The 72,089-nt window shown below is 39.6% G+C and overlaps 4 protein-coding genes and 2 pseudogenes across 4 annotated transcripts; 4 read left to right on the top strand and 2 right to left on the bottom strand.

Moving 5' to 3' along the window:
• Positions 1-9,137: 9,137 nt before the first annotated feature.
• On the bottom strand, positions 9,138-10,100 carry LOC129522176 (olfactory receptor 7C1-like). The gene has a single exon (XM_055344318.1). It carries the CDS (start codon positions 10,098-10,100, stop codon positions 9,138-9,140), a length of 963 nt encoding a protein of 320 aa, XP_055200293.1.
• Positions 10,101-35,698: 25,598 nt separating this feature from the next.
• LOC129522175 (olfactory receptor-like protein OLF4) lies at positions 35,699-36,545 on the top strand (annotated as a pseudogene).
• Positions 36,546-44,021: 7,476 nt separating this feature from the next.
• LOC129522174 (olfactory receptor-like protein OLF4) lies at positions 44,022-44,990 on the top strand. The gene has a single exon (XM_055344317.1). The coding sequence runs from the start codon at positions 44,022-44,024 to the stop codon at positions 44,988-44,990; it is 969 nt and encodes a 322-aa protein (XP_055200292.1).
• Positions 44,991-53,450: 8,460 nt separating this feature from the next.
• Positions 53,451-55,081, top strand: LOC129521316 (olfactory receptor-like protein OLF4). The gene is made up of 2 exons (XM_055342637.1): positions 53,451-54,358; positions 55,048-55,081. Exons 1-2 carry the CDS (start codon positions 53,451-53,453, stop codon positions 55,079-55,081), a joined length of 942 nt encoding a protein of 313 aa, XP_055198612.1.
• Positions 55,082-55,906: 825 nt separating this feature from the next.
• LOC129522173 (RWD domain-containing protein 4-like) lies at positions 55,907-56,783 on the top strand (annotated as a pseudogene).
• Positions 56,784-63,093: 6,310 nt separating this feature from the next.
• Positions 63,094-67,249, bottom strand: LOC129522172 (olfactory receptor-like protein OLF4). Its single transcript, XM_055344316.1, has 2 exons — positions 66,353-67,249; positions 63,094-63,126 (listed from the first exon to the last, which is right to left on the bottom strand). Exons 1-2 carry the CDS (start codon positions 67,247-67,249, stop codon positions 63,094-63,096), a joined length of 930 nt encoding a protein of 309 aa, XP_055200291.1.
• Positions 67,250-72,089: the final 4,840 nt, after the last annotated feature.

Genomic DNA, 72,089 nt, shown 5'->3' with positions numbered 1-72,089 from the left:
ATATTTTTCTTTTTTCATTAAAAAAATATGTTTTCCTTGACTGACAGATTTCATTTCACATATATTTGGGCATATTTCTGTCTCATGGTATGTTAGGGAGAATAATAGCCTTCCAAAAATGCCTGCATCCCAATCCTCAGAACCTGTGAAAATGTTAGATTAAAAGAGAAACGGAATTATTGAAGGAATTAGGTTTCATAATCATCCAACCATAAAACAGAGGTTATCTGGGGTTATCTCAAGGAAGCTAGAATTACAAGGGTCTGTGAATGGAAAAGGGGGGCAGAAATAAGAGTCCAAGAGATGAGACATGAGGAAAAACTCAGCCAGCCATGGCAGGCATTGAAGATGGAGGGCAGGACCATGGGACAAGGGATGGAGGTGATCTCTAGATCCTGGAAAATGCAAGAAAATGGATTATTCCTTAGAGTTTCCAGAAATACAGCCATGCAGACAATTTGATTTTTATTACGGGGAGATCCATTTTGGACTTCTGATCTCCAGAACCATAAGGTAATATCTTTGTGATCTTTGAAGTCACTAAGTCTGTGGTTACTAGTTACCACAGCAACAGTAAACTAAGGCACATTATCACCCCTATATGGATATTTTAATCTGAGTATATTGAGACCCCTATTAAATCAGTTGTCCTGCTGCTAAGAAAAGCAGAGAATCAATATTGGAAAACCAATCTAGGCTCTGTCCAAGATTAAAAAGTCTGATAAAGTTCTATTTTTAAAAACATTTGTTTCTTTGGTCCTATTTTGATTTTTGGAGTTTATATGTTTCTATGAATGGATCCATTTCTTCAAGGTTGCTAAAATGTTCCATATAATCACTAATAATATTTTCTTATACTTGTTTGTATTTCATCAGTGTGGGTTGTGATGTCTCCTCTTACATTCATGATTTTATTTCTTTGGGTCTTTTCTCTTTTTGATAAGTCTGGCTAGTGGTTTAATGATCTTACTAATTCTTTCAAAGAACCAGCTTCTAGTTTTGTTGATCTGAACAGACCCATAACTAACAAAAAAATTAAAGCAGTAATCAAAACTTCTCCCAAGAAACAAGAGTCAAGGGCCAGATGGCCACCCAGCAGAATTCTCCTGAACATTTAAAGAAGCATTAATACCTTGTGTTTGAATCTGCTTTAAAAAAATAGGATGAGGGGAGGGGCAAGATGGCGGAAGAGCAGGGTCCCCAAATCACCTGTCCCCACCAAATTACCTAGATAACCTTCAAACCATCCTGAAAATCTACGAATTCGGCCTGAGATGTGAAGAGAGACCAGCTGGAATGCTACAGTGAGAAGAGTCCGCGCTTCTATCAAGGTAGGAAGACGGGGAAAAAGAAATAAAGGAACAAAAGGCCTCCGAGGGGGAGGGGCCCCGCGAGGAGCCGGGCTGAGGCCGGGGCGAGTGTCCCCAGGACAGGAGAGCCCCGTCCCGGAGGAGCAGGAGCTGCACCAACCTTCCCGGGCGGGCGGAAAGGGGCTCGCAGGGAGTTGGAGCAGGACCCAGGAGAGCGGGGATGCCCTCGGGCTCCCGGGGACACTAACAGACACCTGCGAGCGCAGGAGAGTGCTCCGAGCTCCCTAAGGGCTGCAGCACGCACCGGAGCAGTTCGGAGGGGCTCAGGAGCGGCTCCAGGGAGGGAGCTGCGGGGCGGGAGCGCAAATCCAACAACACAGGCCCCGGAGCACAGGGCGCCGGGACACAGCCCAGGATCCGGCCTCCCCCCGGGACAGGCAGAGGCCGGGAGGGCCCAGGACAGCGAGGACGCTCCTGCCCCGAGCTGAGCAGATCAGCGGCCCCGCCCCGGAGCCTCCAGGCCCTGCGGACAGAGAGCCGAGAGCCCCCGAGCCCCGTAGTTCCTGCGGAGGCTGAATCCAGGCTTCCAGAGTTGCCATAGCAACTGCAACTGTTCCTCCTGAGACCTCACGGGGTAAACAACCCCCGCTGAGCCCTGCAGCAGGCAGGGGCAGAGCAGCTCCCCCAAGTGCTAACACCTGAGAATCAGCGCAACAGGCCCCTCCCCCAGAAGACCAGCTAGAGGGACCAGTGATACTCCCCCGTGTTCCAATACAACTTGTTTTTGGCCACTCTGCACTGAGCAAAATGACTAGAAGGAAAACCTCACTTCAAAAGAAAGAATCAGAAACAGCCCTCTCTCCCACAGAGTTACAAAATCTGGATTACACTTCAATGTCAGAAAGCCAATTCAGAAGCACTATTCTACAGCTACTGGTGGCTCTAGAAAAAAGCATTAAGGCCTCACGAGACTTCATGACTGCAGAATTTAGATCCAATCAGGCAGAAATTAAAAATCAATTGAATGAGATGCAATCCAAACTAGAAGTCCTAACGACGAGGGTTAACGAGGTGGAAGAACGAGTGAGTGACATAGAAGACAAGTTAATGGCAAAGAGGGAAACTGAGGAAAAAAGAGATAAACAATTAAAGAACCATGAAGACAGATTAAGGCAAATAAATGACACTCTAAGGAGGAAAAACCTACGTTTAATTGGGGTTCCCGAGGGCGCCGAAAGGGACAGAGGGCCAGAATATGTATTTGAACAAATCCTAGCTGAAAACTTTCCCAATCTGGGAAGGGAAACAGGCATTCAGATCCAGGAAATAGAGAGATCCCCCCCTAAAATCAATAAAAACCGTTCAACACCTCGACATCTAATAGTGAAGCTTGCAAATTCCAAAGATAAAGAGAAGATCCTTAAAGCAGCAAGAGACAAGAAGTCCCTGACTTTCATGGGGAGGAATATTAGGGTAACAGCAGACCTCTCCAGAGAGACCTGGCAGGCCAGAAAGGGCTGGCAGGATATATTCAGGGTCCTAAATGAGAAGAACATGCAACCAAGAATACTTTATCCAGCAAGGCTCTCATTCAAAATGGAAGGAGAGATAAAGAGCTTCCAAGACAGGCAGGAACTGAAAGAATATGTGACCTCCAAACCAGCTCTGCAAGAAATTTTAAGGGGGACTCTTAAAACTCCCCTTTAAGAAGAAGTTCAAGTAACTCTGAACATGAATGGGCTTAATGACCCCATCAAAAGGCGCAGAGTTTCAGACTGGATAAAAAAACAGGACCCATCTATTTGCTGTCTACAAGAGACTCATTTTAGACAGAAGGACACCTACAACCTGAAAATAAAAGGTTGGAGAACCATTTACCATTCAAATGGTTCTCAAAATATACCCTAAAAACTACAGAACACTTCTGAAAGAAATTGAGGAAGACACAAAGAGTTGGAAAAATATTCCATGCTCATGGATTGGCAGAATTAATATTGTGAAAATGTCAATGTTACCCAGGGCAATTTACACGTATAATGCAATCCCTATCAAAATACCATGGACTTTCTTCAGAGACTTAGAACAAATTATTTTAAGATTTGTGTGGAATCAGAAAAGACCCCAAACAGCCAGGGGAATTTTAAAAAAAGAAAACCATATCTGGGGGCATCACAATGCCAGATTTCAGGTTGTACTACAAAGCTGTGTTCATTAAGACAGTGTGGTACTGGCACAAAAACAGACATATAGATCAATGGAACAGAACAGAGAACCCAGAAGTGGACCCTGAACTTTATGCTCAACTAATATACGATAAAGGAGGAAAGACGATCCACTAGAAGAAAGACAGTCTCTTCAATAAATGGTGCTGGGAAAATTGGACATCCACATGCAGAAGAATGAAACTGGACCACTCTCTTGCACCATACACAAAGATAAACTCAAAATAGATGAAAGATCTAAATGTGAGACAAGATTCCATCAAAATCCCAGAGAAGAACTCAGGCAACACCCTTTTTTAACTTGGCCACAGTAACCGGAGAAGGACAAACAGTGTATGTTCTCATTCATTTGGGGAATATGAATAATAGCGAAAGGGAATATAAGGGAAGGGAGAAGAAATGTGTGAGAAATATCAGAAAGGGAGACAGAACATAGAGACTCCTAACTCTGGGAAATGAACTGGGGGTGGTGGAGGGGGAGGAGGGTGGGGGGTGGGGGTGAATGGGTGACGGGCACTGAGGGGTACACTTGACGGGATGAGCACTGGGTGTTATTCTGTATGTTGGTAAATTGAACACCAATAAAAATTAATTTATAAAAAAAAAATAGGATGAAATCTGGCATTGTGATGCCCCCAGCTATGGTTTTCTTTTTTAAAATTCCCCTGGCTATTCGGGGTCTTTTCTGATTCCACACAAATCTTAAAATAATTTGTTCTAACTCTCTGAAGAAAGTCCATGGTATTTTGATAGGGATTGCATTATACGTGTAAATTGCCCTGGGTAACATTGACATTTTCACAATATTAATTCTGCCAATCCATGAGCATGGAATATTTTTCCATCTCTTTGTGTCTTCCTCAATTTCTTTCAGAAGCATTCCATAGTTTTTAGGGTATAGATCCTTTACCTCCTTGGTTAGGTTTATTCCTAGGTATCTTATGCTTTTGGGTGCAATTGTAAATGGGATTGACTCCTTAATTTCGCTTTCTTCAGTCTCATTGTTAGTGCATAGAAATGCCACTGACTTCTGGGCATTCATGTTGTACTACAAAGCTGTGGTCATCAAGACAGTGTGGTACTTACACAAAAACAGACACATAGATCAATGGAACAGAATAGAGAACCCAGAAGTGGACCCTCAACTTTATGGTCAACTAATATTCGACAAAGCAGGAAAGACTATCCACTGGAAGAAAGACAGTCTCTTCAATAAATGGTGCTGGGAAATTGGACAGCCACGTACAGAAGAATGAAAGTAGACCACTCTCTTGCACCATACACAAAGATAAACTCAAAATGGATGAAAGATCTAAGAGTGAGACAAGATTCCATCAAAATCCTAGAGGAGAACACAGGCAACACCCGTTTTGAACTCGGCCACAGTAACTTCTTGGAAGATACATCCACGATAGCAAAAGAAACAAAAGCAAAAATGAACTATTGGGACTTCATCAAGATAAGAAGCTTTTGCACAGCAAAGAATACAGTCAACAAAACTAAAAGACAACCTACAGAATGGGAGAAGATATTTGCAAATGACGTATCAGATAAAGGGCTAGTTTCCAAGATCTATAAAGAACTTATTAAACTCAACAGCAAAGAAACAAACAATCCAATCATGAAATGGGCAAAAGACATGAACAGAAATCTCACAGAGGAAGACATAGACATGGCCAACAAGCACATGAGAAAATGCTCTGCATCACTTGCCATCAGGGAAATACAAATCAAAACCACAATGAGATACCACCTCACACCAGTGAGAATGGGGAACATTAACAAGGCAGGAAACCACAAATGTTGGAGAGGATGCGGAGAAAGGGGAACCCTCTTGCACTGTTGGTGGGAATGTGAACGGGTGCAGCCACTCTGGAAAATTGTGTGGAGGTTCCTCAAAGAATTAAAAATAGACCTGCCCTACGACCCAGCAATTGCACTGCTGGGGATTTACCCCAAAGATACAGATGCAATGAAATGCTGGCACACCTGCACCCCGATGTTTATAGCAGCAATGTCCACAATAGCCAAACTGTGGAAGGAGCCTCGGTGTCCATCGAAAGTTGAATGGATAAAGAAGATGTGGTTTATGTATCCAATGGAATATTACTCAGCCATTGGAAATGACAAATACCCACCATTTGCTTCAGCGTGGATGGAACTGGAGGGTATTATGCTGAGTGAAATGAGTCAATCGGAGAAGGACAAACATTATATGGTCTCATTCATTTGGGGATTATAAATAATAGTGAAAGGGAATAGAGGGGAAGGTAGAAGAAATGGGTAGGAAATATCAGAAAGGGAGACAGAACATGGAAGACTCCTAACTCTGGGAAACGAACTAGGGGTGGTGGAAAGGGAAGAGGGCGGGGGGTGGGGGTGACTGGGTGGCAGGCACTGAGGGGGGCACTTGACGGGATGAGCACTGGGTGTTATTCTGTATGTTGGCAAATTGAACACCAATAAAAAATAAATTTATTATTTAAAAAAATAGGATGAGGGCACCCCCGGTGGCACAGCAATTTAGCGCCACCTGCAGCCCGGGGTCTGATCCTGGAGACTCAGGATTGAGTCCTGCATCAGGCTCCCTGCATGGAGCCCGCTTCTCCCTCTGCCTGTGTCTCTGCCTCTCAGTCTCTCTCTCTCTCTCTCTCTCTCTCTCTCTGAATAAATATATAAAAAAATACTTATTTAAAAAATAGGATGAAAAAATTTCTAAACTCATTCTATGAGGCTAGTATTACTTTGATCCCAAAACCAAAGACTCCACCAAAATGGAGAATTACAGACCAATTTCCCTTATGAACATGGATGCAAAAATTATCACCAAGTTACTAGCTAATAGGATCCAATAGTACACGAAAAGAATATTCACAATGACCAAGTAGGTTTTGACCAAGTGGGTTTTATTTCTGGCATGCAAGGATGGTTCAACACTGGCCAATCAATCACTGTGATGCACTACATTAATAAAAGAAGGACAAGAGCAATATGACCCTCTCAATTGATACAGAAAAAAAATTAGAAAAAATACAGCATCCTTTCTTTTTTTATAATAAATTTATTTTTTATTGGTGTTCAATTTGCCAACTTACAGAATAACAACTAGTGCTCATCCGGTCAAGTGCCCTACAGCATCCTTTCTTGATAAAAGCTCTCTGCAGTGTATGGATAGAAGGAACATACCTGAATATCATAAAAGCCATATGGAAAACTCACAGCAAACATCATCCTCAAGAGGAGGAAAAACTGAGAGCTTTGCCTCTAAGATCAGGAACATGACAGCAACGTTCACTCTCACCACTATTGTTCAACATAGTACTAGAAGTCTTAGCCTCAGTAGTCAGAAAACAAAAAGAAATAAAGGTATTCAAATTGGCAAAGAAGTCAAACTCTCATTCTTTATGAATGACATGAATGTCTATGCAGAAAGCCCAAAAGACTACACTACACTATATTGCTTAGCCATCCGAAAAGGTGAATACCTACCATTTACAATGATGTGGATGGAACTGGAAGGTATAATGTTAAGTGAAATAAGTCAATCAAAAAAAAGACAATTATATGGCTTCACTCATATGTGAAATATAAGAAATAGTGCAAGGGACCATAAGGGAAGGAGAGGAAACTGAGGAAAAATCAGGGAGGAAGACAAACCATTAGAGACTCTTACCTCTGGAAAACAAACTGAGGATTGCTGAAGGGGAGGTGGGTGGGGGATGGGGTTACTGAGTGACTGGCTTTAAGGAGGGCACATGATGTGATAGGCACTGGGTGTTATATGTTAGCAAAATGAAATTAAATTTTAAAAATTAAATTAAAAAATTAAAACAAGATTTGATATAAATAGTGCTTGGGTAATTACTATTAGAAGAAATGTAACATTAAATTTCTACTGTAACACCAACCATCTGTTGGTATAAAGTGAGTGAACTTATAGGAAAATAAAATGACTAAAATAACTTATAGGAAAAAAATATAAAATAGCAACTGACTTCCAGAAGACAGATTAGATTAATCCTCTGGACATAAACCAGGTGAAAGTAAAGGAACTGAGAATATAATTGATGGATTCCAGTATGTGAAAACTTATAGGTCAATGATAAAGAAAATTTTAAAACAAGTGTTAAATTAAAAAAAACAAGTGTAAAATTAGTGAAAATTTTTAGAACACATTGTCTATTAGAATGCATAAAGTGTAGACACTTAAAAAGTTGTTTTTAAACATTTTAGAATAAAAATACCTAAGATGAGAGATGATCTAAGGATGCAGACCAAAAAAAATGTAGAAAGAATACATGTGAGTAAATCCATAAACATAAAAATGTGCTAAACATTGTTAACAGTCAAATGAAGTGAAATTATAAAATGGAGGAAAGCTTAATAAATCTCAGAGTAGGGTGTGATTTATTTCTAAGGCTGCAGCCCCCAGAAACTAGACATTTCTTACCTGGGGTGCTGATTTCTAGAAGTACACATTTATGTGCTAGAGGCTGAACAGTTATTATAATAAGACTTGGCTGGAGGCAACAAAACATGATACCTGAGAGGGCATCTGAATCAGGGAGGCCTCCACAGACCTCAGAAGGTTTGAGTCTTTTCACCACAGCCTGACCTTGAGTGAGTCAGCTAGATACCATAAGCTCTTCCTCCTCTGTAATAATCTCTCTAGGGAATAATACTAATCACATAAGTATTATTGGAAAACATAAGTGAGATCGTGTGTATAAACACTTAAGTAGTGCTGGCAAAGTACTATTATTATTTTTTGTTATCAAGATCCATCAATAACCAAATTTCTTGAGGTTCCTGGGTGGCTAAGTCTGTTAAGCAGCCAACTCTTGATCTCAGCTCAGGTGTTGATCTCTAGGTGCTGAGTTTAAGCCCAGTGTTGGGCTCCATGCTGGGCATGGAGCCTACAAAAATCAAACAAGCAAACAAACAACAACAACAAAATTTCTTTTCCACCTCAAAAGCTTTCATTAAAACAACAGATTTTTATTTTATGGTTCTGACTGTATTTTACTATCTGCTCATCTATTTTTCACTCAAAACAAAAATTCACTGAGCATTAACTCCATCCTGAGAACCGTACTAGGTACTTCAGTCTCAAAGTTAGTTAAGAGTTCTGAAATTCAAGGAATCTATATCGTGGACAAGCAGAGAAATTTAGTAAAGTTGATGTGACTGGAAGGAAAGTGAATCAGATCAAGAAAAATTGGGGAGGGCAAATCTTTGGGTTGATGTTATTCAAGTGACCAAAGAAAATCATCTCTGTAAATGAGTTTTCAGGACATTTCCAAAATAGGCACACATCCCATCACTTTGAGGATAGATATTAACTACATGAAGTCTCACTTACTTTTTTAAGAAATCCAAACCATCATTGAATATTACTGAGAAAATACAGGTTGTATTCACACCAAGTGAAAATGACTGTTTATAAAATGAAAAGGGGAACCCAAGATATAACCTGAAGGAAAATAGAGAAGACAAGGAAGACCCAAGGAGAGAACTGCTTTAATTTGTGTACACCTGGGAAAAAATATCAATAGTGGATGAAAGATGTCAGGGTTTCTGGGCCTCCATGTTGTGTGCCAGCTACTCAGGAGAATCCTATAATGGTCCCAATGCTGACAGGTACCACCCTGCCCAGGACACTTCTCAGAGCCCCCTTCATGTCCCTGTTCTTCAAGCTATAGATGAAGGGGTTCAGCATGGGAGTGACAATGGTGTACATAACTGAGGCCACCAGACTCATTCTAGAGGATGAAGTGACTGCAGAACTGAGGTAGACCCCCAGGCCTGTGCCATAGAACAAGGAGACCACCAAGAGGTGAGACAAACACGTGGAAAAGGCTTTGTACTTGCCTGCAGCTGAGGAAATGCTGAGTACAGAGGAAACAATTTGATAGTACGAGAAAAGTATTCCATGGAAAGGAATCACAGCCAGAATCCCAGTTGTAGAATACACCACTATGTTATTGATGAGGGTGTCAGAACAGGCAAGCTTCAGGACTTCAGGAAGATCACAAAAAAAGTGTGGGATTTTCATGTTTGTGCAGAAAGATAGCCTCAAAAGGGTCAAGGTCTCGAGAAGGGAGCCCATGACACTGACGCACCAAGACCCCAAGGCTAGCAGTCCACAGAGCTGGGGGTTCATGATGACCAAGTAGTGCAGGGGGTGACAGATGGCCACAAAGCGGTCATAGGCCATCACGGTCAGGAGTAAATTGTCCAGGCATCCAAACACAATGAAAAAAAATATCTGACTGAGACATCCTTCATATGTTATGGTTTTGCTCTGAGTCTGAATGTTCAACAGCATCTTGGGGACGGTGGTGGAGGTGAAACAGATGTCAGCAAAGGACAGGTTGGCGAGGAAGAAATACATGGGTGTGTGGAGATGGGAGTCTGAGCAGATGGCCAGGATGATGAGCAGATTCCCAGTGAAGGTGACCAAGTATACAGATAGGAACATCCCAAAGAGCATGAACTGAATCTCTAGCTTCCCTGAAAACCCCAGGAGGAGAAATTCTGAAGTGTGTGTTTGATTTCCTGATTCCATGTGGATGAACTAACAGGAAAGAGAAAAAATCAACATTCGATGACCATCACGTTGACAGCACAAAAATGTGATTGTCTTTAATTTCAGGCAAATTATTTAACAAAGTACTACCCTGTTATATACTTTTTAAAGATTTTATTTACTTATTCATTAGAGAGAGAGAGAGAGGCAGACATAGGTAGAGGGAGAAGCAGGCTCCATGCAGGGAGCCTGATGTGGGACTCAATCCCAGGACCCCAGGATCACGACCTGGGCTGAAGGCAGGCACTAAACCTCTGAGCCACCCAGGGATTCCCTCTACCCTGTTATAATTGCCTTGCTTGGGTAATTTGAAATGCTTCCATCCATAAAGAAGATGTGGTTTATGTATACAATGGAATATTACTCAGCCGTTAGAAACGACAAATACCCACCATTTGCTTTGATGTGGATGGAACTGGAGGGTATTATGCTGAGTGAAATAAGTCAATCAGGAAAGGACAAACATTATATGGTCTCATTCATTTGGGGAATATAAAAAATAGTGGAAGGGAATAAAGGGGAAAGGAGAAAAAATGAGTGGGAAATATCAGAAAGGGAGACAGAACATGAGAGACTCCTAACTCTGGGAAACAAACAAGGGGTGGTGGAAAGGGAGGTGGGCGGGGGGTGGGAGTGACTGGGTGACTGGCACTGAAGGGGGCACTTGATGGGATGAGCACGGTTATGCTATATGTCGGCAAATTGAACTCCAATAAAAAAAAAGAAAAAAAAATATATATATATAATGAAATGCTTCCATCCTTCCTTCTGCTGCCACTGCTCTCTGGAAATGTAATCCCAGTTCCACAGAAGTTGTTCCCCTCATAGCTTAGGTACTCAGAGTGTGGTCTGTGTACCAGCAGGAGCAGCATTGCCCAGGACTTCTTTGAATAGAGCCCCAGGCTGCATTTGGACCTGCTGAATCAGAATCCACATTGTGAGAAGATCATGGGGGTTTCCCTTGCTCATTCATGCCTGAGTATGCAAAAAACAAAAACAAAAACAAACAAAACAAAACAAAACAAAACAAAAAACAGTGAAATCCCCAATTGTCAGAAAAGTCACACTGTGTGATGGGAGAAATGCGTGCATTCAATTCCCTTCAAAGAATCCAGAATACATTTTAAAATACTTGAAATGTTTCTTAATGTAGGCTAGAGGCATCACACAAGGGGTAAGAGCCACATTGTGGGAGAGGTGAGGCAGGAGCATATTATCATGGCTCAAATATTAAAATAAAACATTCTGAAAAAAATCAGCAGTAAACCTTGACCAAATTTAAAGGTACCTAGCCCATCTGTGTTTCAAGAGTATTAAGATTCATGAATCATAAAGACTAATGTTGGCATCTTGTTCAGCTGTATTAACATTAATTTTGGTGGCTCCAAACAAGTCACGATCTGATCCTACTTTTATATTCAAATAAATATTTTCTGGAGCTGTTGTAATTTTGCATCCTGGCCTTATGTGAATTTGACAAGACAGATCTCTGGGCCCTGCAGTTTGTAACCTGCAAACATAATTATCACATCCTGGATGGGTGTCATTTTTCCTGAGAATTGGGGAGAGAAATGTCTTCTTGCCTTAATGTCAGGAAGAGTCATGCTTCTATCAAACAATTGTTTGTATTAGTGTTATGGATACTGTGACTCTTGTAATTGATCACTGGGCCAGAGATGGCCTACATAACAAATCCATTCTCCTCTTCCTGTTATCATGACCTGATTAAATTTGAAGGTTGTCATATGCCCAGCTAAGATACTATATTTCCTGCCTTCTTTTTCAATCATGGACAGTTGGTGGGAAGTATGAGAAGTTACTGAATGGGAATACTGAAATGCTCCCTTTCCTATCTCCTCCTTGTCTAGAATTCACACATGATACTGGGACTCCCACAGATGATGGAGCTTGGAAAACCACACACTGTGCATGTGGAAGCAAAGATGGAATAAACCCTTGTCCCTCATGTCAGCATAGAGACGTTAAGCTCCTTTTTGATGGCAGAGAAAAATTAATCCCTAATTGAATAGGGGGACATGTTTTCTTTGTAGTTTTTTCAATCTGTGTAGTCAAATTTCATCCTAACAGCACAGAGTCTTTTGCCTTCACTGGAATTCACATATTCATATCAGGGGCCCAATTGTGGTAACTAGGTAGCATTTCATGGTAGATATTTGGTTTGCTCATGTAGTTATTCACCTGGCTTTATGTGTCCTTTCTCTTGACCACGATATTTTTCTTGTCATATACATTTAAATTGTTTTTGTTTTTCCAAGTTTGTGTAGGCACCTTAAAATTCTTTTGAAACATGACATGTAAAAGAATGAATGAGTAAATAAATGGCATCAATGTCCTGGACACTTCAATCCATCACATCTGCCCTCCCATAACTCTGAGACCATCTTATACTCACTTTTACGCTGATGGGAAAAAAGATCCATGTAATAGAAGAAACATTTCCATGGTCCATCAAGGACCAGATGGAAAGGGGCATTTGAAATTCACATCTGCCTGACTCCAAGTCAAAGCTCTTTTCACTCTGCTGGGCTGTCTCAGGCAGTCAGTTTTTCACAAATAAGAGGAAAGGCTAATGTTGAAATAAAGCAGAACCCGAGAGGTGAAAAACATAAGGGAGGATTGGTTCCTTCTTTAGGAGGAGGGGGAGCCCCGCAATGATGCTCTGAGAAGAGAAGCAAGAGTTGAGAAGGAATGAGGAGCAGGAATCCTCTGTAGACATGACATGTTCAGGATTTGAAATCAATCCCACTTTACTATTTCATCAACCTGACTGTTTCCATAGAAGACATGATTAATAAAAGCTTTCCTTCCTTCTGCATCATTTTCCTGGAGTACTTACTGGACTACTTTGTCCTCCCCCAAGGCCTCATTCAATGGATGTGGCTCTACTGGTCCTTCCTGCCAAGGACAATTGATGTAGAAAGGACAAGATATGGGGGCCAGGCTGGTTATTTGGAGTGATTGGACATCTCAGAAAGGCACAGAGAGGATGCTCCTAACCTCTGGTTGATGAGTAGCAGGTGAGCTCTGCAGAGGGGGATTCAGAGGCTGAATGCTCAGAGCTCCTTATTAAGTAATTTCACTTCAAGTTGCTCAATTCTCTAAGCAATTCAGCTCTCCTGACCCAAGGGACAATAAATAAAGTAAAATTTTCTGTCATTTCAGTCCCCATGCATCCACCTTGGGAGCCAGGTGAATATTCCCTTTCTACCAATAGGTTCGTCTCCCCCTTGAGTGGACATCTCTCCAAAGTATATAACTTCTCAATGCAGGCACATCAATAGACCACTCTGTGACCTCTGGGCTGCTGTGACTGACAGTCTCCAGTGTCTGAGATATAGCTATGTCACCTGACCACATCCATCCCAACTAGGATCCTCCCTGGAACTTTGTTCCGACTTCTATTTTCAACACTTCAGACAGATTCCGAAGAAAATGTGTGAACCATTACATTTGGTGGATGGTAATTTTTTCTGGCTATAAAGGTAGAATTTTCTTCTTCATACATGCTCCCCAAATCCAGTTATTCAGGTTTTTCATCTGGGGTAAATGCATTCACATCTTTAAACACACAGGGGTATTTTTTTCTGGCTATATTCCTAGGTGGGCTAATTCAGAGCATTCTTTTCTCATGGGAAAGAGTACTTTCTGCATCCTCTTATTGTTGTTTTGTTTATATGAATGTAGTTGACACATATTGTTACATTAGTTTCAAGTGTGCCACATAGTGATTTGACAAGTTTATACACTGCACTATGTTCACCACAAGTGTAGCTACCATCTGTCCTGATACATCACTATTACAATGTCATTGACTCTATTCTGGATACTGTGCCTTTTATTCTCAAGACATTCATTCCATGCCTGGAAGCCTGCACCCTCTCCCCTTCACTCACTCAGCTCATCCCTGCACACTTCTCCTCTCTAGTAACCATCAGTTTGTTCTTTGTATTTATAAGTCTGACTTTGCTTTTTGTTCACTCATTTTTTTTAGATTTCACTTATGAGTGGAATCATATGGTATTTATCTTTCTCAGTCTGATTTATTTCACTTAGCATAATATCCTCTAGGTCCATCCATGTGTAAAAGAATGAATGAGTAAATAATGATTACATGTTCATTAATGAACATGTTACATGTTCTTTTACATGTTGTCTTAAATGGCATGATCTCATCCTTTTTTATGACTGAGAAATATTCATTTGTGTGTGTGTGTGTACACCACATTTTCCTTATCCGTTTATCTATAATTGATAGATACTTAGGTTGCTTCCATGTGTTGGCTATTGTAAATAATGCTGCAATAAACATAAGGTGTGTACATCTTTTAATATTTTTCTGATTTCTTTGAAAACAGTAGTGGAGGGGAGGGGCAAGATGGCGGAAGAGCAGGGTCCCCAAATCACCTGTCCCCACCAAATTACCTAGATAACCTTCAAACCATCCTGAAAATTTACGAATTCGGCCTGAGATGTAAAGAGAGACCAGCTGGAATGCTACAGTGAGAAAAGTTCGCACTTCTATCAAGGTAGGAAGACGGGGGGAAAAGAAATAAAGAAACAAAAGGCCTCCAAGGGGGAGGGGCCCCGCGAGGAGCCGGGCTGAGGCCGGGGCGAGTGTCCCCAGGACAGGAGAGCCCCGTCCCGTCCCGGAGGAGCAGGAGCTGCACCAACCTTCCCGGGCGGGCGGAAAGGGGCTCGCAGGGAGTTGGAGCAGGACCCAGGAGGCCGGGGATGCCCTCGGGCTCCCTGGGACACTAACAGACACCTGCGAGCGCAGGGGAGTGCTCCGAGCTCCCTAAGGGCTGCAGCACGCACGGCGGGGACCGACCGGAGCAGCTCGGAGGGGCTCGGGCGGCGGCTCCGCGGAGGGGGCTGCGGGGCGGGAGCGCGAATCCACCAGCGCAGGCCCCGGAGCACAGGGCGCCGGGACACAGCCCAGGATCCGGCCTCCCCCGGGACAGGCAGAGGCCGGGAGGGCCCAGGACAGCGAGGACGCTCCTGCCCCGAGCTGAGCAGATCAGCGGCCCCGCCCCGGAGCCTCCAGGCCCTGCGGACGGAGAGCCGAGAGCCCCGAGCCCGGTAGCCCGGTAGTTCCTGCGGCGGCTGAATCCAGGCTTCCAGAGTTGCCGTAGCAACTGCTGCTGTTCCTCCTGGGGGTAAACAACCCCCGCTGAGCCCGGCAGCAGGCAGGGGCAGAGCAGCTCCCCCAAGTGCTAACACCTGAAAATCAGCACAGCAGGCCCCTCCCCCAGAAGACCAGCTGGACGGACCAGTGATACTCCCCCGTGTTCCAATACAACTTGTTTTTGGCCACTCTGCACTGAGCAAAATGACTAGAAGGAAAACCTCACCTCAAAAGAAAGAATCAGAAACAGCCCTCTCTCCCACAGAGTTACAAAATCTGGATTACACTTCAATGTCAGAAAGCCAATTCAGAAGCACTATTCTACAGCTACTGGTGGCTCTAGAAAAAAGCATTAAGGCCTCACGAGACTTCATGACTGCAGAATTTAGATCCAATCAGGCAGAAATTAAAAATCAACTGAATGAGATGCAATCCAAACTAGAAGTCCTAACGACGAGGGTTAACGAGGTGGAAGAACGAGTGAGTGACATAGAAGACAAGTTAATGGCAAAGAGGGAAACTGAGGAAAAAAGAGATAAACAATTAAAGAACCACGAAGACAGATTAAGGCAAATAAATGACACTCTAAGGAAGAAAAACCTACGTTTAATTGGGGTTCCCGAGGGCGCCGAAAGGGCCAGAGGGCCAGAATATGTATTTGAACAAATCCTAGCTGAAAACTTTCCCAATCTGGGAAGGGAAACAGGCATTCAGATCCAGGAAATAGAGAGATCCCCCCCTAAAATCAATAAAAACCGTTCAACACCTCCACATCTAATAGTGAAGCTTGCAAATTCCAAAGATAAAGAGAAGATCCTTAAAGCAGCAAGAGACAAGAAGTCCCTGACTTTCATGGGGAGGAATATTAGGGTAACAGCAGACCTCTCCACAGAGACGTGGCAGGCCAGAAAGGGCTGGCAGGATATATTCAGGGTCCTAAATGAGAAGAACATGCAACCAAGAATACTTTATCCAGCAAGGCTCTCATTCAAAATGGAAGGAGAGATAAAGAGCTTCCAAGACAGGCAGGAACTGAAAGAATATGTGACCTCCAAACCAGCTCTGCAAGAAATTTTAAGGGGGACTCTTAAAACTCCCCTTTAAGAAGAAGGTCAGTGGAACAATCCACAAAAACAAGGACTAAATAGATATCATGATGACACTAAACTCATATCTGTCAATAGTAACTCTGAACGTGAATGGGCTTAATGACCCCATCAAAAGGCGCAGAGTACCATGGACTTTCTTCAGAGACTTAGAACAAATTATTTTAAGATTCGTGTGGAATCAGAAAAGACCCCAAACAGCCAGGGGAATTTTAAAAAAAGAAAACCATATCTGGGGGCATCACAATGCCAGATTTCAGGTTGTACTACAAAGCTGTGTTCATCAAGACAGTGTGGTACTGGCACAAAAACAGACATATAGATCAATGGAACAGAACAGAGAACCCAGAAGTGGACCCTGAACTTTATGCTCAACTAATATACGATAAAGGAGGAAAGACGATCCACTAGAAGAAAGACAGTCTCTTCAATAAATGGTGCTGGGAAAATTGGACATCCACATGCAGAAGAATGAAACTGGACCACTCTCTTGCACCATACACAAAGATAAACTCAAAATAGATGAAAGATCTAAATGTGAGACAAGATTCCATCAAAATCCCAGAGAAGAACTCAGGCAACACCCTTTTTGAACTTGGCCACAGTAACCGGAGAAGGACAAACAGTGTATGTTCTCATTCATTTGGGGAATAGGAATAATAGCGAAAGGGAATATAAGGGAAGGGAGAAGAAATGTGTGAGAAATATCAGAAAGGGAGACAGAACATAAAGACTTCTAACTCTGGGAAATGAACTAGGGGTGGTGGAGGGGGAGGAGGGCGGGGGGTGGGGGTGAATGGGTGACGGGCACTGAGGGGGACACTTGATGGGATGAGCACTGGGTGTTATTCTGTATGTTGGTAAATTGAACACCAATAAAAATTAATTTATAAAAAAAAAAAAAGAAAACAGTAGTGGAATTATTGGGTCATACAGTAGTGCTATTTATAAGTTTTTGAGGAACCTCCACAATGTTTCTCACTGTGGCCATATCAGTTTGCATTCCCACCAATGGTGCAGTAGGGTTCCCTTTTCTCCGCATCCTCACCAACACTTGTTTCTTGGGTTTTTTATTTAACCATTCTGATATGTATGAGGTGATATATCATTGTGGTTTTGATTTGAATGCCACTGATGATAAGTGATATTGAACAGCTTTTTATGTGCCTGTTGGGTAATCTGTATGTCTCATTTATTCATGAGAGACACAGAGAAAGAGGTAGAGACACAGGCAGAGGGAGAAGCAGGCTCCCTACAGGGAGCCTGATGTGGGACTTGATCCCAGGACTCCAGGATCATGCCCTGGGCCGAAGGCGGACGCTCAACCACTGAGCCACCCAGGCATCCCTGTATGTCTCTTTTAAAGAAACCTCTATTCAGATGCCCTGCCCATTTTTTTTTAATTTATGATAGTCACACACACACACAGGGAGAGAGAGAGAGAGAGAGAGAGAGAGAGAGGCAGAGACACAGGCAGAAGGAGAAGCAGGCTCCATACACCGGGAGCCTGATGTGGGATTCGATCCCAGGTCTCCAGGATCGTGCCCTGGGCCAAAGGCCCTGCCCATTTTTAACTGGGATATTGGGGGGGTTATGTTGAGTTGTAGGAGTTCCTTAAGTTTTTTTAGATATTAACCCCTTATCAGATATATCATGTGTAATATCTTCTCCCATTCATTAAGTTGTCTTTTTGTGTTATTGATTATTTCCTTTATGGTGTAAAGGCTTTTAATTTTAATGTTATGCCAATAGTTTATTTTTGCTTTTGTTTCTCTAACCTTGGGAGACTTATCTAGAAAAATCTTGCTGTCTGAAGTCAGAGAAATTACTGCCTGTGCTCTCTTCAAGGACTGTTACATTTAGGTCTTTAATTCATTTTGAGTTTATTTTTGTGTATGTAATTAGAGCATGGTGCAATTCCATTTTTTACATGTAGTGTCCAATTTACCCAGCACCACTTCATGAAAAGAGTGCCTTTTCCTCATACTCTTGCTCTTTTGTCATAGATTAATTCACCATATAATCATGGTTTATATCTGGGGTCACTAATCTTTTCCATTGGCTTTTGTATATATTTATGTGCCAGTACCATACTATTTTGATTACTACAGCTTTGTAGTATATCTTGAAATATGATGTTGTGATACTTCCAACTCTATTCTTCTTTCTCAGAATTGCTTTGGCCATTCAGGGTCTTCCATGGTTCAATACAAGTTTTAGTATTAGTTGTTCTAGTTTTGTGAAAACCACTATTGGCATTTTGCTAGAGATTGATTTAAGTACGTAGATTGATTTGGGTAATATGGACATTTTCACAATATTAATTCTCCCAATCCATGAATGCTGTATATCCTTTCATTTGTTCATATCATCTTCAATTTCTTTCACCATTGTTTTCTATTTTTGGAGTATAGGTCTTTCACCTTTTTGGTTAAATTTATTTGTATGTATTTTATTGGTTTTGGTGCAATTGTAATGGTGTTTCTAATTTTTTTCTGATATTTCATTGTTAGTGTGTAGAAATGTCACTGATTTTGTAACTTGCACTTTACTGAAATTATTTGTTATTTCTAGTAGTTTCTTGATAGAATCTTTAGTATTTTCTATACATAATACCATGTCATCAACAGTGACAGTAATTTTTTCTTTCCCAATAAAGATGCCCCTTGTTTCTTTTTCTTGTCTGATTTCTGTGGCTAGGACTTCCAGTACTAAGTTGAATAAAAGCAGTGAGAGTGGACATGTTTGTCTTGCTCCTGACATTAGGAAAAAGCTCCGTTTTTCACTATTGAGCACCCTTTAATGCTCATCACCCAGTTACCCCAACCTCCACCCGCCTCCCCTTCAATAACCCAGTTTGTTTCCCAGAGTTAAAAGGCTCTCATGATTTGTCTCCTCTCTGATTTTTTATCAATAGTTTCTCCTTCCCTTCCCATATTGTTCTCTGCACTATCTCTTATATTCCACATATGGGTGAAACTATATCATAATTGTTTTTTTCTGATTGCCATATCTCACTTAGCATTATATCCTCCAGTTTTATCTACATCAATGTAAGCAGTAGGTATTCAACCTTTCTGGTGACTGAGTGATATACCACTGGATATATATACTATATCTTCTTTATACATTCATCTGCCGAAGGATATCTCAGCTCCTTCCACAGTTTGGTTAATGTGGACATTGCTGCTATGAACACTGGAGTGCGGATGACCCTTTGTTTCACTACATCTGTATCATTCAGGTAGTGCAATTTTGCTGGGACATAGGGTAGCTCTATTTTTAACTTCTTGAGGAACCTCCATACTGTTTTCTTTTTTTTAATTTTTTTTATTTATTTACGATAGTCATACAGAGAGAGAGAGAGGCAGAGACACAGGCAGAGGGAGAAGCAGGCTCCATGCACCGGGAGCCTGACGTGGGATTCGATCCCGGGTCTCCAGGATTGCGCCCTGGGCCAAAGGCAGGCGCCAAACCACTGCGCCACCCAGGGATCCCTCCATACTGTTTTCTACAGTGGCTGTACCAGCTTGCATTCCCACCAACAGTGAAAGAGGGTCCCCCTTTCTCCACATCCTCACCAACATTTGTTGTTTCCTGTCTTGTTAATTTTAGCTATTCTGACTGGTGTGAGGTGCTATCTCATAGTGGTTTGATTTGTATTTCCCTAGTGACAAGTGATGTGGAGTATTTTTTCATATGCCTGTTGGACATGTGTAGGTCTTCTTTGGATAAATGTCTGTTCATGTCTTTTGCCCATTTCTTGAATGGATTATTTATTTTTGGATGTTCAGTTTGATGCATTCTTTATAGATCTTAGATACTAGCCCCTTATCTGATGTCATTTGAAAATATCTTCTACCATTCCATAGGTTGCCTTTTAGTTCTGTTAACTGTTCCCATTACTGTATAGAAGCTTTTGTTTTGATGAAAACCCAATAGTTTATTTTTGCTTTTTTCCCCTTGCCTTTAGAGACATGTTTGCAAGAAGTTGCTGTAGCCAACGTCAAAAATGTTGCTGACTATGTTCTCTAATAGGATTTTGATGGATTCCTATCTCACATATAGGTCTTTCATCCATTTTGAGTTTATCTCTATGTATTTTCTAAAGGAATGGTCTAGTTTCATTCTTCTGCATGTAGTTGTCCACTTTTCCCAACACCATTTATTAAAGAGACTGTTTTTCTTCCAGTGGATATTCTTTCCTGCTTTGTCAAAGATGAGTTGACCATAGAGTTGAGGGTCCATTTCTGGGTTCTCTATTCTGTTCCATTGATCTATTGTCTGTTTTTGTGCCAGTACCATACTGTCTTGATGATCACAGCTTTGTACTATAGCTTGAAATCAAGAGCTGTGATGTCCTCGGCTTTGGTTTTCTTTTTCAACATTCGTCTGATATTTGGGGTCTTTTTTGGTTCCATAGAAATCTTGGGATTATTTCTTCCAACTTTGTGAAAAATGTCTATGGTATTTTGATAGGCATTGCATTGAATGTGTAGATTTCTCTGGGTACCATAGATATTTCCACAATATTTATTCTTCCAGTGCGTGAGGATGGAATGTTTTTCCATCTCTTTGTGTCTTCCTCAATTTCTTTCATAAGTGTTCTGTAGGTTTTAGAGCACAGGTTGTTTACTTCTTCAGTTAAGTGTATTCCAAGATATCTTATGGTTTTGGGTGCAATTGTAAATGGTATTTATTCCTTAATTTCTCTTTCTTCAGTCTCATTGTTAGTATATAGAAATGGAACTTATTTCTGTGCATTTATTTTGTATCTGGCCACATTGCTGAATTGCTGTATGAGTTTTAGCAATTTTGAAGTGGAGTCAAAGAACCAGCTCCTAGTTTCATTCATCTTTTCTACTGTTCTTCTTTCTATTTCAGTGAGTTTTGCCCTAATCTTTATTATTTCTCTTCATCAGCTTGGTTTAGGCATTATTTGCTGTTCTTTCTCAGGCTCCATTAGGTGGAAGGTATTTGAAATTTTTCTAATTTTTGGAGAGAGGGCTGTATTGAAATGTACTTCCCTCTTAAGATTGCCTTTGCTGTATACCAAAGGCTTTCCAAAGGCTTTGGACAATTCTGCTTTCATTTTTGTGAGTTTGTGTAAATCTTTAATTCTCCATTCATCTCCTGGTTGAGCCATTCGTTATTTAGTAGGATGCTCTTTTACCTCCAAGTGTTTGAGTTCCTTCCAAATTTCCTTTTGTGATTGAGTTCAAGTTTCAAAGAATTGTGGTCTGAAAATACTCAGAGAATAATCACAATCTTTTGATATTGACTGAGACCTATTTATGAACCAGGATGTGGTCTACCCTGGAGAATGTCCCATGTGCAGTTGAGAAGAATGTGTATTCTGTTTCTTTTGATTTGAGGTCCATCTGGTGTGATGTGTCATTCAAGGCCTTTGTTTCTTTGTTGATCTTCTGCTTAGATTATCTGTCCATTGCTATGAGTGGTGTGTTGAAGTCCCCTACTATGAATGTATTTTTATCTCTGTGTTTCTTTACTTTGGTTATTAATTGGTTGATATAATTGGCTGTTCCCCAATTAGGAGCATAAATATTTATAACTTTTAGATCTTCTTTTGCATATACACTTTATGTATGCTATAGTGTCCCTCTTCATCTCTTACTACAGTCTTTGGTTTGAAATCTAATTTATTCAATATGAGGATTGCTACCACAGCTTTCTTTTGAGATCCATTTGCATGGTAAATAGTTTTCCATCCCCTCATTTTCAGTCTTCAGGTGACTTTAGGTCTAAAATGAGTCTTTTGTAGACAGCATATGGATGAGTCTTGTTTTTTTAACCAATCTGATACCTTGTGTCTTTTGACTGAAGCATTAAGCCCATTTACATTCATAGTAACTATTGAAAGATATGTATTTAATGCCATTGTATTACTTATAAAGTCCCTGTTTCTGTAGATTGTTTCTTTCTGGTTTACATTACTCTTGGGCTCCCTCTTTGCTTACAGAATATTCCTAAATATTTCTTGCAAGGTTGGCTTCATGCTCACATATTCTTTCAGTTTCTGTCTTCCTTGGAAGCTCTTTATCTCTCCTTCCATTCTGAATGAAAGTCTTGCTGGATAAAGTATTCTTGGCTATGATGGGATGAGCACTGGGAGTTATACTATATGTTGGCAAATTGAATTTAAATTTTTTAAAAATGTAAAAAAAATTAAATGTATTTTTTTATTTTTTATTGGAGTTCAATTTGCCAACATATAGCATAACACCCAGTGCTCATCCCGCCAAGTGCCCCCCTCAGTGTCCACCACCCAGTCACCCCAACCCCCCGTCCACTTCCCCTTCCATTACCCCTTGTTCATTTCCCAGAGTTAGCTGTCTCTCAGTGACCTGTCTCTCAGAGTTTTGTCACCCACACTGATATTTTCACTCATTTTCTCTCCTTTCTCTTTATTCCCTTTCACTAATTTTTATATCCCCCAAATGAATGAGACCATATAATGTTTGTCCTTTTCCAATTGACTTATTTCACTCAACATAAATGTATTTTAAAAAGTATTCTTGGCTACAGGTTTTTCTCATTTAGTATCCTAAATATATCATACCAGCCCTTTCTGGCCTGCCAGGTCTCTATGGATAGGTCCACTGTCAGTCTAATATTCCTATACCTGTAGGTTAAGAACTTCTTGTCTCAAGCTGCTTTTCTCTTTATCTCTGGAATTTGCAAGCTTCACTAGTATATGTCAGGGTGTTGATCTATTTTTACTGATTTTGGGAGGGATCCCCTCTACCTCTTGGCTATGAATGCCTATTTCCTTCCCCAGATTAGGGAAGTTCTCAGTTAATATTTGCTTAAATAGGCCTTCTGGCTCTCTGTCTCTTTCTCTTCATTCTCAGGCATTCCAATAAATATGATGGAGGTTCTTTTCATAGCATCAGTAATTTTTCAGAGCCCTTCCTCATAGACCATTGGTTATCTCTTTTTTCCTCAGCTTCCTTCCTTTCCATCAACTTGTCTCTGCCACTTATTCTCTCTTCTACCTCATTTACCCTAGCTGTTGGAGCATCCAATTTATACTGCATCTCACTTACATCATTTTTAATATTAGTCTGATTATTTTTTAGGGTTTTATTTATTTATTCATGAGAGACACATTTCATGGTTTGCATTTCATGGTAAACTGAGCTGAGAGCCCCCTCCCACCCTCTCTGATTTAAACCAGTTTCCCTGCTCCAATGTTTGGGCATCCTGTAGGTTCAAGCACCCCTATTCTTTCTGTGACTCTGGGAATCTTGAGACCTCACTGTCCCATCTGGGATCCTGCCCCACTTCACTATCAAGCACCTTTCAGGCAGGGAAGTCTTTCACTACAGCAGATTATAAAGGTACAAATTTTGAGCTCCAGGGCTGTAACACTGTCCAGTAGCCGGCTTATGCAGGATCCGTACCACCACCATTTATCTTCTTATATATCCTTTCTGTATCTCTTCTCTGTACTCCTACCATACAAAAAGTGGTCACGTTTCTATTTGTATAATTCCAGCCATTCTTTTCTTACATCTCAGGTTGCATTCATAGGTATTCAGGATGATTTGATAGTTATCTAGCTTAACTAAGGTACCAGATGAAACAAGAATCCCTACTCTTCTTCCATCTTGCCTCTTCCCAATCTGCTCTGATCCTTATTATTTCCTTCTTCTACTCACAATGGACTTAGTTTATTCTTTAGGAAAGAATACTTTGAAAATAAAATCAGTACCTGATAGTGATTTAGAGCAGGTATATCAAATATTGCTTAATTTAATTTCATTGGTCCTATATCCATATAGACACTGTGCTCTCTTTCTAGTTAGGAGGTATATCTACCTGGTTGATGTGAATAAGCTATACCAGTGCTCTAGATCCTACCCACAGCCTGCTCCACTACACTTTTTCCTTTCAGCTATATAACTAATATATAATTACATTTAATATTTTTATTTAACAAACTGCACCTACTCAAAGTGTATATTTTGACACCTGTGATTAACACAGCATAACTTAAAGAGTTGTTGGTTGAATCACTATGTTGTAAAGGAAACTAATGTAACATTGTGTGTCAACTAAACTTCAAAAAAATAAATAAATAAAGTTGCATTTTGCTGCATTCAAAGAGTTGTACAAAATTTGGAGCATATTTAGAATTATTCCATTTCTATGTGATTCTAGAAAGTGTACAATATGCTTAACTACTTTGTTCTGTAACTTATTAAAATTTAATGCCCTTGAGCCTTAATTTTCTTATTTCTGAAGATAACATAGGATAATAAAGGTAATTTCAGGGGTAATATGTGGGGAACACAAAATTGGGTGGTCATTTTTTTTTAGATCCCTAAGAAATTGTTCAATGGTGAGAGGTATGATATGTGTGTGTGTTTATATTCATTTTTGTCTCAAGTAAACATGGGTGCTCATATGCACACACACAGACTCATTATCTGTGTGTGATCTTTCATGACACAGTAAACTTGAGAGAAAATGGGAGAGGATAAGAATGAAAAGAATGAACATTTGGGTTAATGTGAAAGTAAAACCTTATCTTGATGAAATCCCAATAGTTCATTTTGCTTTTCTTTCTCTTGCCTTCATGGATGAATCTTGCAAGAAGTTACTGTGGCCAAGTTCTAAAAGAGTGTTGCCTGTGTTCTCCTCTAGGATTTTGATGGACTTTTGTCTCACATTAAGACCTTTGTCCTTATCCTGACTATTTTTAAAACATAGTTTTATTGGACTTTGAAAATGCCATCTTGTTTCTTTCTGGCTTCTATTGTTTCTGAGAACGGTCAGCTACTAATCTTACTGGGGTTCCCTTGTTCATGATGAGTCATTTTTCTCTAACTGCTTTCAAGATTTTGTTGCCTTTGGTGGATGGAACTGGAGGCTATTATGCTGAGTGAAGTAAGTCAATCAGAGAAGGACAAGCATATGGTTTCACTCATATGGGGAATATAAAAAATAGTGAAAGGGACTATAGGGGAAAGGAGAGAAAATGAGTGGGAAAAATCAGAGAGGGTGACAAAACATGAGAGACTCCTGACTCTGAGAAGCGAACAAGGGGTAGTGGAAGGGGAGGTAGGCAGGGGGATGAGGTGATTGGGTGACAGGCACTGAGGGGGGCACTTGATGGGATGAGCACAAAGCAATCGAACTCCAATAAAAAATATTAAAAAAAAAAAAGACCTTTCAGGGATCCCTGGGTGGCGCAGCGGTTTGGTGCCTGCCTTTGGCCCAGGGCGCGATCCTGGAGACAGGGGATGGAATCCTGCATCGGGCTCCCGATGCATGGAGTCTGCTTCTCCCTCTGCCTGTGTCTCTGCCTCTCTATCTCTCTCTCTCTCTGTGTGCGACTATCACAAATAAATAAAAAATTAAAAAATTAAAAAAAAATTTAAGACCTTTCACCCATTTTGAGTTTATCTTTGTGTATGGTGCAAGAGAGTGGTCTAGTTTCATTCTTCTGTACGTGGCTGTCCAATTTTCCCAGCACCATTTATTGAAGAGACTGTCTTTTTTCCAGTGGATAGTCTTTCCTCCTTTGTCGAATATTAGTTGACCATAAAGTTGGGGGTCCACTTCTGGATTCTCTATTCGGTTCCATTGCTCTATGTGTCTGTTTCTGTGACAGTACCACACTGTCCTGATGACCACAGCTCTGTAGTATAACTTGAAATTTGGAACTGTGATGCCCCCAGCTATGGTTTTCTTTATTGAATATTCCCCCGGCTATTCAGGGTCTTTTCTGATTCCACACAAATCTTCAGATGATTTGTTCCAACTCTGAAGAAAGTCCATGGTATTTTGATAGGGATTGCATTAAACATGTAAATTGCCCTGGAGCCTTGGTGTCCATCGAAAGATGAATGGATAAAGAAGATGTGGTCTATGTATACAATGGAATATTACTCGGCTATTAGAAATGACAAATACTATAGTTTTTAGGGTATAGATCCTTTATCTCTTTGGTTAGGTTTATTCCTAAGTATCTTATGCTTTTGGGTGCAATTGTAAATGGGATTGACTCCTTAATTTCTCTTTCTTCAGTCTCATTGTTAGTGTATAGAAATGCCACTGATTTCTGGGCATTGATTTTGTATCCTGCCACGCTACCAAATTGCTGTATGAGTTCTAGCAATCTTGGGGTGGAGGCTTTTGGGTTTTCTATGTGGAGTATCATGTCATCAGCGAAGAGGGAGAGTTTGACTTCTTCTTTGCCAATTTGAATGCCTTTAATTTCTTTTTGTTGTCTGATTACTGAGGCTAGGACTTCCAATACTATGTTGAATAGCAGTGGTGAGAGTGGACATCCCTGTCTTGTTCCTGATCTTAGGGGAAAGGCTCCCAGTGCTTCCCCATTGAGAATGATATTTGCTGTGGGCTTTTCGTAGATGGCTTTTAAGATGTTGAGGAATGTTCCCTCTATCCCTACACTCTGAAGAGTTTTGATCAGGAATGGATGCTGTATTTTGTCAAATGCTTTCTCTGCATCTAATGAGAGGATCATATGGTTCTTGGTTTTTCTCTTGCTGATAGGATGAATCACATTGATTGTTTTACGAGTGTTGAACCAGCCTTGTGTCCTGGGAATAAATCCTACTTGGTCATGGTGAATAATTTTCTTAATGTGTTGTTGGATCCTATTGGCTAGTATCTTGTTGAGAATTTTTGCATCCATGTTCATCAGGGATATTGGTCTATAATTCTCCTTTTTGGTGGGGTCTTTGTCTGGTTTTGGAATTAAGGTGATGCTGGCCTCATAGAATGAATTTGGAAGTACTCCATCTCTTTCTATCTTTCCAAACAGCTTTAGTAGAATAGGTATGGTTTCTTCTTTAAACATTTGATAGAATTCCCCAGGGAAGCCATCTGGCCCTGGACTTTTGTGTCTTGGGAGGTTTTGGATGACTGCTTCAATTTCCTCCCTGGTTATTGGCCTGTTCAGGTTTTCTATTTCTTCCTGTTCCAGTTTTGTGTTAGTAGTGATCTCTCCTTTCTCATTCATGATTTTATTAATTTGAGTCTTCTCTCTCTTCTTTTTAATAAGGCTGGCTAATGGTTTATCTATCTGATTAATTATTTCAAAGAACCAACTCCTGGTTTTGTTGATCTGTTCCACAGTTCTGGTCTCGATTTCATTGAGTTCTGCTCGAATCATTATTAACTCTCTTCTTCTGCTGGGTGTAAGATCTGCCCCCAAAGATACAGATGCAATGAAATACTGGGTTACCTGCAACCCGATGTTTATAGCGGCAATGTCCACAATAGCCAAACTGTGGAAGGAGCCTCGGTGTCCATCGAAAGATGAATGGATAAAGAAGATGTGGTTTATGTATACAATGGAATATTACTCAGCCATTAGAAATGACAAATACCCACCATTTGCTTCAACGTGGATGGAACTGGAGGGTATTATGCTGAGTGAAATAAGTCAATCGGAGGACAAACATTATATGGTTTCATTCATTTGGGAAATATAAAAAATAGTGAAAGGGAATAAAAGGGAAGGGAGAAGAAATGTGTGGGAAATATCAAAAAGGGAGACAGAACATGAAGACTCCTAACTCTGGGAAATGAACAAGGGGTGGTGGAAGGGGAGGAGGGTGGGGGGCAGGGGTGACTGGGTGACAGGCACTGAGGTGGGCACTTTACGGGATGAGCACTAGGTGTTATTCTATATGTTGGCAAATTGAACACCAATAAAGAATAAATTTATAAAAAGAAAAAGAAATGACAAGTACCCACCATTTGCTTTGACATGGATGGAACTGGAGGGTATTATGCTGAGTGAAATAAGTCAATCGGAGAAGGGCAAACATTATATGGTATCATTCATTTGGGGATTATAAAAGATAGTGAAAGGGAATAAAGGGGAAAGGAGAGAAAATGAGTGGGAAATAACAGAAAGGGAGACAGAACATGAGAGACTCCTAACTCTGGCAAAGGAACTAGGGGTGGTGTAACGGGCAGTGGACGGGGGGGGGGGGGGTGGTGACTGGATGACGGGCACTGAGGCGGACACTTGATGGAATGAGCACTGGGTATTATTCTATATGTTGGCAAATTAAACACCAATAAAAAATAAATTTAAAAAAACCTCTAACTTCTCTGTTAGGTAATTGCTAAAAATTTCAAATTGCCGAGCCTCTTTCCTTATTCCTGAAGGCTATGAAATGTTCAACATAATTTCATATATCATAAGTAAAGAATGAAATCTGTGGAAATTAATTTTTTACTCCAAAGAAAACATTCAAGAGTAGTGATGATAGAAAGAAGGAATGTTGAGTCAACGTGATATAAAAGGATGCAGAAATATAGACATAAAACTGTAAATTATAACGGATGACTTTATTTTGGACCATGAGTTCCTTTCCTATGTCACTGCCTGAAAGGCCTCAGAGTCAGACCACACTCACATTTAAGCTGGGAGGAATTTGCCAAACCAAATGATGCAGAAGAATATCGCCAAATAGATTTGATTTTTTTTCTACTTAATATGGGGTCTTTTAAAAAATATTTTATTTAAGAGGGCACAGAAAGAGAAAGTATAAGCAGAAAGAGAGGTAGAGGAAGAAGGAGAAGCAGACTCCCTGCTGAGCAAGGAGTTGGATGTGGGGCACCTGAGCCAAAGGCAGATGCTTATTCAACTGAGCCAGCCAGGTGCCCCTTAATGTGGCTTCTTTCATTGCAATTGCCCTTATCCAAAGGAAGCTATGAGTAATTGGAAGGCTTAAACTAAATTTCCTCAAATAATTTTATTGACTATGCCCATATGAGATTCCTCATGCTGCTATAAAGTAACCCCATATTAGTTGCTTAAAACAGACATATACATGCCCTTATAGCTCTGGAGAAGAAACTTGGAAGGACTCTCATCAGGCTAATAACAATATGTCTGCAAGGTTGAGTACTTTCTAGAGGCTCATGAGAAAATCCGTTTCCTTTCCAATTCCAGGCTCTATTGCTGGATGCCTGCATTCCTGGGTTGATGGCTCTGCCTCCGCCTTCAGAGCCAACAGCATAGCATTTCCCATCACTCTCCAACACTTTCATCTCCCTCTTGAACATCCAGAGGACTGTTATGATTAACTTCATCCCACCTGGACAATCATATCTTTAAAAAAAGATTTTATTTATTTATTCATGAGAGACACAGAGAGAGAGAGAGGCAGAGACATAGGCAGAGGGAGAAGCAGGCTCCATGCAGGAAGCCCAATGTGGGACTCGATCCTGGGACTCCAGGATCATGCCCTGGGCTGAAGGGCTCACGCCCAACCACTGAGCCACCCAGGCGTCCCCTGGACAATCATATTTAATCTCTTATCTTAATGGCAGCTGATTAGCAATCCTGTTCAATGTGCTACCTGAATCCTTCTTTGCTATAACAAATAACACATTAAAGACTGGATAATATGACATGGACATATTTGGGAAGGCCTTATTCTGGCTACTACAAAATCTTTTCCATAAATGTATTATTTTGGTTACATATGAAAGCAATAAACACAGACTTTACACAGCCTGAAGAATGAGTGAATACACAATTCCTTCAAAATTTCATGCACTGACAATATTTGGTGCAGAAGACTTAAACTTATCTCTAACACAGGATCACAGCCTTGCTAATCAAAGAATGGTCCACACGCCAGGACCCACACATCAACATCTCCTGGGAGCTTGTGAGAAATGCTAAATCTCTGGGCCACTCAGGACCTGTGATCAGATTCTGCATTTGTAGTGGAATCCATGTGGATTCACAAGCACATAGATGCTGGTCTAGGTGGGTTTTGCACCTTTGATGGTTGACATGTGTGGCAGGATAGAACTTGAGGGGTGCTTTTGGATTGGATTATAGGTGTTCAGCAATATCCCTTCAGACATTCTCAGACATCCTCAGGGGCAAATTCATTTCTGTTTGAGAACCACTGTCCCAGAGCTTGAGAACTAGTAGCATCCTGACAGAATGACACTCAAGGCCCACCACAAACTCAGATATTAAATGTGGACAAATCAGTAGACAGAGACAAGAACCATGTCTACAATGTAGATTGGAGTTCATAATATACTTTCTCAGGGATGAGATGTTTATAAAAATTAAATCAAACAATCCCTATGAGATGTTACACTCAAGTTAGAGTACATAAAAAGATCTAAACACGTGTTATAATTATCAACTATTTTATGACAAAGGAATAAGTGACAGCTCTTGTATAAACTAAGAAATTCTTAACTGTTATGGCAAACGTGTCTTGAACCAATGTGTGTGGTGCCCAAGGTTTATTATCAGAATAACCTACTTCAAATGAACTAGGGGTGGTGGAAGGGGAGGAGGGCGGGGGGTGGGGGTGAATGGGTGACGGGCACGGAGGGGGACACTTGACGGGATGAGCACTGGGTGTTATTCTGTATGTTGGTAAATTGAACACCAATAAAAATTAATTTATAAAAAAAAAAAAAAAAAAGAATAACCTACTTCTTCATCTTCTTTAAAAGAAGAATAGACTGCCAGGAGATAGCAGGGCTGGGTCCCCACCACATGTCAATGCTTTGAGGATAAAGAGACCTAATCCAGGTGAGTTCCTGGGTCTTAGACTTGGAGACAATTTTACCTCAGAGATGAGATAAGGTGCTAGAAGATTCACACTTCAGGAAGGGGGCAAGGTGAGGCAAAAGGACATTAAAAAAAAACTGGTTTCACATGACCTCTAACCTAGTCATTTGGGAACTGAAATTCATTAGAAAAATATCCTTCCTAAAAAAGAAAAGAAAAGAAAAGACAAAAAGAAAAGAAAAGAAAAATATCCTTCCTGTCCAGAGGACTTTTCCACTTGGGAATCGTGTGCTTAGAGGTTGGAGTCACAAGAGGTAAGTGCACCTGTTGAGCAGACACAAGGAGCTGTAAATATCTCCTCATCTCTAGTCCTTCAGTTTCTGCAACGTTGGACAGAAAGGGCTATGCTTCTTGTCTCTTTGTTCCAAATCCTACTTCTGACTGGGGGACAATGCTTTACTCCTTCCTGCTGCCTTGGCTGAAGACAGAGCTTTAGTCCCTATCATCTACTGTCCATGGAGGAAGTCAGACTTCTACAAGGTGACCTTTCTGTTAGACATCCAGCCAGGTAAGCCCAACACATCAGTGGGCTGTGGATGACAGGGTCAGAGAGAATGGAAGCCAAAAACATTGACCCATCTTCATCTGAGAGCCAATTCAACTTAGCCCAGAACCAGTGATCTGTGTTTGGTGGTTTGCTTGAGGGTCAGAGAGAATGGAAGCCAAAAACATTGACCCATCTTCATCTGAGAGCCAATTCAACTTAGCCCAGAACCAGTGATCACTATGTTTGTTGGTTTGCTTGATTAAGTACTTAATGTATTAAAACAGTGCAAGTATCAGTTTCACAGAGGGAAAGCTTCTCACATTTTTGAAAGTCTGTGATACTCTTTATCATTAAACTTCTATTATAGCAATGCTAGAAAAGGTATGCTGAGATTGTTAAACTGAATGTGTGGAACTAATCAGTTGTGATTTTGTCCCCTGGGCGTTATTGATCACTTGTCTGGAGCCAGTTTTGCCTGCCACACTGGAGAGGGGTTGGTGGAGACCAGGGATGCTCTTAACACCCTATCATGCACAGAACACACCCCACCCCAGGGCAGCCTCTGGCCAGAATGTCCTTGGTGCAGAGACAGAGAAATTTTGAGTTAAAGACTATCAGTATTTGGAACACAGAAGCCTTCAGGTTCTACCTTCAACCTTGTAACACTTACTGTCCTGCCAGAAAATTCAGGTAACCCATTGGCGACAAGTTTAAAAGTTCCAACCACAAAGAATGTAAAAGCTCTGTAAGTTTCTTCAGCAGGCTGCTGAGTGAAAGAGACATTTCTTCTTAAATTATCCCTCAGGTTCAGCAAACCTCATATATTTGATGGCCATTCTGATTGGCCTTTATAATTATATGCCCATATGTTGTTCTCTTTTTTTTTGTTGTTGTTATTTTAAAGTTTTACTTGAATTCCTGTTTGTTAACACAGTATAATATTAGTTTCAGGTGTACAAGATAGTGATTCATCCGTTAGATACAATGCCTGGTACTCATCTCCGGTGCCCTCCGTCATCCCCATCCCCCATTTCCCCATCCCCCACTCACCTTCCTCTAGTATTTATTAGTTTCTCCTCTATATTTATTTTTTATTTTTTTATTTTTTTAATAATAAATTTATTTTTATTGGTGTTCAATTTGCCAACATACAGAATAACACCCAGTGCCCATCCCATCAAGTGCCCCCCTCAGTGCCCATCACCCATTCACCCCTACCCCCCGCCCTCCTCCCCTTCCACCACCCCCAGTTCGTTTCTCAGAGTCGGAGTCTTTATGTTTTGTCTCCCTTTCTGATACCTTCTCTTTTATTTTTAAAATATCACCATTTCAAATGATTTCCTCAGATAATTGTTTCTCAATTGACTATTGGAACATATTTTGACCATAAATACTTTACATTTTATGTAAATATGTCTACCTACCTACTTCTGAGTTTCTTGCTTTATTTTTTTAAATAAATTAATTTTTATTGGTGTTCAATTTACCAACATACAGAATAACACCCAGTGCTCATCCCGTCAAGTGTCCCCCTCAGTGCCCATCACCCATTCACCCCCACCCCCCGCCCTCCTCCCCTTCCACCACCCCTAGTTCGTTTCCCAGAGTTAGGAGTCTTTATGTTCTGTCTCCCTTTCTGAGATTTCATATTCTTTCAGACAGATACCGCTTTAAATCATCATTTATTTAGCAATTGAACCTTTTCCAGTGAAATTGAAATACAACCTTGCCATATGGTCAATGTCTTTATACATTGAAACCTAATTTCTAATTCATTTAACAAATAAAAACTGAGCATTCTAGAAACATTATATATTATATCCTTTTGTGTCTAGGATTTTTACAATTTAATTATTGATCCATGTCGATGTCATTAAAGCTTGCTATTTTATATGCTTTTTCAGTTCATTTTGGTTTTTCATACAATTTTGCCTGGGACAGCTGTTTTGAAACTACAGATTTTACATTTTAACCTGGTTTTGTGATCCCCTCACTCTTTTCATTCTATACCTTTTCATATTTATAGGATTTATATACTAAATACATATATTCACATAACTTGGTGAAAAAAAAGTAAAAAGCTAAAGTCCCTGCACTTTTGAATCATGTATCATAAGAGTGAGGACAGAGAACAATGAAATAAATGTATGTGTGATATGATGTCTGCAGATAGAATGATATGAAGCAAATTATTGAGTACAAAAGGATATAATTGTCACGGAGCAGACAGGATTTATAGAGCATGAGCTGGAGATGCCATTATATATTAGATGAAATCCAGAATGAGGATTAAAGTGTGTCCCATGGGTTTGTCAAAGGAGAGATCAATATTCAAAGCCCAAGAATATTAATGAAAAGATGGCACATAAGAGAAAGGAGAAAGGAGCTAACCTCATCCCCTATCATACAACATAGAGATGAACCGGCCAAATAATGATGAAGGAGGTAGAGGAGGTATAAGTCTTCTGTGCTTGATATAAAAATGCCCACCTTTTGTTGAATTGTGTATATTTTCTTTTGTGAAGTGTTGCTTTATCCTTTTGCTCATTTGAGGGGGCATTTATATACATTATAAATAATTATATATATCTTAATATTATAATAATAAATGTATTACTATATATCTTAATATATATATATATATTCTTTTTCCTTAGGAGGCTTAAGAATTGGAATTTATGTATTTTGCAGGGGAAAGATCACTGACTTGACCTACTTGGGTTGGATCCATTCCTGCCATCACCAGGATGGCAGAGGCTGAGAAAGACAGGGGAATAACACAACACAGGAGGCCACAGTGTCCTGTGGGTGTGTGACTTGTGGAGTGTGAGAAGTCCCCACATAAGGGTGCCAGGACTCATAAATCCCAAGATGACACAATACAGGGGCCAGGACTCAATCAAGGGAGGCCACTAAGAAGAGGATCTGGTTCAATTCCTGGGATACCTTTGCACAATATGATGAACACAGTGGGAGAGGCAGTGTGGACAGATAAGTCCCTGTGCCTTGAGGTTTCAGAGGGAACAGAGAAGCTACTTCTCTCCTCAGCATATCTGACTGTGTCTCTCCTCAGTCTCCCTCCTGCTCCTTCCCCTTGCAGCACTGGCTGTGCTTCTTCAACTTGAACATTAGAGACAAATACCTTCCTCGGGGCCTTTGCACTGGCCACTCCCTCTGCTGAGAACACACTTCTCCAAAAATCCTTCATCTACCTCCTTCTCTAACTTGAGGTCTATGAGCCAAGTCACATCGTTTGCAGAATTGGCCTCCGTACCCATGAAATAGCATGCTCTATTCACTCTCTGCTTTATCCCTCTTTTTCTTTTTCTTTTTTTTTTTTACAAAAATAAATTTTTTATTGGAGTTCAATTTGCCAACATATAGCATTACACCCAGTGCTCATACCGCCAAGTGCCCCCCTCAGGGCCCATCGCCTAGTCACCCCAACCCCCCGCCCACCTCCCTTTCCACTACCCCTTGTTCGTTTCCAAGAGTTAGGTGTCTCTCAAATTTTGTCACCCTCACTGATATTTTCACTCATTTTCTCTTCTTTTCCCTTTATTCCCTTTCACTAATTTTTATATTCTCCAAATGAATGAGACCATACAATGTTTGTCCTTCTCCGATTGACTTACTTCACTCAGCATAATACCCTCCAGTTCCATCCACGTTGAAGCAAATGGTGGGTATTTGTCGTTTCTAATGGCTGAATAAAATTCCATTCTTCATACCACCTTCCACCATATGAAATGTTTATTTTTTATTTGCTAAAGTATTCTTTCTCCATTATCAAATGATAGGGATTTGTTCTTTAGCACCCTATACTCCTTGCCTAGACAATGCCTAAATCATGGCCAGCACTCAATTTATATATCTGAAATTTGAAATAATTTTTATTAAAACTATAGAATATGTGACCTTTTGCAACATAAGTGATTGGAACAAAACTTCATAACTATGGTAGTAAAGAATCCCCTGGTGTGGACATTATCCTTGCACAAAATACTAAAATATTTAGACTACAAAATTAAAAAGGAGGCTATTCAAATCTGTGAGTAATACAAATATGTGAAAATTAATCATGCTATTTGCTTCTGTCTTTGAAGTCACCTCTACCACATAAAACCAAGCAACAATACACAAATTTCAGAGTTTTTTCTTCTGGGTTTTTCAGAGGAACCAGAACTTCAGCCCTTCATTTTTAGCCTTTTCCTTTCCATGTGCCTGATCACTGTGATTGAGAACCTGCTCATTATCCTGGCTGTGAGCTCCAACCCCCACCTCCACACCCCCAATATTTCTTCCTCACCAACCTGTCCTTTGTAGACATCTGTTCTACCTCCACCACCATCCTGAAGATGCTAATGAATATACAAACAGAGAGCAAAGTCATAACCTATGCAGGATGCCTCACACAGATTTATTTTTTCATACTGTTTGCCGTGTTGGATGTCTTTCTCCTGAGTGTGATGGCCTACGACCAGTATGTGGCCATCTGCCATCCCCTGCACTACACAGTCATCATGAACCCCCAGCTTTGTGGACTGCTGGTTCTGGTGTCCTGGATCATATGTATCCTCAATTCCTTGTTACAAAGTTTAATGATGTTGTGGCTTTCCTTCTGTACACAGGTGGAAATCCCTCACTTTTTCTGTGAACTCAATGAGATAGTCAAACTTGCCTGTTCTGACACTTTTCTTAATAACTTGGTGATGTATTTTGCAGCTCTCCTGCTGGGTGGGGGTCCTTTTGCTGGGATAATTTACTCTTATTCTAAGATTGTTTCCTCCATACGTGGAATTTCATCAGCTCGGGGCAAGTATAAAGCATTTTCCACCTGTGCGTCTCACCTCTCAGTTGTCTCCTTATTTTATTGTACAATGCTTGGTATATACCTTAGCTCTGCTGCTACCCAGAGCTCCCACGCAAGTGCAGTAGCCTCGGTGATGTACACCATGGTCACACCCATGCTGAACCCCTTCTCTATAGCCTGAGAAACAAAGACATAAAGAGAGCTCTGAAAGCATTCTTTGCGAAGGAAACTCTACATGGCCAATTGTGGTAGGACTGAACAATTGCCTACAATTGCTTAATCTCAGTTAACTGAGAAAATTTTATCAATACATGTTTGTATTCAAATCCTAATGCTAATGTAAAATGATTATGTTACACATTTATGCTCTTACAGTTTGGGGTGGCAGATTCTGAAATCATTTTCATTGAGCTAAAAAGATGTTCACAAGGCTTGAATAATTATGTAAGTAACAGGGGAGAATCTATTTACTTATCTATTCCAAGCTTATAAAATAGTGCAAAAAATCTAAATATCTTTCTTATCTTTAACAAATGTTTTACAATGAGGGACCAAATGAAAGCTCTTAATTATGCAAGTATGAAATTCTCAATAGTTTGGCAAATGTGTCATGAAGCTGAGGTATGTCTTGCTCAAGGTTTATATCAACAAAGTTAGTTCTCCTTGTTGAAAAGGAAAACAGCAGTATTCTGTTGGTGGCAGGGTTGTATGCTCACCACAAGTCAACATTTTGGAGACCTGAGAGATCTAATCCAGAAGGATTTCTCAGTACTAGACTTTGTGGAAAAGTTAGTCAGGGTTGGGATATGGTGCTGAGAGGTCCAAACTCTGGGAACAGCAGAGATCCTAAGGAAGCAGTAATTCACTTGGATTCATTTGGTTATAACCTGGTCTATTGGGAACACACAATCTCCAGGAAAACTTTCCTTTGTGTCTACCAGTGTCCCACAGGGAAATCATGCACTTAGAGGTTGGAGGAGCAGGAGGGAAACTGCCTCATGAATAGAGGAAGCTCTAAATATCCTGGGTGGCAGCCCCTCTGCCTGTGCCACCATGGGCTGGATGGGACCTAGTTGTTGCCTCTCGAGTCCTAAGCTTGTCTGAGAGACTAACACTAGCCTCTTTCCTGCTGTCTTGTGTGGGGACAGAGTTTAGTCACCATCATTCCCACCCAGGAGGAATTCAGACTGCCACACGGAGACTTCATCAGAGTTCCCATGCAGGTGAGTCCCAGAGCCCAGCAAGTCCTCCAGGAAAGGGTCAGAGACAATCCAAGCCAGGCGTATCGACATGAAGTCAGCTGACAGCCACCAGCCTAGCCCAAAACCAGAGATTTCTATGCTCATTTGCTTGCTGATGAGTTGGTTAATGGATTCACTGATGATTTTAAGGAAAGAAGTGGATGTAGAGCTAGCAGCACATGGGTGATTGTTGACAATGAAGTAAGGGGGTGTGAGGCATAAAGTACTTCCAATAAAAGTAGCACACAACCAGTGAGTTTAGCAATTAAAGGGAGTAGAAATATTAGGGATGGAGGGATGACCAGTGAAATCAGATGAAAATCTCTTTTTCATCTTTAAAAAGGGGCTTATTGGACTCTGTTTCCATACTGATGAGAAAAACCTAGACCGATTCATGGCTTGCAGATAAAGGTAATTCATGAGATACACCTTTTCACACCATCCCCATTACTTAGGGTATTCACACAAAAACAATTATCTGACAGGTGAAAGCTATGCTAAGGAGCATTGATTGCAATGATTTCATTACCAGGAAGCTGAATATTTGTAGATTAGTTATTCATTGGTTTTCTCTATTATACATTGTCTCTATCAGGTCTTTGCATTTGTACAGTGGGTCCAGGGAGGTATTATTTTCATTTTTTATTGCATTTTTTTCAAACAACGAATTAGAAGAAGGTTTTGTTTTTGTTTTACCAACTTTGCTGTTTGCATTGAGTTCTATTGTGTATGTGTAAATATATATGTAGGAAATTGTGTTTATTAGTACTATGGGCTCAAGTCTGTCACTTGGTTAAATAGTGTTCTCTACATTGGATTTTTTAAAATAAATTTATGTTTTATTGGTGTTCAATTTGCCAACATATAGAATAACACCCAGTGCTCATCCCATCAAGCGCCCACCTCAGTGCCCGTCACCCAGTCACCCCCACCCCCTCCCACCTCCCCTTCCATCACCCCTAGTTCGTTTCCCAGAGTTAGGAGTTGTCCATGTTCTGTCTCCCTTTCTGATATTTCCCACTCATTTTTTCTCCTTTCCCCTTTATTCCCTTTCATTATTTTTTTATATTCCCCAAATGAATGAGACCATATAATGTTTGTCCTTCTCAGATTGTCTTATTTCACTCAGCATAATACCATTTTTATTTCATTATCTTCACTTTAAAATTGAGTTGTCACTAATATTCTTCACTTGCCAATCCTTGTGATAAACATAAAAATAAATTGTATTTTGTACATTGAGTGCTAATAAATCATCTCTATACATATTTCTCACTTGTTTTCACATCTCTGTCATTCCCTGTGGGCCCTTTTGGCTCTTTGTGATGAAATCTATTTCCAAAAGTTACATCATCTTTGACCATCATCTCTTCTTTACATTTGACTGAAATCACCTTTACCTTCCATAAACATATTTGAATCAATATACCTTTATGTAAGAAAAACATTATCACTTAGAAATTATTTCCTCCTCAGTTGTAAATGTCATTCTCTCATGTTCCTTTATTCCAAGTCTTTGGTCATTAAATAAGGAATTAGCAACCCATCTTGATAACACTCAATTATTCTTTTATGGCTTTATATACATCAGTTTTAGATTTTCATATACTTTGATTTCACACAGTTGTTTTGAAACCACTATACTTGACCTAATTTCATTCATCCTGACAATCTCTCTTCCTTATGTTCTTAGTGCTTTTCAAATCAACACAGATGATGCACATATACACATTCACACACCATACAAACAGATGAGTAGTATCCTGTATTCATCATGAATGCTCTTTAAGCTCTGATGAAGTCTTATTTTCTACCTGTTTCCATTCTTCCTTCTTACTCAGTAATACCTCATGCACCTCCCTCAGTCAACTAGGGTAGTTCTGAGTCTTTATTTCAACATCTGCATAATATTTCACAATATGGTTGTGCCACTCACACTTTGAAAGTGTTTTCTTTCTCAATACCTTGCTATTATAAAAATCCTACAAAAATATTTGGAGATTGTTATGTTAAAAATCTGGTTCTCTACCAGAGGAGATCTTGTTCCCCAGGAGACACTGAACAATTTGGAGTCATATGAGAGTTATCAGGAGAGGCCAGGGATGGTCTAAACATAGCTACTGAGCCTAGGACACACACCACTACAGAGAACAGACTGGACCAGAATGTCAATAGTACTGAGATTGAGAATCCATGAACTGAAGAATATGTGTATTTTCATACTTATTCCTATCTTTAGGTTGTTTTCCCAACATTGTAGCAGTTTACATTTCTGCCAACAAAATTAGAGAAATTTATTTTGCTACCTGTTTAAACATCCAACCCAATCAGCATGAGAGATCTTTATACCATCCCATAAGCTGATGGGTGTGTAAGAGATTTCTTTTTTCCCTGTGTTGTTATTTTATATTTTATTTAAATTCAATTTGACACCATAACACCTAGTGCTCATCTCATCATGTGCCCTCCATAATGCCCATCAATCATTTATCCCGTCCCCCCACCCACTTCCCCTTCTGGAACCCTTCATTTTTCCCTCAGAGTTAGGAGTTTCTCATGGTTTGTCTTCCTCTCTAAATTTCCCCCATTCAATTTCCCTCCTTTCCCTTATTGTCCCTTTCACTATTCCACATATGAGTAAAACCATGTGATAATGGTATTTCTCTGATTGACTTATTTCACTCAGCATACCTTCTAACATATGGACCAAAATACACTCAGAACCAAGTGGAGTGTCGTGTTGGGCCACACTGTGAAATTGTATTCTCTCTTCCTTCCCATTCTGCCCCCTTCTTTTTTCTTATTGTTTTGTTTTTGTTTTTGGTCTCTTTATATGTTTTTTTATTTTTTTATTGGAGTTAGATTTGCCTACATATAGTGTAGCACCCAGTGCTCATCCCATCAAGTGCTCTCCTCAGTGCTCATCACTCAGTCACCCCATACCCTTGCCCAACTCCACTTCCACTACCCCTTGTTCATTTTCCAGAGTTAGGAGTCTCTCATGCTTTGTCACCCTCTCTGATTTTTGTCTTCTTGTTTTTGTTTTTGCAGTTGTGTTGTTTCTCTATATAAGTTTTGCTTGTTCATATAAATTGTAATTTATCACCCTCTAGTATACAGACCAAAATACACTCAGAACCAGGAGGATCACCATCTTGGTCAACTCTGTGAGACTATATTCTCTTTCCCCCACCACTTCCTCCTAACTTCTTTAAAGTTTTTACTATTTTTTAATTTGTTTTTCACTTTTATGGTCTTTTCCTTTCTTTCTTTTTTTTAATTTTTTGGTCCCTGACCTCTTCGTAATTGTCTAGGATGTATTTTATTTAGTTCATGGTTGGTATTTTTGACTCTGCTCACTCATACAATAATACTTCACTGGAAAAAATGACTAGAAGGAAGAATTCACCAGAAAAGAAAGAACCAGAAGTAATACTCTCTTCAACAGATCTAATGTATATGGCTTTAAGTAATATGTCAGAGATGGAATTCAGGATTACAATTATAAAATTACTGGTGACTCATGATCAAAGCAAAAAAGAGTCTAGAGGTTCTCTTACTGCAGAATTGAGATCTAATCAGGCCTAAATTAGAAATACTGTAACTGATGCAGTCTAAACTTGGTGCTCTGACAGCTAGGGTTAATGAGTCAGAGGAGAGAGTGAATGACATGGAATACAAGTTGTTGGGGGAAAAAGGAAGCTGAGGAAAAGAGAGGAAAACAACTAAAATCCCATGAGGAGAGACTGCAGGAACTAAGTGATAGTTTGAGAAAGAATAATATTCATTTTATTGGGATTCCAGAGGATGTGGAGAGAGAGGACCAGAAAGTATGTTTGAACAAACGATGACTGAGAACTTTCCTAATCTGGAGAAGGAAACAGGCATTCATATCCAAGAGGTAGAGAAGACCCCCCAAAATAGACAAAACCCAATCAACACCCCAACATATAATAGTGACGCTTACAAATTTCAGAGATACAGAGAAAATCCTAAAAGCAGCTCAAGACAAGAGAGCTGCTAATTTATATGGAAGAAATATCAGATTAACAGCAGACCTATCCACAGAGACCTGTCAGGCCAGAAAGAGCTGGCAGGATATATTCAGGGTACTAAATGAGAAAAACATGCAGCCAAAAATACTATATTCAGCAAGGCTGTCATTCAGAATGGAAGGAGAGATAAAGAGCTTCTAGTATAGGCAGAAATTGAAAGAATATGTGACCACCTGTAAGAAATATTAAGGGGGACCCTGTAAGCAAAGAGGGATCCCTAGGAAACAATCTGCAGAAACAGGGAGTGTATAGATGATACTATGTCACTAAACCCATATCTTTCAATAGTTACTCTGAACGTGAATGGGCTAAATGATCCAATAAAAAACACAGGATATTGGACTGGATAAAAAGCAAGACCCATCTATATGCTGTCTACAAGAGACTCATTTTAGACTAAGGACACCTTCATACTGAAAATGAAGTGGGAGGAGAACCATTTACCATGCAAATGGTCCTCTAAAGAAAGCCAGGGTAGCAATCTTCATATTGGATTTTAAGCCAAAGACTTAAGAGATGAAGAGGGAACACTGTATCGCACTTAAAGAGTCTGTCCAACAAGAAGAACTAACAATTATGAATATTTATGCCCCTTATGTGGAAGCAGCCAATTATATCAATTAATAACCAAAATAATGAGATTTTTTTGTCTTCTCTTTTTTTGTATATTTTTATTGGAGTTCAATTTGCCAACATATAGTAAGTATAACACCCAGTTCTCATCCTGTCAAGTGCCCCCCTCAGTGCCCACCACCCAGTCAACCCATCCCCCCGCCCATATCCCCTTCCAATACCCCTTCGTTTCCCAGAGTTAGGAGTCTCTCATGTTCTGTCACCCTCTCTCATATTTCCCCCTCATTTTGTTGTCTTCTTGAACCACCACTAACTTTGAGCAAATATTTATGTACTTGTCACCATGTTCATTGTTAGATGCCCCTGATTATTGTATTCCATAAATTCTATGCCTATTCTGCAACGAGCAGCATTCCTTTTTTAAAAAGTGTTTTATTTATTCATTTGAGAGAAAGAGCACACATGAGAGCAAGAGAGAGTACAAGCAAAAGGGAAGGGTAGAAGGAGAGGGACAAGGAGACTCTGCATGGAGTAGGGAGCCAAAACTGGGGCTCATTCCCAGGACCCTGGCATCATGACCTGAGCCAAAGCCAGATGCTTAACCCACTGAGCCACCCAGGCACCTGCTAGCAGCATTTCAAATGCAGTTGACAGATTATTGTTTATTGACTTTTGGTTGATTATATTGTCCATAAAAAGTTTTAAATTTATATAGGTAAATATGTCTGTCCATTGGAAGCTTGCTAATTTGAATGTCAGGTAGCATTTTACATTGGGGGATTTTACATTTGGGGGATGGATCTCTAATCCAACAGCCTGAGTTACTGCCACTCCAGCTTCATCATGGAGGCTAGGAGTGAGGAGTCATGGTAAGAACACAGCCCAGGGACCAATGATCTGGAGTGTATGTGTGCACACATGCATGCATGCAAGAGCACATGCGCATGTATACATGTACCTTGTGGAGTGAGAACAGTCTTCAGAGCAGGGGTACATAGTCTAATATATTCCAAAATGACTCTTACAATACATAGGCCAGAACTCAATCACCAGATGGTACTCAGGAGGGACTCTATTTCAAAATCCAGGACTTTTTTGCAAATAGATTATAAAATACAAGAAGTGTGTAATGTGAGTGAGTGACCAGCAGCAAAGTGATCTCTTTCTTTAAAATTGCCTGAAACCATCAGTCATCACTCTCCTGCTTATTCCCCTTCCCACACTTGCTTCCTTTTGTGGATTTGAGTAGCTCAAAGTAGTATAATCCTCAGGACCTCTACAGAGGCCATTCCCTCTGCCAGCACACAGTTCCCCAGACATGTTCACGGCTCCTGCCCTCTCTTCCATGGGGGCTCTGTTCAAAGGTCACCTTGTTTACTGGTCTTGCCTGAACTCCAATTACAAAATAACACTCATATCCACCCTCTCCTTGATACCTGCTCTAATTCTCTTCATAGCACTTGACACCTGCTAATGTATTAATATTTTTATTTGTTTCCATTCTCTTTCCATCATTGGATTATACTGGCTTTTGATTTTCAGGATCCCAAACTCATCACCTATACATTGCCTGGAGAATGTTTGACCCTCAATACATATTCCTCAAATGTACAAATGATATTTCTAATAAAGCAGTAGCATGTATGACCTCTGTGGGGGAAGGTGGGTAAAGAGAACAAATGCCTAATCAGAGATAAAACGGAGGGGGGAATCTCTTCAAGGAGACAGTCCCTATACAAGATACAGAAATTAACTTCTTGATGGTAAAATAGAAATTATCATATTTCAGCCATGTGAGCAATGCACTTCATGTAATAATTAATTTCTTTTTCTTCTTCCCTGGGAGTTAGTGCAACCACATGAAACCAGCCAATGCTACACGAATGTCAGAATTCCTTCTTCTAGGATTTTCAGAGGAACCAGAACTGCAGCCCCTCATATTTGGGCTTTTCCTATCCATGTACCTGATCACTGTGTTTGGAAACCTGCTCATCATCCTGGCCATCAGCTCTGAATCCCATCTCCACACCCCCATGTACTTCTTCCTTGCCAACCTATCCTTGGTGGACATCTGTTTCACCTCCACCACTGTCCCGAAGATGCTGTGGAACATCCAGAGTCAGAGCAAAGTCATCACCTATGCAAGCTGCATCACACAGATGTATTTTTTCATAATCTTTTCAGGTTTGGACATCTATCTCCTGGCTGTGATGGCTTATGACAGGTTTGTGGCCATTTGTCAACCTCTACACTACATGGCCATCATGAACACCAGGCTCTGTGGACTGCTGGTTCTGGTATCCTGGACCACGAGTGTCTTGCATTCCTTGTTACAAACCTCAATGGTGTTGCGGCTGTCCTTCTGTACAGAGGTGGAAATCCCCCACTTTTTCTGTGAACTCAATCAAATGGTCCAACTTGCCTGTTCTGACACCTTTCTTAATAATGTGGTAATGTATTTTGCAGCTATGTTGCTGGCTGGTGGTCCCCTCACTGGGATCCTTTACTCGTATTCTAAGATTGTTTCCTCCATTTGTAGAATCTCATCAGCTCAGGGCAAGTATAAAGCTTTTTCCACCTGTGCATCTCATCTCTCAGTTGTCTCCTTATTTTTTTGTACTAGCCTAGGAGTGTACCTTAGCTCTGCTGCTACCCAGAGCTCCCACTCAAGTGCAGTGGCCTCAGTGATGTACACAGTGTTCACACCCATGCTGAACCCGTTCATCTATAGCTTGAGGAACAATGACATAAAGATGGCTCTGAAAAGAATCACTGGGGCTCCAGTGATACTGGGGCTGAAGATGTGCCCAAGATTGCAGGGATCATAGGGTTAGAGCCAGGAACTGTCATTCTTTGATCAGACTCGGGAAGTAGAATCAGTTCCTTGTATTTATTTCCTGGAATTTCCATTTGTTTGAATTCAATTTCTCCATACATTTAATTAACTTACTTTATTAATATTCTGCTCTGTCTGATAAATTTCAATAGCAGAGTAATCATGAAATCTGTCCCCAATTTCAGTACAAATGCTTTTCCCTATAATAAGGAAAAGCAGATTTTTATAATTTCTCTCAGTTCTGGTTGCTTTTATAATTGTATATGTTCACTAGGACTGCATAACCAGCTATTCTGAAAACATGTATCTTCACATAACACCTTTATTATTGAATGAGATTGTCTGGTAGGGAGTTGTTCTGATCTATTCTGAACTACTTATCAGTCCCTACATTGTGTTCCTAAAGGTCACCCATGACGTTGTGTGGGGCTGTAGTTCATGTCTTTCTTCAACTAACAGATGATATTTATTTCCTTTATATATGGAGGTTAATCTTACAGCTTATTGAAAAAATAAGTTACCAAATATAAATCACCTTAATTTAATTTTGCTATTTCTATATCATATGTCACACTTTGCCTTTTCCCAGTGATAAGACATTTCTCCCATCTCTGTCAGGTGTGACCCAGCTACATGTCCTTTTGATCCAATGTGAGTCATAAACCATTAGAATTTTAAATTCTAACTAATTTTTGTAGCATAATTACATACAGTAAACTGCACATATATGAAATGTATAATTTTCCAAAGGGGATTACAGGTGCCATAGTTGAATTATGCATACAGACTGTATGGGTCCATTTTTAAGAAAATACCCAGGAAGTTTTATTTATATTTTTCTGTTATTTTTAAAAATATCACTCACCTGGACATCCATTTCCTTATTACCGAAGGTAATGTAGAACTTGAAATGAATGTTGTGAGAAATAAATAAAATGTTGGATACACTTTTTTTAGTCCAAAGAAAACATTTGAGAGTGAGGAATGTATGTATGTACATGAGTGTGTTCACATGCACATGTTTCTTTCAAATAAATATGCTCACACAAATGTGTGCACATATACACACACTGGATTATAATCCCATCTGTCCTGTTGAAAGAAAAGTTGAAAGTTGCAGAAAACGAAATGAAAAGGAATGTTTCCATAAATGTGAAGTAGAAAAAATGTAGAAATTTTGACAAGAAGATTTAAAGTAGAATGAGTGATTTCTATAAAAAAAAAATTTTTTTACAGCAGGGTACCTGGATGGTGCAATCAGTTGAGCATCTAACTCTAAGTTTCAGCCCAGGTCACAGGGTCATGGGATCAACCTCCAAATCAGTCTCCAGACTCAGTGAGGAGTCTGCTTGAATAGTTTCTCTCTCCCTCTAACCATCCCCTCTCTCTCTCAAATTAATAAATCATTTTTTTAAATTTAGGGTGAGTTAATTTTAATAACTAATTACTTTCCCCTTTTTGTATATTTTTATTGGAGTTTGATTTGCCAACATATAGTATAACACACAGTGCTCATCCTATCAGGTGCCCCTCTCAGTGCCTGTCACCCAGTCACCCCACCCGCCTGCTCACCTCCGCTTCTACTACCCCTTGTTCATTTCCCAGAGTTAGGAGTCTTTCATGGTTTATCACCCTCTCTGATTTTTCCCACTCATTTTCTCTCCTTTCCCCTATAATCCATTTCACTATTTTTTATATACCTCATATGAGTGAAACCATATGATGATTGTCCTCCTCGGATTAACTTACTTCACTCAGCATAATACCCTCCAGTTCCATCCACATCAAAGCAAATGATGTGTACTCGTCATTTCTAATGGCTGAGTAAAAACAGAGCTACCCTATGACCCAGCAATTGCACTACTGGGGATTTACCCCAAAGACACAGATGCAGTGAAAAGCTGAGACACCTGCACCCCAATGTTTATAGCAGCAATGTCCAGAATACTCAAACTATGGAAGGAGCCTCGGTTTCCATCAAAAGACGAATGGATAATGAAGATGTGGTATATATATATATATATATATATATATATATATATAATGGAATATTACTCAGGAATTAATTACTTTTCCTATCCTAATGCTCCAAAGGCCTCAAAACTAAAGCCATATTTACATTTATGCACTAGGAAATTTTCTGTACCATCGAATAGGCTGAATATCTCCAAATCAACTCCAATTTCTCCCCTTAATTTGGGATTACAACACAAAATGTCTTGGCCAAAGAGAAGCTAACTGAATGCTTTGAGAGGCTTAAACCCAGTTCCTGTGAACAATATCTTGTTGGATAAATATCTGTATTGGATTATTTTCACTCTCATCACAAATATACACACTCCCAATTCAAAACAAATAATTCTCTGAAAGTTATAGGATCCTCTGCATGCTCTGGAAGAGAGCATCCCCTTTCTTGCTCCTATGTCCAGTGCCCCCCACATTCCTTGGCTCGTGGCCTTTCTTCAATCTGCAAAACCAGCACAACAGTAGCTTCATATGTCTGACTCTATTCTTCTTCCTCACTCTTCCACATTTAGAGGACAATTGTGATTTTCTCATGTGCGTGTTGGCCATGTCTATGTCTTCCTCTGTGACATTTCTGTTCATGTCTTTTGCCCATTTCATGATTGGATTATTTGTTTCTTTGCTGTTGAGTTTAATAAGTTCTTTATAGATCTTGAAAACTAGCCCTTTATCTGATACGTCATTTGCAAATATCTTCTCCCATTCTGTAGGTTGTCTTTTAGTTTTGTTGACTGTATCCTTTGCTGTGCAAAAGCTTCTTATCTTAATGAAGTCCCAATAGTTCATTTTTGCTTTTGCTTCTCTTGTCTTAATGGATGTATCTTGCAAGAAGGCAATTTACATGTTTAATGCAATCCCTATCAAAATACCATGGACTTTCTTCAGGAAGTTGGAACAAATTATTTTAAGATTTGTGTGGAATCAGAAACCACCCCAAATAGCCAGGGGAATTTTAAAAAAGAAAACCATAGCTGGGGGCATCACCATGCCAGATTTCAGGTTGTACTACAAAGCTGTGGTCATCAAGACAGTGTGGTCCTGGCACAAAAACAGACACATAGATCAATGTAACAGAATAGAGAATCCAGAAGTAGACCCTCAACTTTATGGCCAACTACTATTCAACAAAGGAGGAAAGACTACCCACTGGAAAAAAGACAGTGTCTTCAATAAATGGTGCTGGGAAAATTGGACATCCACATGCAGAGGAATGAAACTAGACCACTCTCTTGCACCATACACAAAGATAAACTCAAAATGGAGGAAAGATCTAAATGTGAGACAAGATTCCATCAAATCCTAGAGGAGAACACAGGCAACACCCTTTTTGAACTTGGCCATAGAGATAACTTTAAATCAAGGTTGTGGTCAAGTGCTGAGAAGTTTAGACCTCTGGAAATAGGAGAATTAATGGAGAAAAAGTATGAAAACGGAATTCACCTGATGTACAATGGGGTCTCCCAGGAACAGAGAATCAGCCAGGAATATTTCCATTCTGTCCAGACTAGTATACCCAGGAGAAATCATGCACTTAAAGGCTGGAGCGCCAAGGGAGAAATGTGCTTAATGAGCAACGTGGGGAACTGTAAATACCTCTTCTGCTACAGAACCTCAGAGTGTGTATTTTGGTTGGACAGAACATCATCGTTGCTTTTGGAGTCGTAAGTCTGGCTAGGAGCCAATGCATGAGACCTTCCCGCTGTCTTGTCGGGGACAGAGCTTAATCTCCATCATCAACTATCCAGGGAGGAATTGTGACTTGCAAAGGGAAAACTTGCTCTCTGAGTTCCCATGCAGGTGAGTTCAATAGCCCAACAGACACTGCAAGAGAGGATCAGTGGGATCTGAAGGCAAGAACTTGTACCTGAGGCCACTGAGAATCCATTCATCATAGCCCAGAATGCAGAGATCACTGCAGTTGTTTGCTGGCTTTACCAGCAAATGAGTGTATTTACTTAGGATGCTGAAAAGAAAAGTAAACCTTGCAATCAGAAGTGCAGTATCAATGTTGACAATTGGATCGTTTTAATGGAAGCTTAGTTAAAAGGAATGGGGAGGCATAATATGCTTCCAGTAAAGGAGTGCAAGGATTTTTCTCATTAACAGGAACCACAAATAGGATATTAGCTGTGGAGAGAGATACAGTGAAGTGAGGACATGTCCTTTTATTTTAAGACAGGGCATCTTAAACTATGCTTCCACATAGATGAGAAAGATCCAGACCAAGCCATGATTGCAAACACATCCTTGCCATAGCATGTGTGAAACATACACACATTATCTTCTCTCATTCTGAGAACTCACATGAAAAAACTATATGAAATAGATAAAAGTGGGTATGCTAATGAGCTTTAATTTGCATTATTTTAGAACTTGTGAGGCTGACTGTATTTGTGGGTTTGTTGGTCATTTGGTAGCTTCTTTTAAATTTTTTTCTATGCATATCCTTTGTTTTTGGATAGTGTTATAACAGTGGAGTGTTTTTCTCTTTTTTTTTGTATATTTTTAATTGGAGTTCGATTTGCCAAGATATAATATAATACCCAGTGCTCTTCCCATCAAGTGCCCCTCTCAGTGCCTGTCACCAAGTCACCCCATGGTTTGTTTGTTTTTTAAATTTGATAATTGGGGTGCCTGGCTGACTCCGTCAATGAGGCATGCAACTCTAGATCTCAAGGTTGTGAGTTTGAGCTTCATGCAGGGTATAGAGATTGCTTGAAAATAAAATCTTTTTAAAAATAAATAAAATAAAACTGTGATCCATTATAACAAAGAATTGGAGTTTTTATACAAACTGTTGGCCATTTAGTTCTTTTATGTCTGTGTAAATGTATTTGTGAAAGGTTATGAATTTCGTGTGGTCAAATCTATTAGTGATATTGGGCTCTCTCTCAATTGCTGAATTTTTTGTTGTGGTGGTACAATTGACATAAAATATCCCTATTAGTTTTGGATATAAAACATAATGATTCCATACTTGTATACATGACAAAATGATCACCACACTTGCCACCATGCGTTGTCACAAAGTCCTGACCTTATGATGAGATCTTTTAATCTCTACTCTCTTGGTGACTTTCCAATCTGTGATGCTATTATTCACTGTAATCACCACTCTGCACATTCTGTCTCATGTGTTGCTTTGCCATTTTCTTTTTCTTACTAAGAGTCGAGCAGACACTTTAATATTCTTCATGTGTCAGTCTTTGCTATACATGAAAAAGAAATTGCTTCATCCTTAGCAGTGATAAATTACCCTTTATACATGTTTATGCCTTGTTTTCACATCTTGGTTATTCCTTAGTGTTTTTTGGACTTTTGTGATTGGATCTGTTTCTGGAGGTTGTGTCTGTATTTTTAATATTTATAGCTGCCTTCAGATAGTTTCCCCATCATTCCACATTTCCTATTTCTGCCAACAAAATTACAGAGTACTCCTTTCACTGACAGATTAGAAGTTCCAGCCCCAATCAACATGGCAACTCTTCATTGGCTTTCTTAGCTGATGGGCATGAGAAAGAAATCTTACTTGTTTTTTCTAACTATCACCACCTTGAGAAAGATTCATATATTGGATCCCCATTCATTTGTCCATTATTATCGTTATTGTTGTCGATATATTTCATGCCATTTCTCACAGCTACATATCAAATTATTTTTACAAAATTGTTATTATTAAACTGATTTTTGGGGGATCCCTGGGTGGCGCAGCGGTTTAGCGCCTGCCTTTGGCCCAGGGCCCGATCCTGGAGACCCGGGATGGAATCCCACGTCGGGCTCCCGGTGCATGGAGCCTGCTTCTCCCTCTGCCTGTGTCTCTGCCTCTCTCTCTGTCTCTCTCTCTGTGTGTGATTATCATAAATAAATAAAAATTAAAAAAAAATAAACTGATTTTTGGTTTGGTATTATTGATCTTTAAAAAATGTTAAGTTGATAAAGCTAAATATGTCTTCCTTTTTGTTTCTGATTTTTTTCACCTTAATAATGATGGTTTTACCCACCTATAGATTTTTATGTACACTTTTCTATATGTTCATTTACCATATTTTATTTACTTTTACACTGGTATCTTTAATCCCTCTGATTTCCTTAAGAGTGAATAAGATAAGGAACCACCTCATTTCCTTCCAGACAGCCCTTTGTGCCCATTTTCATTCAACAATCCAGTCTTTTCTAATTGAAGTACAACCTTCTCATCTATCCATGTCTATTGTGACCTAATTCCTGACTCACTCAACAAATAATTACAGAACAATCAGTATGTTCCAGAAAGTTCTAGATACATTTTATGATATATTCTCTTATGTCAAGGTCTTCACTACTAATTGATGTTGATATTGTTGAGTGTGTGGTATGTCATGTTCAGTTTGTTTTTGACGTTCCTTTTAGTTTTAATACAGTTGTGTAAAATTACTGTAGTTAACAGGTTTATCTTCTTTGCCATTCTTATTGTTCTATAGCATCTCATTTTCTTAAGTGTGTTTATATAAAAGCACTTAAGACACATACTCCCATAGTTTGGGAAAAAAACAAAAGTGAACAATGCAGATGACATGTCTGCTCACTTGGTACTGCACATAATGGCAAAGGCAGAGTGGCATAAAATAAATATGTATGTCATGTAAGGTCTCTATGGAAAAATCACACAGAGAAGCAATCTTGCATAAGAGGATAGATTGTCATGGCGAGTGCAGGAGGTAGAGAGCTGAATCTGGGGCAAAGACTGGAACCAAGACTTGTCAAAAAGATCAAACCTCAAAGAACAAGAATAACAAAGAAAAGATGTCACATAAGATAAATTAGGAAGTGGCTTGCTTCACATCCTCCCCACTAGGCCATATAAACAGCAATTGGACAAATAAATATGCACTGGCCATGAGCAAAGCAATCCTTCTCCTCCATGATATTAAAATAGTTCACCTGCTGTTCTACTTTGTATATTTCCTATTGTTAAGTGTTAGTTTATATCTTTTGCTCATTTTTCTCTCATAGCATTCCATCTATATGTTTCACACCATGAAAATATCACTACTTTGGCTTTTTCTCCTTATTACTTTTGCTGGGCATCAAGGGGATCTAAGGAGGTCAGAAGTGTCACCAGAACCAAAGACACTTTTTCTTCCTCTTGGTCAGTTTCTCAGGGGCCACCTGCACTATTGGATCTGTCTTCCCTCTCATGTCCATGTCATTCTTCTCTTTTCTCTCTGTCTTTACTGAGAAGATTGCCCATGTTTCTTTAAGTTGGTATTAGGCATAAAAAGAGCATACCGATAGGCATCCTCAAGTTTATTTGCCCATAAGAATTTCTGGGTACCATTTCTGCATTCTTTAGGGAAAAGATAACAAAATCTGGCCAGATTGATGTGTATCAACTACTGGTCTATATAGTGTGGGTGGGGTTGGAAAAGTCATGGCAGTCAGTATTACAGGAGGCCATAAGTGGGTCATGGTGTGTGTGTGTGTGTGTGTGTGTGTGTGTGTGTGTGTGTTGATGGCAGTCCTCAGAGCAAGGTTACCAGGGCTCACATATTCTTGGCTGACTCTAACTGACAGAAGCCAGAACTCAACCAACAGTAGTTACTAACAGGGGTTTCCATTTCAACTCACAGGACATCTTTATAACAAAATTAAGAAAGTCCTGCAAAACTAATAAAATGAGGGATTCCGTGTGTCTTGAATTTTCAGCCATAGTGGATGGCTGCTTCATTCCTCAACACACACTACCACCACCTCTCATTACACTCCTTCTTGCTACTTCCCCTTGACACCCTGGCTTTCTTTTGAGCCTTGGTTTTCTGAATCAAGCAGCTTCCTCAGGACAATGGCCCTGGCTATTACCCCTGCTGGGCACACACTTCCTAACATAAATTCTACCCCCTTCCCTACCTCCCTCAAGGTCTTATTCACCTCACCTTCTTTGCAGATCTTGTGTGAGCATCCAGTAAAAAGAAATGAAAGCTTGTTAATCCTCTCCTTTATGCTCGCTTTCCTTGTCTTCACAGCTCCTCTCATCATCTGACATTTAATTGTTTTTTGTATTTGCTTACAATCTACATCATAGGATTATAAGGACATTGTTTATCAGCACCCTGTATATATTGTCTATACAGTGCCTGGAACATGGTCTATACTCAGTACATATTCCATAAAGGAATGAAAAATATTCTCAATAAAACAAGAGCATATATATATATACATAAGTATATATATATATATACTTGAGGAAAGAACTGAGGTGGAAACAGAATTCCTGATGAGAAATGGTGCAAGGGATGGCCTAATGGGGACAAGACCACACACATATATTGAAATTAATTTCTTGACTCTAAAATATGGTCAAGTGGTAGCATTTATGCTAGGTTACTAACACTTGCTTGTGTGAAATTAGTCATTTATTTTTCTATATCCTGATAGTTACCTCCCACCCATGGAGCCAGGGAACCTTACAGAAGTTTCAGAGTTTCTTCTTCTGGGATTTTCAGAGGGACCAGAACTGCAGCCTCTCATCTTTGGGTTTTTCCTCTCCATGTACCTGATCACTGTGTTTGGAAACCTGCTTCTCATCCTGGCTGTCAGCTCTGACTCCCACCTCCACACACCCATGTATTTCTTCCTCGCCAACCTGTCCTTTGTAGACATTTGTTTCACCTCCACCACCATCCCCAAGATGCTGATGAATATACAGACAGAGAGAAAAGTCATTACCTATGCAGATTGCATCACCCAAATGTATTTTTTCCTACTCTTTGCAGGATTGGACAACTACATCTTGACCATGATGGCCTATGACCGATTTTTGGCCATCTGTCACCCCTTGCACTACACAGTCATCATGAATCCCCAGATCTGTGGACTGCTGGTTTTGGTATCTTGGATCATGAGTGTCCTGCATTCTTTGTTACAAACCTCAGTGGTGTTGCGGCTGTCCTTCTGTACAGAGGTGGAAATTCCCCACTTTTTCTGTGAAATTAAACAGTTGGTCCAACTTGCCTGTTCTGACACCTTTCTTAATGACATGGTGATGTATTTTGGAGCTGGGCTGCTGGGTGGTGGTCCCCTTGCTGGGATCCTTTACTCTTATTCTAAGATCATTTCCTCCATATTTGAGATCTCATCAGCTCAGGGCAAGTATAAAGCATTTTCCACTTGCGCATCTCACCTCTCAGTTGTCTCCTTATTTTACTGTACGGGCCTAGGAGTGTACCTTAGTTCTGCTGCTTCCCAGACATCACACTTGAGTGCAATAGCCTCAGTGATGTACACAGTGGTCACACCCATGCTGAACCCCTTCATCTACAGCCTGAGAAATAAAGGCATAAAGAGGGCTCTGAAAAGATTCTTTGGAAAACAAATTATAAAAGGGCCCATTTTTCTGGGGCTGAAGAAATACACATAATAGCAGGGACTCAAACCCTGAAAGCCAGTCATGGTAATTCTTTGATCAGATTATGGAAGTAGAATTTATTCCTTTCTTGATTTCCCGGAATGTCCCTTTCAGGGATATCAATTTCTCTGTACAACTTAAGTAACTGACTGTATTAACCTTTCTGCTCTCTGGTATCTCACAGTGTTTTCCTTAGTTGTTTTCCTACACTCCCAATTTGTTTCCCAATTTTGGACAAAATATTTGAAATTCCCATTTATCCAAGAGATTCTACAGATTTTTTTAAGAATAATTTCTTCTGAAATGAAATACATCATACCAAGGAAGCTTTCTTTTGTTTTCAAAAAAAATAATCATGAGTAAAACTACTTTTATGAAAAAAAATCCACATTTGGCATGCAAATCCACTTATAATTTCATAAGAAAGGAAAGTCTGACACCTCAGGTAAACATTTTTGTGTCCATTATTCCTTTAAATATCTGTTCTTCCCTGAAAATGTAGACTTTAACATATAGTGTGTTTTGTAACAAGTCATTGGGGTTTTTTTTCCTTATTAGGATCCTGTTCTGTTATTCGGCTCAGTGACCACATTGCCTACCATGGTCACTGGCAAAACTGATAATCAAATACATGTCTCCAGTTGTTTTCTACACAGAAAGACAAATTTCACTAAATAATTTGGCATAATATGGCCGTAGAGTCAGAGATGAAGCAAAATTTAAGTCAGACATTTATTAATGTGAAAACTAATGTTTTCATCCTGCACATCTCTTTATTGATAATGTAAAACTGGCATCCATGTGTGAGAGTCTACCATTAGGGTGAAGAAGTGTTTGCATAATTATGTTTTCTGTTTCCTCTTCCTGCTTCTGCCTAGAAATTTCCATGTCTCCTTACAAATATGATTCATTGGAGTATAATTGCATACAAATAAGCTGCACACCTTTAAAGTATACAATACTCCTGGCTCAGTCAGTTGAGCATTCAACTTTTGTTTTGTTTTGTTTTATAATAAATTTATTTTTTATTGGTGTTCAATTTACCAACGTACAGAATAACACCCAGTGCTCATCTCGTCAAGGGCCCCCCTCAGTGCCCATCACCCATTCACTCCCACCCCCCGCCCTCCTCCCCTTCCACCACCCCTAGTTCGTTTCCCAGAGTTAGGCATTCAACTTTTGATTTCATCTCAGCTCATGACCTCAGGGTCTTGGGACAGAGCTTCCTGTAGGGCTTACACTGAACAGGAAATCTGCTTGGAGGATTTCTCTCTCTCACCCTCCCTCTAAAATAAATAAATCTTTTAAAAAAATAAAATATACAGTTTGCTGAATTATGGGAAGGATACAAAAAATAATATGGTGGGGGCACACAGGACTCTTGTCTGCACTGTGAGGGGTACACCTCCCACAACATAGAGCACAGAAGGAGGACACTCAGCCTCAAGGCCACTGTTCTCACTTCATCCTTGCCACCTGGGAGGCATCTCATAACCCACATGGTGAGTGCCAAGGAAGACCAAGAGATGGAACTATAAGCATGACCTTCTGTTTATGCAGGAGATGAAAGATTCTGAGAATTAAGTACAGTTGCATTTCAATACAGGAGAGATGAAAATGGTGATCCCACAGTCTTCTTAATAGAGATTTCCTGGACAGAAGCATAGTCTCAAGCATCTCCAATTATATCTGTAAACACTTTTTTTTAGCAACATCCACATCATCAGCTGTAAAGCAGAGCATATCAGCCAAGTCACAGGAAGCAGGGGGGGTTAATCTTGAGATGCTGTGACCTACACATTATTTGAATATGCCAAGGACACTAAAGAGCAGTTCATGGAGAATCACCATCCCATTAATTCTACCACACTCATAACCAGTATCATCTCCACTGAAACTCCTAATACAGCCCCATCAAGTAAGAACATGGACAAAGACAAAACTTTCAAAAGCCCAGAAATGTAAGCTGGCAAATATGCTTATTTTTTTGATTTTTATTTATTTATGATAGTCACACAGAGAGAGAGAGAGAGGCAGAGACACAGGCAGAGGGAGAAGCAGGCTCCATGCACCGGGAGCCCGACATGGGATTCGATCCCGTGTCTCCAGGATCGCGCCCTGGGCCAAAGGCAGGCGCCAAACCGCTGCGCCACCCAGGGCTCCCATTTTATGCTTTTTTTAAATTTTTATTTATTTATGATAGTCACACACACAGAGAGAGAGAGAGGCAGAGACACAGGCAGAGGGAGAAGCATAAGCTGGCAGATAAAGCAGATAGATCACAAAAGAGAACTTGCCCAGAGATGGGACTGGGTTGACGTGGTGAATCATTTAAGCAAAACTGGCTCTAAAGAGACACCTAACTCTGAGAAATGAACAAGGGGTAATGGAACGGGGAGTGGGCGGGGGTTTGGGGTGACTGGGTGATGGGCAATGAGGGGAGCACTTGGCGGGATGAACACTGGGTGTTATGTTTATAGGTTGGCAAATTGAACTCCAAAAAAAATTTTTTATTTAAACTGGATATAAGGGTGATGACTAGTGCTTGGAACTGAACACAGGTGAAGAGCATCCTTTAAACAGTAAACTGGTGTCAAAATCCTTCATTCCTCTTTTTTTCTGGAATTAAGACACCTTTTTGTATAACGTATTTTGTGTATGGTTCTTATGTAAAAAAAAATGTTTTAAGCTGAAAGTTCGTAAAGGGATCTGGTTGTATTAAATTATTTTCACAAACTTGCCTTAAAAGGTGAAATGTTAAAAAAAATAATAAACATACTACATGGCTCCATTTGTGTAGAGTTCAAAAAAAGGTTGCAGTAAGTTTTAACTGTTATATTATTGTTAAAATGTGATCACCCTGAGCCTCAATTTCCTTATTTCTGAAGGTGATGTGGGGGAATGAACCCTAACTCCAGAAAGACGTTGTGAGTAATAAATGAAACATGTAGAAGCACTTTGTTGAGTTCAAAGGAAATGTTCAAGGTTAGGAGTGTGAGTATATATATGTGTGAGTACTTTTGTATACATCTTTTTCTCAAATAAACACATTCACACACATTTATGTAGACACACAGAGACTTATTTAAATCCTGTCTATTGTGTTGCAAAGAAACCTGAAAGTTGGAGGGGACACAAATGAATAAACACTTTAATGAACATAAAAACAGAGTGTTGAGGGCAGTCGGAGTGGCTCAGCAGTTTAGCACCACCTTTAGCCCAGGACGTGGTCCTGGAGACCCGGGATCAACACCCCTTCTCACTCTGCCTCTCTCTCTCTCTCTCTCTCTCTCTCTCTCTCTCATAAATAAATAAAATCTTTAAAAAAAATAGAGTGTTGGGGTCCCTGGGTGGCGCAGCGGTTTGGCGCCTGCCTTTGGCCCAGGGCGCGATCCTGGAGACCCGGGATCGGATCCCACGTCGGGCTCCCGGTGCATGGAGCCTGCTTCTCCCTCTGCCTGTGTCTCTGCCTCTCTCTCTCTGTGGCTATCATAAATAAATAAAAATTAAAAAAAAAATAGAGTGTTGAATTTTGACACAAAGAATTCCTTGGCTGAGTTGGTTCTTTGAAAGAATTAATAAGATAGATAAACCAATAGCCAGCCTTAATAAATAGAGAGAGAAAAGACTCAAATTAATAAAATCATGAATGAGAGAGATCACCACCAATACCAATGAAAGACAAACGATTTTAAAAACTACTATGAGCAGCTATACGCCAATAAATTAGGCAATCTAGAAGAAATGGACGTATTTCTGGAAAGCCACAAACTACCAAAACTGGAACAGGAAGAAATAGAAAACCTGAACAGGCCAATACCAGGGGGGAAATTGAAGCAGTCATCAAAAACCTCCCAAGACACAAAAGTCCAGGGCCAGATGGCTTCCCAGGGGAATTCCTTTTTTATTTTTTTCAAATATTAATTTTTTAATAATAAATTTATTTTTATTGGGGTTCAATTTACCAACATACAGAATAACACCCAGTGCTCATCCTGTCAAGTGCCCCCCTCAGTGCCCATCACCCTTTCACCCCCACCCCCCGCCCTCCTCCCCTTCCACCACCCCTAGTTCGTTTCCCAGAGTTAGGAGTCTTTATGTTCTGTCTCTCTTTCTGATATTTCCCACACATTTCTTCTCCCTTCCCTTATATTCCCTTTCACTATTATTTATATTCCCCAAATGAATGAGAACATACACTGTTTGTCCTTCTCTGATTGACTTATTTCACTCAGCATAATACAAACCTCCAGTTCCATCCATATCAAAACAAATAGTAGGTATTTGTCATTTCTAATGGCTGAGTAATATTCCATTGTATACATAAACCACATCTTCTTTATCCATTCATCTTTCGATGGACACTGAGGCTCCTTCCACAGTTTGGCTATTGTGGACATGGCTGCTAGAAACATCGGGGTGCAGGTGTCCCGGCGTTTCATTGCATCTGAATCTTTGGGGTAAATCCCCAACAGTGCAATTGCTGGGTGATAGGGCAGGTCTATTTTTAACTCTCTGAGGAACCTCCACACAGTTTTCCAGAGTGGCTGCACCAGTTCACATTCCCACCAACAGTGTAAAGGGGTTCCCTTTTCTCCACATCCTCTCCAACATTTGTGGCTTGTTAATTTTCCCCATTCTCACTGGTGTGAGGTGGTATCTCATTGTGGTTTTGATTTGTATTTCCCCGATGGCAAGTGATGTGGAGCATTTTCTCATGTGCATGTTGGCCATGTCTATGTCTTCCTCTGTGAGATTTCTCTTCATGTCTTTTGCCAGGGGAATTCTATCAAACATTTAAAGAAGAAACCATACCTATTCTACTAAAGCTGTTCGGAAAGATAGAAAGAGAAGGAATACTTCCAAACTCATTCTATGAGGCCAGCATCACCTTAATTCCAAAACCAAAGACCCCACCAAAAAGGAGAATTATAGACCAATATCCCTGATGAACATGGATGCAAAAATTCTCAACAAGATACTAGCCAATAGGATCCGACAATACATTAAGAAGATTATTCACCATGACCAAGTGGGATTTATCCCCAGGATGCAAGGGATAGTTCAACACTCGTAAAGCAATCAATGTGATAGATCATATCAGCAAGAGAAAAAACAAGAACCATATGAGCCTCTCAATAGATGCAGAGAAAGCACTTGACAAAATACAGCATCCATTCCTGGTCAAAACTCTTGAGAGTGTAGGGATAAAGGGAACATTCCTCAGAATCTTCAAAGCCATCTAAAAAATACCCACAGCAAATATCATTCTCAGTGGGGAAGCACTGGGAACCTTTCCCCTAAGATCGGGAACAAGACATGGATGTCCACTCTCACCACCGCTATTCAACATAGTACTAGAAGTCTTAGCCTCAGCAATCAGGGGGAAAAAAAAGAAATAAAAGGCATTCAAATTGGCAAAGAAGAAGTCAAACTCTCCCTCTTCACAGATGACATACTGCACATAGAAAACCCAAAAGACTCCACCCCAAGATTGCTAGAACTCATAGAGCAATTTGGCAGTGTGGCAGGGTACAAAATCAATGCCCAGAAGTCAGTGGCATTTCTATCCACTAACAATGAGACTGAAGAAAGAGAAATTAAGGAGTCAATCCCATTTACAATTGCACAGAAAAGCATAAGATACCTAGGAATAAACCTAACCAAAGAGGTAAAGGATCTATACCCTAAAAACTACAGAACACTTCTGAAAGTAATTGATAAAGATACAAAGAGATGGAAAAACATTCCATGCTCATGGAATGGGAGAATTAACATTGTGAAAATGTTAATGTTACCCAAGGCAATTTACACTTTTAAATCAATCCCTATCACAAAAGACATGAACAGAGGAAGACATGTCACAGAGGAAGACATAGACAATGAGATACCACCTCACACCAGTGAGAATGGGGAAATTTAACAAGGCAGAAAATCACAAACATTGGAGAGGATGTCGAGAAACAGGTACCCTCCTGCACTGTTGGTGGGAATATGAACTGGTGCAGCCACTCTGGAAAACTGTGTGGAGATTCCTCAAAGAGTTAAAAATAGATCTGCCCTATGACCCAGCAGTTGCCCTGCTGGGGATTTACCCCAAAGATTCAGATGCAGTGAAACGCCAGGACACCTGCACCCCGATGTTTCTAGCAACAATGTCCACAATAGCCAAACTGTGGAAGGAGCCTCGGTGTCCATCGAAAGATGAATGGATAAAGAAGATGTGGTCTATGTATACAATGGAATATTACTCAGCCATTAGAAACTACAAATACCCACCATTTGCTTCAACATGGAGGGACCTAGAGGGTATTATGCTGAGTGAAATAAGTCAATCAGAAAAGCACAAACATTATATGTTCTCATTCATTTGGGGAATATAAAAATTAGTGAAGGGGAATAAAGGGAAAGGAGAGGAAATGAGTGAAAATATCAGTGAGGGTGACAAAACATGAGAGACACCTAACTCTGGGAAATGAACAATGGGTAGTGGAAGGGGAGGTCGGTGGGGGCCTGAGGTGACTGGGTGATGGGCACTGAAGGGGGCACTTGGCAGGATGAGCACTGGGTGATATGCTATATGTTGGCAATTGAACTCTGATAAAAAATTTTTTTAATTCAGAAGAAAAAATACATACATAAATAAATAAATAAATAAAATCTTTTTTTAAAAAAGTTTTTTTTTACTTCTACTTTCAGCAGTGGAACACAGTGACTGAGTTTATGTCATAGGGATGTTATGGAAATTCTACTCCACAGGGACAGGCTTTCCTCCACATGTAAATATAGTCTCCTTATCTTGTCTGTAGAATACCATTCCTAGTCTAAGAAAAGATTTTCTTTCCAGACTCCTCATAGAGACCAGGGACCTCATATCTAACTTACTGGTTGATGGAGCTAAGAACTATTGAAATAAATAAATAAATAAATAAATAAATAAATAAATAAATAAATAAATAAATAAATAAAAAAACTGTTGTATCACTGATGCTACCTACATGATATTCTTATGTAGATACTCTTTCCTGTTGATTGATCTTCGCAGTGACATATACATAAAGGTTTTCATCCTGGTACTGTGGGTTTGTTTGTTTTTTAATGGGGAAATTTGAAATTCAAATAGAAGACAGAGACATAGGAATATTTTTTCTTCTTCTTTCCAGTTTTATTGAAATGAAATCAACATATAAAATTATAACCAATGATTTCATATACATATACTTCCGAAGTGATCACCACAATAGGTTAGTGAATACATCCATTACTTCACATAGTTACCATTTCTTTTTTGTGTAAGAACATTTACTCTGTACTCTGTTAGCAACATGCAAGTATACAACACAATATATTTGACTTATCAAAATGACCATGTTATAATGATGTTCCCAATACACATTCATCTTATTACTGAAGGTTTGTAGGATTTCACCAGCATCTTTTCATTTCCCCAAACCCAAGCCACAGGCAAACATCAACCTACCCTCTATTTCTGTGAGTTCAGGTTCTTGTATTTACGTATAAGTTAAACCATACATGATTTGTCTTTCTTTCTCTGATTAATTCACTTGGTATAATGCCCTTGGAGTCCATTCATGTTTTAGAAAGGAAAAGAAAAGATGTATTCCTTTTTTATTTGTTGAATTCCACTCTATGAATATGCCATTATTATTAATTCATCTGACAATGTTTCCTTGTCTTGGCTATTGTAAATAATGCTGCAATGAATGTAAGAGTACACATACCTGAGATATTCACAATTACCTTGGAATTAAACCACCCAATCATGAACAGCCAGTGGGTGAAAGAAGAAACCAAAAAGAAAATTTGAGTCTTCAGTTAAATGAAGATGGAAATACGGCCTATCAAAACTTATGGGATGTTGCAAAAGCAGCTCTAAGAGGCAAGTTTATAGTAATAAATGCCTACATTAAGAAAAACAAATGAGGTTAAGTAAATAACCTCACTTTATTATTTAAAGAACTACAAAGAGAAGAATAAACTGAGGCCAAAGCAGGAGAGGAAAAGAAATAAATATCAGAGCAAACATAAATGATATATGAACCAGAAAAACAATAGAAAAGATTAACAAAGCTAGGAGCCAATTTTCTGAAAAGCTAAGCAAAATTGACAAACCTTGAGTAAACCAAAGAAAAGGGGTGGGGGAGAAGATCCAAATAAATGAAATCAGTAGCAGGACACCTGGGTGGCTTAGTTGGAAAAGCATCTGACTCTTGGTTTCAGCTCAGGTCATGATCTCAGGGCCCTATTTAGGCTCCATGCTCACTGCAGAGTCAACTTGTCTTTCTCCTTCAGCACCTTCCCCCTTCTCTCTCTCTGCCTCTCACTCATTCTCTCTCTCTCTCTCCTAAATATTTAAATACATAAATAAATAAATAACTTTTTCAAAAATTGTTAAAATAAAAAATTAAAATGCAGGAAACATATTACCTTATAAAAATATCATAGAAAGACAAGAATCCTAGGAGAGCACTATGAACAATTTCCCTCCAACAAATTGGACATGGATAAATCCTTATAAACTTATAAACCACCAGGCCTAAATCAAGAAGAAACATAAATATGAACAAACCAATGATGTCTAAGACCATTAAGACAGCAATAAAAAGTCTCCCATCAAAGTAAACCCCAGGACCAGAGAACTTCCCAGGTGAACTCTACTAAACTTTTAAGAAGAATTAATAAAAATCCTTCTCAAACTCTTCCAGAAATATACAGAGGGAGCCATATTTTCAGCCTCATTTTACAAGACCAGCATTACCAATAGCACAGTCAGAAAGGGTCAGTACAAATATCCAATATCCCTGATGAACATAGACACAATGTTTTTCAAAAAGCTATTAGCTAGCTGAATGACACAGCACACTGAAGGGCTTATATGCCATGATCAGGTGCAATGTATCCCTGAGATCTGAGGATGGTTCAGCATAAACAAACCAATAAATGTGATACAACCCATTAAGAGAACAAAATATAACAATATTATGATCATCTCAATAGATACAGAAAAAACTTTTGACAAAACACAATATACTTTCATGATAAACAAACAACAACAACAAACCTTCAACAAACTGATTGTAAAAGGAATATACCTCAACTTAAAAGAGTACTATACATGTCAAACTCACAATAGAAAGGTTAGAAAGGTTAGAAAACTTTTCCTTTGCCATCAGGAGCAAGACAAGGGTGTCTACTCCCACCACTCCTATTCGAAATAATACTGCACGTACTAGCTGGAGCAATCAGGCAAGATAAAGAATAAAATCCACCTAAATAGAAAGAAAGAAGTAAAATTATTTATTTATGGATGAGATGAACTAAATATAGAAAATCCTGCAGACTCAACCCTTAAGAACACACTCACCAGGATGAGCACTGAGTCATGTGTAGAATTATTGAATCACTACTTTGTACTGTACTGTATTGTTGTTGATTTTGAGTCCTGCACCAATAAAACTTGATTGAATTGAACATTACACTTGTGGTAGACCTTTTGCAGAGATGTCCCCAATTCACTTCTCTCTGTATTCATGTACTTTGCAATGTGACTGTGAAGCTCCTCCCATTGAGAGATGGAGATTATTCTCCCACTTTGAATCTGACCTGAAATTAGTGGTTTATTTGCCTTTGCTAAAAGTGTACAATGAAAATGACAGTGTGCTTCAAGGGACTTTGGTGTGTTTCTTCTGCTGTCTTGTAACCTGGCCTCTGCCATATATACAAATCCAGGCTAGCTTACTGTAGGAGGAGAAAACAAGTGAAGCAGAGCTCAGTTGCTCTAACATGGACCAACTTAGACCAGCCTACCACCAGCAAGCCTCCAAATGTGAGAACACAGCCAGGATTAACAGAGTACTTCCAGCTGACCCACAGCTGACCATAGCCTCATGAGAAGCCCCGCAGAGACTAGAATATTTTCCCAACATAGGCCACCATGCAATTTTAAAAGAATCATAATCTTATATCTTTTACCTCTGGCATAGCTTCTTCAGCAGCAACAGCTGATACAATAATCAATGTAAACCCAACTGAGAATATTAAGAATAATCTACTGCTTCTTATTTTTGATATTTGTTCTGATATTTGAAAGCAGTATTCCTAATGGCCTGGTTATTCACATTTATTTCAGGTAACTGTACTAAAAAGTGACTACCTTTGAGATTCCCTTCCAGGTAACTGGTACAGGTTGGAAAGGCCTGTGTGCTTTTGCAGAAATAACTTGTGGGAACCTCAGTCACATGTTTCCAGTCTCAGAGCATTACTGGGCTGGAATTCCAGTCTTGTCTGAGTTAGCTTGCACTCACAGGGTAAAAGAGAGTTTAGGGCATAAAGAATGAAACATATTAATGACAGAGTGAATACACAAATGGTTCACTCACACTGTAACATTTATGGCAATATTTTTAAAGGGGGAGATATTAAGTTTAGAGCAATGGAAGGAGTAATATTAGAAATTTTCAAAGAGAAACAGCAAAATCATCCAATTAAATAATACAAAACCTACCACAAAATTCTTCAATTAATAAAACTCTTTTTTTAAAGATTTTATTTATTTATTCATGACAGACACACAGAGAGAGAGAGAGAGGCAGAGACACAGGCAGAGGGAGAAGCAGGCTCCATGCAGTGAGCTCAACGTGGGACTCGATCCGAGGTCTTCAGGATCATGTCCCAGGCCAAAGGCAGTGCTAAACCACTGGGCCACTGGGGCTGCCCCAATTAATAAAACTCTTTAACATGAACACCAAATATCCCACACTTTAAGGAGTGGATGTTCATCATCAAAACACATTTTCCACAATAAAATATGGTATGATAGAAAATTTTATTTCATCCTATTTCATGTCATCCATGCCAAGCCCTTGTTTAACCAATTGGTTTATGCAGATTTGTCTTTTTAGTAGATTATACTTGGAGGGTGTTTTTCGTAAGCAATTTTGGCCTTACTATTCTGTGCCAGGGATAGCTTCATACTGAGCTAATGAAGGAATATGATCTTAATGAGTATCATAAAGCCCCATGACTAGCTAAAAACAAACTAGTAGATTAAAGTGTATATTGTCAAGAAGAGCATTTAAGGTAGTAATGTAGAAAGGAATGAGAGACACAGAGTGAAAGCTGTGATCTCAGATTTCCTCTACAATAAAATTATAAAAATGGCCTCAGTTACCAGTGTAGTTTATTTCATAAAATTAGGACAATTCATCACTATATAAGGCAAATGGGAATCTCAAAATTGTTTCTTACTGAAGGTTGGGACTCACTTTGGTAGAAAAAAAAAAAAAGGAAAATCGTTGGCTATCAAAAGGACCAGAAAGAACAACAAAGGGACTTAGTTAAATTTGATAGCGCAGGGGATGCCTGCGTGGCTTAGCGGTTGAGCATCTACCTTTGGCTCAGGGCATGATCCCGGAGTTCTGGGATCAAGTCCCACAACAGGCTTCCTGTATGGAGCCTGCTTCTCTCTCTGCCTCTCTCTGTGTGTCTCTCATGAATAAATAAATTAAAATCTTAAAAAAATAATTTGATAATGCAGTTGAAATTTAGAAAAATTGAAACTCCAGGAAAAAATAGAGGGATTAAGTTCTTCTTTCATGATTTGATAAAGAATCACAATTTCTGGCTATCAGGCATTAAGCCTGCAATCACAGATACTTGTTGAAAAATAGCCTTTTGGGATCCCTGGGTGGCGCAGCGGTTTGGCGCCTGCCTTTGGCCCAGGGCGCGATCCTGGAGACCTGGGATCGAATCCCACGTGGGCCTCCCAGTGCATGGAGCCTGCTTCTCCCTCTGCCTGTGTCTCTGCCTCTCTCTCTCTCTCTCTCTCTGTTTGTGACTATCATAAATAAATAAAAATTTTAAAAAGAAAGAAAGAAAGAAAAATAGCCTTTTTATGTCTTCCCTCTGAAAAACACACTTAGCACCTCCTTTATATCTTTGTTCCTCAGGCTGTAAATAAAGGGATTCAGCATGGGTGTGACCACCGTGTACATCACTGAGGCTACTGCACTTGAGTGGGAGCTCTGGGTAGCTGCAGAGCTAAGGTACACACCTAAGCTCGTACAATAAAATAAAGAGACAACTGAAAGATGTGATGCACAGGTGGAAAATGCTTTATGCTTGCCCTGAGCTGATGAGATTCTACGTATAGAGGAAACTATCTTACAATAAGAGTAGAGGACCCCAGCCATGGGGATACCAGCCAGCAGCATAGCTGCAAAGTACAACACCATGTTATTAAGAAAGGTGTCAGAACAGGCAAGTTGGATCATCTGATTGAGTTCACAGAAAAAGTGGGGGATTTCCACCTCTGTATGGAAGGACAACCGCAACACCATTAATGTTTGTAACAAAGAATGCAGGGCACTCATGAACCAGGACACCAGAACCAGCAGTCCACAGAGCTGGGGGTTCATGGTGACCATGTAGTGCAGGGGATGACAGATGGCCACAAATCGGTCATAGGCCATAACACTCAGAAGAAAGTTGTCCAAACCAGCAAAAAGTAAGAAAAAGTACATCTGCATGATGCAGCTTTCATAAATTATGACTTTTCTCTGTGTTTGTATATTTACCAGCATCTTGGGGACTGTAGTGGAGGTGAAACAGATGTCTACAAAGGACAGGTTGGCAAGGAAGAAGTACATGGGGGTGTGGAGGTGGGTGTCATAGCTGACAGCCAGAATGATGAGCAGGTTCCCAAGTATGGTGACCAAGTACATGAACAGGAACAGTCCAAAGAGTAAGGGCTGCAATTCTGGTTCCTCTGAAAATCCCAGAAGAAGAAATTCTGAAATTTGTGTATCATTCTCTAGTTCCATGTAGTAGACAGGACTACCAAAATAAGAGAAAAACAACATGACACAATCATTCATTACTAATTGAGAGATACATTATTGTTTATATTCTGCATCAAGAAATTAATCTTTATATTTGTGTATAGAACATGATAAAACACTAAGAACTAGGAATAGAAGGAAACTATCTCAACATAAAGCTGTTCATGAAAAGCTCATAGCAAGCATGACACTCAATGAGCATTTTTCCCGTATGATTAGGAACACCACATCTGGGATCCCTGGGTGGTGCAGTGGTTTAGCGCCTGCCTTTGGCCCAGGGCGCGATCCTGGAGACCCGGGATCGAATCCCACGTCGGGCTCCCGGTGCATGGAGCCTGCTTCTCCCTCTGCTTGTGTCTCTGCCTCTCTCTCTCTCTCTCTCTCTCTCTCTCTCTTTCTCTCTGTGACTATCATAAATAAATAAAAAAATAAATAAATAAAATTAAAAAAAAGGAACACCACATCTGATTTCACAAACTTCTACTCAACATAACACTGGTGGTTCTAGCCAGGCAATTAAAGAAAGAAAATGAAATAAAAGTCAACCAAACTGGAAAGGAAAAATCAACTATGCATGCAGTGTGATCTTATGTGTAGAAAATCCTAAAAATCCAACAAAAACACTGACAGAACTAATAAATCAATTCAGCCAAGTAACTGCATATAGAGCCAACCCTCAAACAACCAGTTGCATTTCTACATACAAAGAATGAACAATCTGAGAAGGAAATAAAATAGGAAATAAAATAATTCCATTTATGTGACTTCCAAAAAATAGGACTATCACCTCACACTAATTAGAATGGTTAGTATAAAATCAAAACCACAATGAGATACCACCTAACACCAGTGAGAATGGGGAAAAGTAACAAGACAGGAAACTACAAATGTTGGAGAGGATGCGGAGAAAGGGGAACCCTCCTACACTGTTGGTGGGAATGTGAACTGGTGCAGCCACTCTGGAAAACTGTGTGGAGGTTCCTCAAAGAGTTAAAAATAGATCTGCCCTATGACCCAGCAATTGCACTGCTGGGGATTTACCCCAAAGATTCAGATGCATTGAAACGCCGGGACACCTGCACCCTGATGTCTATAGCAGCAATGTCCACAATAGCCAAACTGTGGAAGGAGCCTCGGTGTCCATTGAAAGATGAATGGATAAAGAAGATGTGGTCTATGTATACAATGAATATTACTCAGCCATTAGAAACGACAAATAACCACCATTTGCTTCAACGTGGATGGAACTATTATGCTGAGTGAAATAAGTCAATTGGAGAAGGACAAACATTATATGGTCTCATTCATTTGGGGAATATAAAAAATAGTGAAAAGGAATAAAGGGGAAAGGAGAAAAAAAATGAGTGGGAAATATCAGAATGGGAGACAGAACATAAAGACTCCTAACTCTGGGAAACGAACTAGGGGTGTGGAAGGGGAGGTGGGCGGGGGTTGGGAGTGACTGGGTGGCGGGCACTGAGGTAGGCACTTGACGGGATGAGCACTGGGTGTTACTCTGTATGTTGACAAATTGAACACCAATAAAAAATAAATTTATTTAAAAATAAATAAATTTATAAATAAATAAATCAAAAGAATGGTTAGTATAAAAAGACAAGAAATGAATGACAAGTGTTGGTGAGAATGTGGAAAAGAGAGTACTCTTGTGCACTGTTGGTGGGAATGCAAACTGGTGCAGCTACTGTGGAGACTGTATGGAGGTTCCTCAAAAAATTAAAAATAGAAATACCACAGGATCAATTAATTCCACTACTGGGTATTTAACCAAAGAAGACAAAAACACTAACTGGAAATATATAGGCACCCCACGTTTTGCAGCATTGTTTGCAATAGCCAAGACATGGAGTCAGTTGTCTCATTGAAAACACAGATTAATGAACAAGCAAACAAACAGACAGAAAAAACTGGTTGTTGCCAGAGGGTAGGAGGAGAGGGAGTAGATACAGGATATAAACAGGTACAAATAAGACCCTACCATTTGCAACAACATGGATGAATCTAGAGAATATAATGCTAAGTGAAATCAAAGAAAGATAAATATCATATGATTTTACTCATATATGGAATTTAAGAAACAAATGAACAAGGAAAAGAGAGAAAAAGGAAAAACCATAACTTCAATATAGAGAACAAACCACTGGTTGTAAGAGGGGAGGTAGATGAAGAGATGGGTGATTGAGGTGAAGGGGATGAAAAGTACACTTATCATGATGAGCACTGAGTAATGTATACAATTGTTGAATCACTATATTGTACCCCTGAAACTAATAGAACACTGCATTTCAATTACACAGTAATTAAAAATAAATTTTAAAATATACAAAATATCTGCCAAAAGTCCTTAAATTACAAAAAAATCCACAAAAATAAAAAAAAATAAAATCTACAGGCAAAACCATTTAATTAAGAAACTGAGAAGGAAGAAGTTACACTTTAAATAATAGAATTTAAAACATTCCTTTTGGTCATTGTCTCCATAGAATTCGATAAAGAAACAAGAATCTATAAAAATCATTTGAAATGCTGACACCTGTAGAAAACAAGAACAGAATATATGAGCATATAGTAATGGGCAAATCATAATGGTGACCACATAATGAATTTTGCTCAGACTACTAATTGTTTATGAAAACAAGAACTCCCTTCTACACCTATTAGTCTGTCAAAAAACTTCAAGAATTGTCACATCGAGGCTATTATGCTGAGTGAAATAAGTCAATCGGAGAAGGACAAACATTATATGGTCTCATTCATTTGGGGAATATAAAAAATAGTGAAAGGGAATAAAGGGGAAAGGAGAAAAAAAATGAGTGGGAAATATCAGAAAGGGAGACAGAACATGAAGGACTCCTAACTCTGGGAAACGAACTAGGGGTGGAGGTGGGTGGGGAGTGGGGACAACTGGGTGGAGGGCACTGAGGTGGGCACTTGATGGGATGAGCACTGGGTGTTATTCTGTATGTTGGCAAATTGAACACGAATAAAAAATAAATTTATTTTAAAAAAAAAGAATTGTCACGTCGATTGGAATTGGAACTTTAACCAGGTAGCAGAGTGCTACTCTAATTTTCATAGCAAAAATGTGACGTGCTATAACATTTGGGGGAAATAATCTTTAAAAAAGCTATAAGTATTAAAAATATAGATATGTCTTCTTTATCTCAGGGTTTCTCAATCTCAGCACTACTGACATTCTGGCCCAGATCAGTTTCTATGGTAGAGTTTGTCCTGGGCTTTGTAGGGTATTTAGAGCATCCCCGGCCTCTATTGAGAGCTCTCTTATCTGACAACCTAAAATACATTTGGACATTGCTCAAGATCTCAGGAGGATAAAATTGCCTCTCCTGGAAAACCAGCATTTTAACTCAATCTCAAAATATTTTTGGTAATTGATAAAATAGCAATTTAATGAGAAAGAATATGAAAATTCCTCAACAATGTAAATGACACAGCACACCCTGAAATACTTTACATAATCACTGAAATAATGAATTAGCACTATACTAGTTGGTGGAGGCAAGAGATAAACTATAAAAATAGACTGCACCAGAGTTAAAGACTATTTACAATGTGCACGAGATTCTATTCATGAATTTGTATAAAAGTGTATGAATAGGGGTGCCCTCATGGCTCAGTTGGTTAAGCGTCTCCCTTTGACTCAGGTTATGATCCAGGGCTCCAGATCCTGGGATTCAGCCCAGCATCAGGCTCCCTACACAATGGAGTGCCTACTTCTCCCTCGCCTCTACCCCTCCACTCTGCTCATGCTATCTGGCTCTCTCTCTATCAAAAAATTAATAAAATCTTTTTTTAAGTATATGAATTTTTTGTGTGCATAATATAGAAATATACAATTTTTTTTAGATAAAGAGAGAGCACAGAAGCTAGGTGGGGGAGGGTCAGAGGGAGAGGCAGAGGGAGAAACTCAACCAGGCCTCACAATCAGCCCAGAGCCCGACTCAGAGCTCCATCTCATGACCCTGAGATCATGACCTGAACTGAGATCAAGAATCAGACACTAAACCAACTGAGCCACTCAGGTACCCCTAGAAATGTTAAGTTTTCAAAGAAGCTCAGAGCTTATGGAACAAAGGAGAGCAGTAGGAGTGAGACTAGCTTAGGCATGGAACTGTCTCAAAAATAGACCGAAACACAGACCATCTCAAACCGACTTTGTAGAAAGGCATAAAATATTACTAATGTAATAACATCACATGGATCACTAATTCAAAATTAAAGTGCAAATACTTGGAAACAGGAGGGCCTGGCTGGCTCAGTCAGTAGACTGTTGGCTCCTGTTTCTGGACGTGAGAATTTGAACCCTATGCTGGGTATTCAGATTAGTTTTTAAAAATGTAAAATTTGGTAATAAAAGAATATAACAGAAAAGTAGGTAGGAAGCATTATCTAAAGTGATGCTTTCATTTTATACAGAGATGTATTAATTCATATTTACTTAGGAATAGAAGACGAATGTTAGTCAAAAACTAAAGAATACCTTATAAATGATAGCTGCGGGTGACGTGATTTTGAGAAATATCTATTCACAAAAGGCTAAAAGGTACAATAAGTAATAACAGAACTGTGAAGACAGGTTGGAAATATGTATAAAATTGATTTATTAATCCAAATAATGCAGAAGAATTTCTACACTTAAACAATCAACAAGGGGGAGGATAATATGACCAAATGATAGGTTTGAGCCCACAAAATATGTTAACTTTCCTACTACCCTCTGATACATCTACAGATACAGAAAGCAACTGAAGGTCAAACAAAAAAGTTGATGGGGAAAGTCCAC

Source organism: Nyctereutes procyonoides, unplaced genomic scaffold (genome assembly GCF_905146905.1).
Source record: "Nyctereutes procyonoides isolate TBG_1078 unplaced genomic scaffold, NYPRO_anot_genome, whole genome shotgun sequence".
Taxonomy (NCBI): domain Eukaryota; kingdom Metazoa; phylum Chordata; class Mammalia; order Carnivora; family Canidae; genus Nyctereutes; species Nyctereutes procyonoides.
This window is presented reverse-complemented; position numbering and strand designations above follow the sequence as displayed.

Bases quoted from the DNA above. Each gene is read 5' to 3' on its own strand.
- LOC129521316 (XM_055342637.1), top strand. From the start codon at position 53,451: ATGGAGCCAGGGAACCTTACAGAAGTTTCAGAGTTTCTTCTTCTGGGA. The intron at 54,359-55,047 runs ATTCTTTGGAAA...TACATGTCTCCA, and splicing joins ATAAAGAGGGCTCTGAAAAG to GTTGTTTTCTACACAGAAAG.
- LOC129522174 (XM_055344317.1), top strand. From the start codon at position 44,022: ATGAAACCAGCCAATGCTACACGAATGTCAGAATTCCTTCTTCTAGGA.
- LOC129522172 (XM_055344316.1), bottom strand. From the start codon at position 67,249: ATGGAACTAGAGAATGATACACAAATTTCAGAATTTCTTCTTCTGGGA. The intron at 63,127-66,352 runs GTGCTAAGTGTG...TATTTCTGGAAG, and splicing joins GGAACAAAGATATAAAGGAG to AGTTTGAGAAGGATTTTTAT.
- LOC129522176 (XM_055344318.1), bottom strand. From the start codon at position 10,100: ATGGAATCAGGAAATCAAACACACACTTCAGAATTTCTCCTCCTGGGG.